This window comes from Phocoena phocoena, chromosome 1, assembly GCF_963924675.1.
Source record: "Phocoena phocoena chromosome 1, mPhoPho1.1, whole genome shotgun sequence".
Lineage (NCBI taxonomy): Eukaryota > Metazoa > Chordata > Mammalia > Artiodactyla > Phocoenidae > Phocoena > Phocoena phocoena.
Window position 1 is genome coordinate 20,663,741 of NC_089219.1, and position 65,706 is coordinate 20,729,446.

The 65,706-nt window shown below is 51.8% G+C and overlaps 1 protein-coding gene and 1 pseudogene across 5 annotated transcripts; one reads left to right on the forward strand and one right to left on the reverse strand.

The window, feature by feature from the left end:
* Window positions 1-16,953: 16,953 nt before the first annotated feature.
* Window positions 16,954-18,722, reverse strand: LOC136122265 (large ribosomal subunit protein eL18 pseudogene; annotated as a pseudogene).
* Window positions 18,723-22,698: 3,976 nt separating this feature from the next.
* RPS6KA1 (ribosomal protein S6 kinase A1) lies at window positions 22,699-59,296 on the forward strand. 5 transcript variants are annotated; one of them, XM_065874376.1, is made up of 22 exons: window positions 22,699-22,859; window positions 28,941-28,985; window positions 37,192-37,308; window positions 37,580-37,661; window positions 39,786-39,866; window positions 40,048-40,127; window positions 41,503-41,609; window positions 42,336-42,373; window positions 42,721-42,863; window positions 43,240-43,310; window positions 43,625-43,713; window positions 44,673-44,737; window positions 44,993-45,095; window positions 46,517-46,647; window positions 48,214-48,339; window positions 48,561-48,650; window positions 49,031-49,189; window positions 56,086-56,247; window positions 56,491-56,567; window positions 56,849-56,966; window positions 57,877-58,014; window positions 58,353-59,296. In XM_065874376.1, exons 1-22 carry the CDS (start codon window positions 22,797-22,799, stop codon window positions 58,473-58,475), a joined length of 2,208 nt encoding a protein of 735 aa, XP_065730448.1. In that variant the 5' UTR covers window positions 22,699-22,796; the 3' UTR covers window positions 58,476-59,296. The 5 variants fall into 5 exon arrangements, with proteins under 5 accessions (XP_065730448.1, XP_065730455.1, XP_065730464.1 ...); XM_065874383.1 differs by lacking the exons at window positions 22,699-22,859; window positions 28,941-28,985 and adding an exon at window positions 34,372-34,431; XM_065874392.1 differs by lacking the exons at window positions 22,699-22,859; window positions 28,941-28,985 and adding an exon at window positions 35,214-35,222.
* The last annotated feature ends 6,410 nt before the right edge of the window (window positions 59,297-65,706 follow it).

The window sequence follows — 65,706 nt, forward strand, 5'->3', positions numbered from 1 at the left end:
AGAAAGAAGAAATATCTTGGGCTTCCCTGGTAGCACAGTGGTTAAGAATCCACCTGCCAATGCAGGGGCAGGGGTTCAAGCCCTGGCCTGGGAAGATCCCACATGCCGCAGAGCAACTAAGCCCGTGTGCCACAACTACTGAGCCTGAGCGCTGGAGCCCACGAGCCACAACTGCTGAGCCCACATGCCACAACTACTGAAGCCTGCATGCCTAGAGCCCGTGCTCTGCAAAAAGAGAAGCCACGACAATGAGAAGCCCACACACCACAACGAAGGGTAGCCCCTGCTCACCGCAACTAGAGAAAGCCCGTGCACAGCAATGAAGACTCAACACAGCCAAAAATAAATAAATAAATTTATTAAAAAAAAAAAAAAGAAAGAAGGGAAATCTCAAATAAACAATCTAACCTTACACCTAAAGGAACTAAAGAAAGAAGAACAAACAAAACCCAAAGTAAGTAGAAGGAAGAAATCATAAAGATCAGAGAAGAAATAAATGAAATAGAAACAAAGAAAACAATAGCAAAGATCAATAAAACTAAAAGCTGGTTCTTTGAGAAGGTAAACAAAATTGATAAACCTTTAGCCAGACTCATCAAGAAAAAGAGGGAGAGGACTCAAATCAATAAAATTAGAAATGATAAAGGAGAAGTTACCACGGACACTGCAGAAATACAAAGCATCATAAGAGAGTACTACATTGGCTTCCCTGGTGGCGCAGTGGTTAGGAACCTGCCTGCCAATGCAGGGGACACGGGTTCGAGCCCCAGTCCGAGAGGATCCCACATGCCACGGAGCAACTAAGCCCATGAGCCACAACTACTGAGCCTGAGCTCTAGAGCCCGCGAGCCACAACTACTGAAGCCCACATGCCTGGAACCCGTGCTCCGCAATGGGAGAGGCCACCACAATGAGAAGCCCACACACCGCAAAGAAGAGTAGCCCCTGCTTGCCGCAGCTGGAGAAAGCCCATGCACAGCAACTGACCCAAGCAACCAAAAATAATTAATTAATTTTTTTTTAAAAAAAGAAAGACTATTACAAGCAACTCTATGCCAATAAAATGGACAACCTGGAAGAAATGGACAAATTCTTAGGAAGGTATTACCTTCCAAGACTGAACCAGGAAGAAATAGAAAACATGAACAGACCAATCACAAGTAATGAAATTGAAATTGTGATTAAAAATCTTCCAACAAACAAAAAGTCCAGGACCAGATGGCTTCACAGGTGAATTCTATCAAAATTTAGAGAAGAGCTGACACCCATCCTTCTCAAACTCTATCAAAAAATTGCAGAGGAATGAACACTCCCAAACTCATTCTATGAGGCCACCATCACCCTGATACCAAAACCAGACAAAGATACTACAAAAAAAGAAAATTACAGACCAATATCACTGATGAATATAGGTGCAAAAATCCTCAACAAAATACTAGCAAACAGAATCCAACAACACATTAAAAGGATAATATACCATGATCAAGTGGGATTTATCCCAGGGGTGCAAGGATTCTTCAATATACACAAATCAATCAATGTGATACACCATATTAACACACCGAAGAATAAAAACCATATAATCATCTCAAGAGATGTAGAAAAAGCTTTTGACAAAGTCCAACACCTATTTATGATAAAAACTCTCCAGAAAGTGGGCATAGAGAGAACCTACCTCAACATAATAAAGGCCATATACGACAAACCGATAGCAAACATCATTCTCAATGGTGAAAAACTGAAAGTATTTCCTCTAAGATCAAGAACAAGACAAGGATGTTCACTCTCACCACTATTATTCAACATAGTTTTGGAAGTCGTAGCCACGGCAATCAGAGAAGAAAAAAAAATGAAAGGAATACAAATTGGAAAAGAAGTAAAACTGTCACTGTTTGCAGATGACATGATACTGTACATAGAGTATCCTAAAGATACCACCAAAAAATTACTAGAGCTCATCAATGAATTTGGTAAAGTTGCAGGATACAAAATTAATGCACAGAAATCTCTTGCATTCCTATACACTAACAACAAAAGATCAGAAAGAGAAATTAAGGAAATAATCCCATTCACCATTGCAACAAAAAGAATAAAATACCTAGGAATAAACCTACCTAAGGAGGTAAAAGACCTGTACTCAGAAAAGTATAAGACACTGATGAAAGAAATCAAAGATGACACAAACAGATGGAGAGATATACCATGTTCTTGGATTGGAAGAATCAATATTGTGAAAATGACTATACTACCTAAAGCAATCTACAGATTCAATGCAATCCCTATCAAGTTACCAGTGCCATTTTTTACAGAACTAGAACAAAAAATCTTAAAATTTGTATGGAGATAAAAAAGACCCCGAATAGCCAAAGTCGTCTTGAGGGGAAAAAAAGGAGCCTGAGGAATCAGACTCCCTGACTCCAGACTATACTACAAAGCTACAGTAATCAAGACAATATGGTACTGGCACAAAACCAGAAATATAGATCAATGGAACAGGATAGAAAGTCCAGAGATAAACCCACGCTCCTATGGTCAACTAATCTATGACAAAGGAGGCAAGGATATACAATGGAGAAAAGACAGTCTCTTCAATAAGTGGTGCTGGGAAAACTGGACAGCTACATGTAAAAGAATGAAATTAGAACATTCCCTAACACCATATACAAAAATAAACTCAAACTGGATTAGAGACCTAAATGTAAGACTGGATACTAGAAAACTCTTAGAGGAAAACAGGAGGAACACACTTTGACATAAATCACAGCAAGATCTTTTTTGATCCACCTCCTAGAGTAATGGAAATAAAAACAAAAATAAACAAATGGGACTTAATGCAACTTAAAAGCTTTTGCAAAGCAAACTACAAACAAGAGGAAAAGACAACCCTCAGAATGGGAGAAAATATTTGCAAACGAATCAATGGACAAAGGATTGATCTCCAAAATATATAAGCAGCTCATGCAGCTCAATATTAAAAAAGAAAAAAACCAATCAAAAAATGGGCAGAAGACCTAAACAGACATTTCTCCAAAGAAGACATACAGATGGCCAAGAAGCACATGAAAAGCTGCTCAACATCACTAATTATTAGAGAAATGCAAATCAAAACTACAATGAGTATCACCTCACACCATTTAGAATGGGCATCATCAGATAATCTACGAACAACAAATGCTGGAGAGGGTGTGGAGAAAAGGGAACCCTCTTGCACTGTAGGTGGGAATGTAAATTGATACAGCCACTATGCAGAACAGTATGGAGGTTCCTTAAAAAACTAAAAATAGAATTACCATATGACCCAGCAATCTCACTACTGGGCATATACCCAGAGAAAACCATAATTCAAAAAGACACATGCACCCCAATGTTCACTGCAGCACTATTTACAATAGCCAGGTCATGGAAGCAACCTAAATGCCCATCGACAGACGAATGGATAAAGAAGATGTGGTACATATATAGAATGGAATATTAACTTAGCCATAAAAAGGAACGAAATTGGGTCATTTGTAGAGACATGGATGGATCTAGAGACTGTCACACAGAGTGAAGTAAGTCAGAAAGAGAAAAACAAATATCATATATTAATGCATATATGTGGAACCTAGAAAAATGGTACAGATGAACCGGTTTGCAGGGCAGAACTAGAGACACAGATGTAGAGAACAAACTTATGGACACCAAGGGGGGAAAGTGGCAGGGGGGTGGGGTAGTCGTGGTGGGATGAACTGGGAGATTGGGATTGACATACATGCCTGCTGTATAAAAAAATAAATTTAAAAAAATTCAAAAATTCAAAAAACAGGGCTTCCCTGGTGGCGCAGTGGTTGAGGGTCCGCCTGCCGATGCAGGGGACACGGGTTCGTGCCCCGGTCCGGGAAGATCCCACGTGCCGCGGTGCGGCTGGGCCCGTGGGCCATGGCCGCTGGCAGCGGGAGAGGCCACAGTAGTGAGAGGCCCGCGTACCGCCAAAAAACAAAAAAATAACAACAACAACAAAAAAAAAAACCCAAGATTACTTAGAGATAATGGAGATAAATCTAAAATACAGTCAGCTAAAGAAGTTGAAAATAGATGCCTCTGCAAAAGTGGAAATGAGGGAAAAGGTAGTGGACCGCCTTCTGTTTTCATAGAAAACCTTATAATACTTGTTATTTCTTTAAACTATGCATATGTATAACTTTTGTTTGTAAAAGAATGTAAGTTTCCTGATGGCAGGGACCATGAGAGTCTATTAAAATTCCCAGTGCTCCACCTGAAGTAGGTGTTCAGAAAGTATTTGTTATTCAAGTAACTGAAGTCACCATTCTTGAGGCCCTAAAGGCTCCTCGTAAGGCACAGCACTAAGCTCACAATGCTTGTGATGCCTCCAGATACTGCAGGCAGGGTCTGGCTCCTGCAAACTCTTCTCCCCTGGCTCTTCCTCTAGTGCCTCTCTCAGGTGCTCACATGCACATTGTTCCTTCCTGCCTCGGGAAATTTGCACTTGCTGTTCCTTCTACCTAAAAAAGCTCTTCACCACCATCACCTAGTTCTCTCCCATAAATCCGTTAGACTTCAGCTCAGATGTCCCTTCCTCCAGGAGATCCTGTCTCCTATCTCCCTCTCTTCACCAGCCTGATGGGGCCATGGTGGGCCTACCCCAGGATCCCCAAGGATCTTGTAGGTTATGTTAAGGCATTTACTCTTCTATCTAGAAGAGAATAAGGAGCCACCAAAATGTTGCTAACCAGGAAAGATAAGATCAAATATGCTGGTAGGTCTGGGGCTCAGAGAATTATGAACAGCAGCAAGCAGCTTACTTGGGACACAGACGACCCTTGCTCAACAAACAGTGGCCTCATCCTAACTCCCCAGGGTACCTCCAGTAATTCCCTATGGTAGTGTTTTCCAGAATGGGGCATGACTATCACTGGTGGCTCTAGGGATAATTTTAGTGGCATATAACCAAATGTTTTTCAACATAAGATTAACATATTTATTTCAATGGGGATTCAAAAATATAACTTGCATTCTAAACCCACGATTTCATGGCTGTTATTGCTTAGGACAAACTTCATGAGGTCGATACTCAATTGACTACCTAAAGCTTGGGGCCTCTTGCTCAAGTCAAACTTGCCAAGTATCCTGAAAATCCCTCTACATCTTTCTCTAAACAACTCTCCTGCCTGAAATGACCTTCTTACCCCCGGCTTTGGAAAATTCTACATACCCTTCAAAGTCCCAGTTGAATCCCCGCTCAGCAAAGTGGCCTTATAATTAGGGTAGGAGATTGACATGGTGGTTAAAAACTAAGGCTTATCAAACGTAAATTTTGGACTTTGGGTGATAATGATGTATCAATGTAGGTCCACTAATTGTAACAAATGCACCACTCTGGTGTTAGATGTTGATAGAGGAAGTTGTGTGTTGGCACAGGAGGCATATGGAAACACTGCATCTTTGCTCGATTTTGCTGTGAACTTAAAAATGCTCTAAAAAATTAAGTCTATTAAAAAAAAAAGCCAAGGGGGTTCCCCGGTGGCCTAGTGGTTAGGATTCTGGGCTTTCACTGCAGGGGCCGGGTTCAATCGCTGGTTGGGGAACTGAGATACTGCAAGCTCCACAGCTTGGCCAAAAAAAAAAAAAAAAAAGTCAAGCCAAGGCTTAGAAATTCGATCTAGCTGTATGACTTTAGGCAAGTTACTTAACTTCTCTGAACCTAAACTTCCTCATCTGTTGGATAGGAATAATAGTGCCTACCCTTAGAGGACTGTGGTGAGAATTTAATGTTATCACGCATATAAAAGTACTCAGTAAATGTCTGGCATACAGTAAGCCTTCCTAAAAGTTACCTGTTATTTTCATGAGAGTGGGGAGCCGCAAATATGAGAGGGCTTTCCCTACTTATTTTAATTATTCATTTTTGTACGCCTTTCACATAGTAGATGCTTAGGAAAAGCTGGTTGGTTGTTGGAGGCCTTGCTGCCTTTGGGAGGGATTATTTTCATCCACATCTCCACACCTCCTTATTCAGTGAGCAGCAACAACATGCTGGCGGATAATGGGTGTCCACACCACAGTCCCACGCTGTCCTGAGGATTCAGAGCGGCTGGAAGAAGCCCCGGCGACTGCTCCGCCGCCGCCATGGCAACTTCAGCCCCATTCCTGGAACCCAGCTCGGGAGGAGCAGGGTATCGAAAGTCAGTCTCCCCAAGGGCGCCTCTCCCAAGGTCTCCAGGGCCTGGTCCCCCGCCCCAGCGCTGAGGAGTCTCCGGGTCCAGGCAGGCGCTGCTCCCTGCGGCCACACGGTGGCGGCGTAGAGTCAAGCTCCGCGCCCCACCTGGGAAGCGCTAATGAGGCACAGCCCCAAAGGTTGGGCCTCCTGCTCCCCACCCTTGCCAGGACAGGTCACGGTATCCAGGCGAGAGAGCCGTTGGGCCTAATCTCACCTCACCTCAATACCTCCAACTGGACCCTCGATTCCCGATACTAGGCCGGGCATTCCCAGCTCACTTGACTCGCCCTCCACCCCCGACAATCGTTCCCGGGGCCACCCCGCCCCGCCGCCAGTCCCGCGCAGCACACCTGGCGGGTACCGGGCCAGCCCTTGCTCAGATTCAGGCTCGAGCCCGCCGGACCCAGACCGAGCGTCTCGTCCCACTCCCAAGTGCGCCGGCCCGGAGGGAAGGAGGTGGGCGTGCGCTCGAGCTTTGTGGTCCTCACTGCCCCGACCTCCGGCCCTCTCCATTCTCTGCTTCCGCTTCCGGGCCTGCATCTTCTCCAAACTTCTCTGAACGCCGCGAACCCCCTTCCCAACACTTCGAATGCAGGTCCCAAGGGCTGATAATATAGTCAGGGATTGACCTGTAGAGGGGTCCCCTTACAGGCACTGAGAGGTAAACAAGCTAAGCGCGGGCACGTGCCAGGGCGGGGCTTTGGGGCGGGGCATCAGAGGGGCGGGGCCTCGGCGCTTGAGTTGCCGCGGGCAGAGGAGGTACCCGAAGCGCGCGCGGAGTGCCGGGAGTGCAAACTAAGCGGAAATGGGGCGGGGGGAGACGCAGAGCTGGGGGCGGGGCGGGCACTGGGGGTGGTTTGAGGGAGCGCAGGGCCGACTAGACTTGGGAGCTGAATGGGCTGGCCGTGGGGTTGGGCCTGGACTGGGGACCCAAAAAACGAGAAGGGCCTGAGTGGGGAGGGGAAGAGGAGGCAGGAACCCCGCCCACTTTCTAGGTTGGGTTCTTGGAACTAGTCAGGAAATCCTGGGACTCAATCTTGGGGCTTGATCTTCTGTAGGCGATGGTTTTTATAGAGAGCGCTGATAGGGTGCCCATTTCCCCCACATTCCGGGAACTGCCCAGGCTTGTCCCCCAAGAGTTTGGGGGCTCAGCAGCTTCCCCCCTCCACACGCTGCGGGGCGGGTCCCACCCTGAGAGCCCGGCAAGGCCCTTTGGTCCCTCCAGAGCCCCCCCCATCTTCAGTTTCAACAAGATTCGGGGAGTGGGGAAGTCTTGGGGGCCACAGACCACATACATCTAGAAAGATCTTTAGGTCCCAGGACCTTCTCTTGCCCCTGCCCTCTTCTCTGCTCCAGCAAACCTTACTCTCCTTAGCAGAGGTATTAGAAGGGTCCGCATGGGGAGAAAGGGAGCAATTTCTACTGGCTCCCTTCTATTGCAGTCTGCGAAACAGGACGTGGGCGCAGGGGGGAGCCTTCGAGGGCTGAAGATGGGGTGCCCTGTTTACCCTTCCTGCCCAGCCTAGTGGCTGGCAGGAGCTCAACCGGCTCAGCGATAGGACTTAGGTGCGCAGAATCTTGGGGTCCTTCGTTTGTCTGGTGCTCTGTTCCACCGTGGGCCTGGGAAACACACGGGAAACCCTACCTGCCTGTTTTTTACCCCCCTTTCAGTGTTTTTCTTTTATGTAAAAGTAATTCATGAGTCTTTTTTTTTAATTAAAACCTTACAAAAATATGGATTTGAAAAATGAAAAACACTCATCTTCACTGGTGAGATAGCTGCGGTTTTTCTTATTTGTAGCATACTATATATATGTATATATAAAGGGGGTCACACCACATATTGTTTTGCAACTTGCTGTATACTATGGACATTTTTTCGTGTCATTATTTATAGAGATACCCCATTTTTTTTTTTTTTTTTTTTTTTTTTTATGCGTTACGCGGGCCTCTCACTGTTGTGGCCTCTCCCGTTGCGGAGGACAGGCTCCGGACGCGCAGGCTCAGCGGCCATGGCTCACGGGCCCAGCCGCTCCGCGGCATGTGGGATCTTCCCAGACCGGGGCACGAACCCGTGTCCCCTGCATCGGCAGGCGGACTCTCAACCACTGCGCCACCAGGGAAGCCCGAGATACCCCATTTTTAAGGAGTTCATAATATTCCAGAATACGGGTACCCCATAATTCATTTGATCTTCTACTGATAAACATTTAATCCTACGCCTGTGTTTATAATGATCTTTATGTTGTTTTATTTTTACAAGTATGTACTTACTGTAAAATTTTAAAATACTGATAAAGGCAAAAAATATGGATAAAGACAAAATAAAGTTCACCATATTCCTCCTATCTACATGTAACTAACTCCTTTATTTTGTAAGCTACATTTTATGGAATGCTTGCTATATGCCAGATACCATGCTAAGTCATTCACGGAACAGCAATCTGAGGTTTGGAGAAATGTCTCCAGTGAGGCTTCCCCAAGGTCACACAGCTAGAAAGTGGCAGAGCCAGGACCTGGACCCAACTTTATCTGATTCCAAAGCTTTGCTGGCATCTTCCTGTTAACATGCGGGTGTCTTTCCTTCCAATCTTTTTTTTTTTTATTTCCAGGCCACGGGACAAAAATACTCACATGTAAATATGCACTGCTCTTCCTCCTTCCCAGGCTTAGGAGCCTTTGTAAGGAGGGCAGAGGGAGAGAAATAGACCTATAAGCAAAAGAGTGGAGAGACCTGGAGGAATTTCCGCCCAGTCCCAATCAGGAAAAGCTGCTTCTGAGAGAAGGGAGGGGAGTGAGGGAGCTGGCAGAGTTTGGGTGGTCAGGAATTTGGAAAAAAAGAAAGAAGGAAGAGGTTTGGGGAGCTGTTGTAATGGTGTGGAACTTTGAGGAAGAGAGATTTAGGAGGATTCTGAAAGGATGTCTTGCCCTGAGCTGTGCCGTGTAATCCCTTTGCAGTGTCCTCCAGAGACCTTTGGTAAAGACTTTTGTTTCCTGTCAGTGCTTTTTGGAGTTGGATCGATTTCTTTTGGCAAAGAGAGAGCAAATAAAAGACCAGCTTTCTTCAGGTTCACATGCATTTTTTGTATTTCTTCTTTTATGAAAATGAAATAGCCTCTCTGCCTTTGCTCACTCAGTACCCTCCCCCTAGAATGCCCTGCCTTTCCCATGTCCTTCTCCATTTCCCTCATCCTCCAAGGTCCACCTCTCTCCACCTCTTTCCCCTCCTTCTGTTGGCCCTAGCTCTATGCAAGTCCTTCATTATACCCCAAATCAGGGCAGATGACTGGCCCCCTACTGATAGGCCATATTGAGTAGGAATTTTGCCAGCACCGGAATCTCTTTGATTACAAGAAACTGTGCTGGTTTGTTGGTTTTAGAAATCTCTTTGTGTCAAGTGGAGTACTCTTGCACCAGTTATAGTTCCCCGGGGAAGACTCTAAACACTTCTACCCATTTCCTCTTGGTATCTGAGTAGTCAAGGAAGACACAATGCAGTCAAGCACCGGATGGAACAACGCTTTACTCACATAGAGAAGAGACAGCAGGATCAGCTTCGGTAGTGGGTGTTGGTCCCTCATTGCCGGGGTATCTCTCCCAGTGATCAACACAGGGCACTTCACTTATGCTCACCCTTCTTGTGCCATAGTGGAAGGACCCTATCCCCTCCAAGAGGAGGACAGATAATAACCATGGGGTTGGCTAGATGCCATATGACCGACATGCTTTAAGCAGAGACAAAAGAGTACTCATGACACCTGAAACAAGGAAAGATACTCCCACACAAGGTGATAAATCCAGCACAGGCTGTGTGGGCTCTTTATCTCTTGGTTAGGAAGTGTTCCAGGCTCAGGGCCCATTCTTACATAATTGAGTAAGGGTCAAAAAACTGCAGGCATGAGACTGTCTTTCTCAACAGTTGGCCATCATGACTCGTTTCCCTCTTTGTTTTGGCTGCTAAGAAGCTCAGAACTATTCTATTTCTGGATCTGTATTTTCTCTTTGTCCCAATTTTCTTAATTATTTACTTTAAGCCTTAAAAAATGTTTTATTATGGAATATTTCAAACACATGAAAGTAGAGAGAATGTAATAAACTGTTATGCACCTGTAACCCATCCTCAATAATTACCAACATTTTGCCAATCCTGTTTCATTTACCTCCCCACTTTTCCCTCCCTCTGAAGTATTATAAAGCAAATCCCAGATATCATATCATTTCACTGGAATTATTTCAGCATATATCTTTAAAAGATAGGGCTTTTTCAAATATAACTACAATGCCACTATCATACCTAACAAAATTAATACAAATTCCCTAAAATCATTTAATACCTAGTTCATGTTCAAATTTCTTTAATAGTTGGTTTGTTCCAGTAAGAACTCAAATAAGGCTCACACATTTCATTTGGTTGATAGGTGTCATAAGTAACTTTTCATCTATAACAGTTTCACTTTTCTTCTTTTTTCATGCTATTTATTTGTAAAGGAAACCAGAGCATTTGCCCTGTAAAGGTTTCCACATCCCAGAAGATTTGGCTGATTGCTTCCTGATGATGTAGTTTAACTTGTTCTTCTGTCTGTTGTATTTCCATTAAACTGAAAGTTAGATCTAGAGCTTGATTAGATTCAGGTTTAATGTCTTTAGCAAGAATACCTTACTGGCGATGGTGCTGTCTACTTATTATTATGTCTCATCTAGCGGCACATATTAGTTTAAATATTTTTACTGATTGATCTATGGTTTCAGGGCTCTTGGCCTGCTCTTTTCATTATAGAATTCCCCATCAACCTTTTATCTGTTGGTTTTAGCATCTGCTGATGATCCGTTATTTCATTAGGTGTTGCAAAATGGGGACCGGGCCCTGGCAGTGAAAGCGCCAAGTCCTGGACTGCCAGGGAATTCCCCATGACTTTCTAATTCTGTCATTCTTTTTTTTTTTTTGGCCATGCCCAGCAGCATGTGGGATCTTAGTTCCCTGACAAGGGATAGAACCCGAGCCCCCTGCAATGGAAGCACGGAGTCACAACCATTGGACCACCAGGGAAGTCCCTTTGTCATTCTTTTTGCATTCATTAGCTGGAATTCTTCCATAAAGAACAACTTTTCAATAAAAATTATTTTTAAAAATAAAATTAAATTACAAAAATAATTTAAAAATAAAACTTAAATGAGTGCTTCCCCGGTGGCGCAGTGGTTGAGAGTCTGCCTGCCGATGCAGGGGACACGGGTTCGTGCCCCGGTCTGGGAAGATCCCACGTGCCATGGAGCGGCTGGGCCCGTGAGCCATGGCCGCTGGGCCTGCGAATCTGGAGCCTGTGCTCCACGGTGGGAGAGGCCACAACAGTGAGAGGCCCGCGTACCGCAAAAAAAAAAAAAAAAAAAAAACTTAAATGAAAAAATAAAAGAATAACTTTTCCTCATTCATTATTTGATTTTCCTGAAATAGTTTGTACAAAGAAAGACAGGATGAATGCTTGATTCCTTTAATGTATTTTTATAAGTTGCCTGAACTCCTTTGTGGAACAAGGTGTTAAAAAAAAAAAAAGGGCAAGCAGAGTAGTGGAATGGAAAGAGCACAGGCCTTGGACTCAGACAGAATCCTGATTCCATCACTTCTTACCTGTGTAACCTTGGGCCATCCATCTGAGCCTCAGTTTCCTTAACTGCAAGTTGGGGGCCAATATCCTCAACTTCCCCAAACTTTCAGTAGAATCATTTCCAGGCCTAGATCAAGCAATTCCTTGTACAGGAAGTAAAATACAGTCATTGTGGAAAATTTAGAGGATGCAGATAAACACAAAGAATATAGAAGCTTTGTGAAAAGCATCTAGCGTATGCTTGGCCTATAGTCGGTATTTCTGACAACTCCAGCTTGGCTCTTGGGCTGCCCTGTGTTAGAATCCTTCTGGAAGAGAGTAACTTTAGCCAGCAGAGACTCCAGCCTCAGTCCAAGAAAATCCTAGTAAGAGTCAGAGAGGGTGTTTTGGGGAGAGAGCAGGAGGTCTTATGTCAAGAGCTAGTGAACTGAAGTTAGACCTACCACAAGCTTGCAGTGAGATCCTGGGAGAGTCACTTAACCTCCCAAGCAACAGTTTCTCACGTGTAAGATAGAGGTTGTCAAGGCTGACTTGCCAGAGTCGTTGGGAGAGCCACTTGAGATGTTGATGTGGAGATGCCCACCTTGGAGGCAAAAATTGGGCAGTGCTCAGCAAATAGGGGTTAGCTTGATCTGTCTGGGAACTCCCTTTCTGAGCGCCCATCAAGTGTAAAGTTACAAGTGTCTCTTATCACTGAAGGGCTGTGTGAGGGCTGGCTTGGAGCCCAGGCTCCAAGTGCTGTGTGAATTGGGTAACCTCTTCCTCTCTGGGGCTTGGATTCTTCCATCTGTGAGATGACCAGATTAGGGGTCCAAATCTAAATGCCCCCAGGAGCAGACAGGTAGCAAGTGAATGAAGTGGGGGAGTCAGTGAGATAGTAGTGGGTGGTGGAGACTGTGGTGACCTGATGAGCTTGCTTTATCTGAGAGAGGCTGCCACTCCATTCTGCTGATGGCCACAAAACTGGAATGTGAGCACAGGTGGCCTTTATAAAAAAAAAAAAGTTATTTATTTATTTTTGGCTGCGTTGGGTCTTCCTTGCTGCATGTGAGCTTTCTCTAGTTGCGGTGAGCGGGGGCTACTCTTCATTGCGGTGCGTGGGCTTCTCATTGTGGTGACTTCTCTTGTTGCGGAACATGGGCTCTAGGCATGCGGGCTTCAGTAGTTGCGGCATGCGAGCTCAGTAGTTGTGGCGCACGGGCTTTGTTGCTCCGCGGCATCTGGGATCTTCCCGGACCAGAGATCAAACCTGTGTCCCCTGCATTGGCAGGCAGATTCTTAACCACTGCGCAACCAGGGAAGTCCCTTGCCTGACTTTTAAAGAGGCTGGAAAGCTGTATTTAAAATTTTCTTCTTCCTTTTTTTTTTTTTAAATACCTTCTTTTTACAAAACGTCTGTCCAGGGCTGACTTTCAATAGATCCCAGCGAGGGAGCTGCTCTGTTATGAAGGAAACCCTGACCCAGAAGCAGGTCATCTATGAATGGTTTAGCACCAGGTTCCCCACCAACGTGTGCTGTGTGACAGGTGAGGGGGCTGCTGCCTTTCTGGCCGCGCCCCATGTCCCAGGACCAAGGGGTCTTCCAACCCGACCCCGGTCCTGAGGGGCTGTGGAATGCACTGTGCTGTATTTTTAATTTTAAATTAAAGTGATGGCAAGTTACTTGAGATATTCAGCAGCCTGTATGGACTAAACAAAATGTAAAGTAGGGTTAAGAACATGGATTCTAAAGTAAGGGAAGTTCATGCACCAGCTTTACCACTTAATTAATTGTATGTCCTTGAGCAAGTCATTTAGCTTCTCTGTGCCTCACTTTTCTTATCTATAAAATGGGGGTAATTATTGCACCTACCTCACGTGATTGTTGTGAGGATCACATAAGCAAGGACAGGACTAGGGTGAGGTTAACATAATGAGGTTAATGAGGAATCATCTTGGGTGCAAAATTTAAGGGGGTGCCAAAAAAACTCAACAATCAAGATATATTTTCAAAAGTTAAAAGTAATGCAAAAAAAAAAAATCCATGATGACCAAAATAGCAACATTTTAAGTGAAGACAGGATATGACCTTGCACTTGTGTGGCTTGGCCTTAACTCACCTCACCCTAATCCTGCGTCTGTGGGGTCCTGGCTTTATTCTTAAAATAGGATGGTACACAAGGAGAACACCCATCCTACCTCCAGGCCCAGTGGTTCACGGGTAAGAGAGAGAAAGCATTTGACTTTGTTCACTGCCGTATCACCAGCACCTACAATGGTGCCTCACACATGGTAGGATCTTAATAAATATTTGTTGAATGGGAAAAAGTTGGGATGATACATGTCCAACCTTAGAACAGTGCCTGGCACCAAGTAGGTGCTCAATAAAAAATAATGATGATTATGATTGAGAAGATAATGATGTCATTGTGGGTCCTATTCTGTCTTTTTTTTTTTTTTTTTTTTTTTTTTTTGCGGTACGCGGGCCTCTCACTGTTATGGCCTCTCCCATTGCGGAGCACAGGCTCTGGACGCACAGGCTCAGCGGCCATGGCTCACGGGCCCAGCTGCTCTGCGGCATGTGGGATCTTCCCGGACCGGGGCACGAACCCGTGTCCCCTGCATCGGCAGGAGGACTCTCAACCACTGTGCCACCAGGGAAGCCCCCCTATTCTGTCTTTAAGCCAATGGTGAACCTAGTGTGTTTGACACCCAAAATGTGTGTTTTTTTCCAAGTTATCAAATTTTATTTTTCTTGAATTTCTTCTTAGATTTTCTGGTAATGTAAAAAAAATGTTTTAAAATTTTTATTTTTATTGGAGTATAGTTGATTTACAATGTTGTGTTAGTTTCAGGTGTATAGCAAAGTGATTCAGTTATACATATACATATATTAATTCTTTTTAAGATTCTTTTCTCATATAGGTTATCACAGAATACTGAGTAGAGTTCCCTACTGCTATACAGTAGGTTCTTTTTAGTTACCTATCTTATATATAGTAGTGTGTGTAGAAAAGATCATTTTTTAATCCCAACATGACAAGAATTATCTTCAATAATAATCATGAAATAAAACAAATAATAATAATGGCAGAAAAGCAACAGAGACAGTAAAAACTTGCTTTTATTGAACTTCATATATATACTCAGACCAATAAAATTTTTTAAATAAAATAAAAATTATAGTACAAATGGGAAAAAAGTAAAGGACTAATAGTTTATGGTTATATTAATGTATTTTTTTAACAAAAAGGTACATACACACACACATGAAGAAATGCCTCTAAAAGAGGCAAATTGGCAGGTTCAGAGAATGACTTGCACAGAGAATGACAGAACTACAGTAACAGTTTTACAATCACTGTGCTATCGCCGTTGATTTCAAATCTGCTGTTTAAACGCAGGGACATGCGGACATGAATGCCCCTGATGTGAGCTCCAGTGATGCTGACCTGCTATGAGCTCTCAAACTGAAGGTATATGTTGGCGCCAGTTGTGTAACTGGGAGTTCTTCAAATTAGCTTCCATGTAGAATATGTTATTTATTAAAGGTTAGGTGATAAAATGTACTAATTAGAAGTATATATATATCTCATAGTAATCGCGGCAATTATTTAGAACTTAGACCAAGAAAGATCTCTTCAGGACAGAGGATTTTATCACCAACGACATTGTTTAGAATTGCCAGGGCACAGTGATAAAAAAAGCAGACCCACCCAGTTTCATTAATGTTTTAAACTTCTCTACAGACAATGCATGCCTTATTTCTTGCACATGGAGGACTGGCCACCACCCTTAACTGATTCACCTCTGCCCCAGGTCATCAGTTTCCTATCTCTGGATGAGACAGTCCCAAAGGCCCTTCCAAAGATGACATTGCACTACTTTCTAATTGTGGGTTTGCAAGCTATTTCAAGCGATGTGACCCTGGGTAAGTCAGGTTATTTCTCCAAGTCTCAGTTTCCTCATCTGTGAAATGGGAACAATAACCCCAAGCCATGCCTTACCCCATAAGGGCTCCATGAGGTAGTGTGGGAGAAGACTTTTTGTAAAGAAGGAGGCACTGCATACAAGTGGCAGGAACACAGGTGGCAGGCCTTGATGACAAAGGTGATGATGTTCCTCTGAAGTCATAAATAAGTTGTTCCTAGATTGAGGATCTGGGTTAGGGGAAGGGGAACCAGCGGGTGCTGGACTTTGCAAATCACTGACAGTGACTTTTTTCTTCCAGGAAAAGTCTTGATCCTCTTGGCCAAAAGCAGGGGGCTGATCACAATGACCCCAGTTCCTCTGCTGCTGTATTACAACCCAGCTGGATGGAGCACTTCCCTTCCAGGGGAAGGTGGCTGAGGCAGAAGCAGGGTGTGAGAAACTACTGATGCCAGCTGGCTCTTGTCCTCAGAAGCACTCTGAAATTAGTTTACCTGCTTGTTTAGCCAAAGAGAATGTAAGTTCCTAGAGCAGGGGTTAACAAATTTTTTTTCTGAAGAGCCAGCTAGTAAACATTTTAGGCTTTCTCAGCCATATGGTCTCTGTTGCAACTACTCGACTCTGCTGTTGTAGTGTGAAAGCAGCCCTAGACCATACGTAAACGGAGCGTGGCTGTGCTCCAATAAAACTTTATTTATGGATACTGAAATCTGAATTTCATATAATTTTTGCACATTATGAAATATTCTTCAATTATTTAAAGATGTAAAAGCCACTCTTAGCTCATAGGCACATAAAAAGAGGCCAGATTTGGCCCACAGGCCGTTCATACTTTATCCACCCTTATTCTAGAGGGCAGAGACCCTCTCTGTGTATTCCTTTGCTGTGTCCACAGTGCCCAGAACAGTGCCTGGCACATAGCTGTCCATAAGGATCTGTTGATGACCAACTGCTTCCTCTTCTGCCCCTCTACCTCCAATTCCATTCCCATCTCTTGCTGCGACTATATCCACCTCTACTTCCAGCTCCCATTCTCTGTAACCAGCAGCAACAAGCTTCTGTTGCCCCCACCCGGTCCCGGTCTCCAGGTCAGTGGAGGAGCCCACTAGCTAGTTCTCCAGTGGCCCTGGGACTGTCCCATCTGGATGCTCCCATTTTTCCTCTTCTTCTCTGACTACCCTATCTTTGGCCTCATTCTTCTTTTTTTTTTCAGCATCCAAAATCTTTTTAATAACAAGGCAGGATCTGGGCCTGGTTTTTGTAGTGGCAACTGGCCTGTCAGCCTCTGGTGCGCTTGAACTTCCAGCCCTTGGAACGTAGGGTTTGGTGTTCCTGAGGTCTTGCCGAGATGCCTGTACACCTCTTGGCCTTTACCAGAGAGTAGGCCAGCGCCACAGCCCTTGGGAGTGTCCAGGGCCAGTTGGTCAAAGGTGAGGACCTTGCCCCAGGCCTTGGGGATGTGGCTCCGGGGGCAGTGCACACACTTTCAGTTCGGGCACCTACTGGGCATGCACATGATCAGTTTTAGTCCCTATAACCACACCTGTTTTGCCTTCCCCTCCAGGAAGCGTCACCTTCCGGATCATCTGGGAAAGGGATAGAGGCCACCAGTTGGTGCAACTCACGAACAACCTCTTCAGCACAACTTGATTGAAGGAGTTGGTTGGTCAGGCCAGAAACCTGTACAGCTTGACCAACAGCCTTAGGTAGCTGTCCTAGCGCTTGGCCTCATTCTTTTTTTATTTTTATTTTTGGGCCATGCCACGCAGCTTGCAGGATCTTAGTCCCTGACCAGGGATCGAACCCATACCCCCTGCAGTGGAAGCACGGAGTCCTAACCACTGGACCACTAAGGAATTCCCTTGGCCTCATTTTTTTTTTTTTTTTTGAGTAGGTAACATTTTTTTCTAGTATTTATTTATTTATCATGTATTTTTTTCTGGCTGAGTCGGGTCTTGGTTGCAGCATGTGGGATCTTTCATTCCGGCGCACAGGATTCTCTCTAGTTTTGGTGAGCGAGCAGGCTCCAGAGCACGCGGGCTCAGTAGTTGCAGTGGGCGGTCTCTCTAGTTGTGGCATGCAGGCTCCAGAGCACGCAGGCTTCACAGTTGTGGCACGTGGGCTCTCCAGTTGTTGCGCCGTGGGCTCAGTGGTTGCAGCACGTGGGCGTAGTTGCCCCGTGGCATGTGGGATCTTAATTCCCCGATCAGGGATCGAACCCGCGTTCCCTGCACTGGAAGGCGGATTTTTTACCACTGGACCACCAGGGAAGTCCCCACACAAGCATATTTTGAAGGCTTGCCACAGCTGTAGCAAGTGAGATAGCAGTAAACAAAATAAAGTCCTACCTCATGGAGCTTTGTTCTAGTGAGAGAAACAAACAATAAACAAACAGATAAATATACAATATGATCCCTGGTAGAGAGGCATGCCATGAAAAAAAGATAACATAAGATGATACCGTCGATGGGGAGCTATCTTAGGTAGGGTCAGTCCTCTCCAAAGAGGTGACATTTGAGCAGAGGTGCGAATGAAGTGAGGGAGCAAACTCTGAGAGCTAAAGAAAGAAATGTTCCAGGTGGAGGGCACAGCAGGAGCAAAGCCTGAGGTGGGAGTGTATGTGGCATGTCAGTGAGCAGGCAGCAAGACTGGTGGCAGGGGGGCAGTGAGTGAGTGGTAGGAGAGGAGGGGGCAGGGGGAGTAGGGGGCCAGGTCCTGCGGGACTTTGCAGGCCCAGCAAAGTCCTTGGATTTTGTTTTAAGTGTGATGGGGGAGCTACAGGAGGGTTTCAAGCACCTCCATCCCTCAGACCTGGATGGGGCAGACAAGAGAATCCACTCCCTTACTTGTTCACTACTACCCACCTCTGCATACTGAGTACCCGTGAAGCCCCTTCTGGGCTGACAGTGTAGTGAAGTGAATAAGAGCACTGGATTTTGAGTCTGAGAGAATTGGGTTCCCAGCCTAGCTGTAATACTTACTAGCTGTTGGACCATGGGCAATCACATCACTCCTGAGCCTCAGTTTTCTCATCTGGAAAATGGGGACAATAATTTCTGTCTCATGGTGTTGTTGGGGCGACTGGATGAGCTCTTGCCTCTAAAACACACAGTGCCAGGCAGGTCACATAGCTCTCTCTCAATCAGCTGTCATAGTTGATGATGATGATTACTATTTAAATGCTGAGCCAAGTTCTGGCATTTTGTAATCACTTGTTAAAGGGAACTACCATTATGATTGTTCCCCTTATGCTGTTCCACCTGCTGCCAGGAGACACATGTGCGAAGACCCTCCTCTACTGAATGGCCAAGGAAGAATAATGACAGACTCTCTTCCTGTGGGGCAGGGCCCATCCAGAACCTGTGCTCTTGAATATTATTATAGCAAGCACACGCCCAGGTTGCGGTAGAAGGACCTAAAACCCAGAGCTCAGCCTGTCAGCTCAGCCCCCTGCTTCATGCCAGAATAACCTCTTCCACAAGGTACAGGATAAGAACCTCACTGTGTCCAGCAGAGCCCTTTCGCACTTAACAAACACCGCAAGTGACTGCCCTGAACAGCCTGTTCTCACCCCATTATGCATAATAATAATAGCTATCATTTATCCACGACTCAGAGTGTAGCATTTCAGAGCATGAGTCCTAGATTTACTGTATTGTAGCTAGATGATGTTGTACATATCACTTAGCCTCTTTGAGCATCTATGTGCCAGGTAGTGTGTCAGGTGCCAGGAAGACAAGAGCCTAGAAGACCCGATTACTGCCCTCTCACAGCTTCCTGTCTAATTGGAGAGCTAGATGTTAATCAGGTAATCACAAAAACAAATGTAAAAGTACACCTTGAGGAGCACTAAGGAGAAGTATCCATTGCCATGAGTGTATATAACAGGCAGGTAAGGGAAGATGTCCTGGAGGAAGTGATTGTGGAGATAAACTGGCTTGAGGAAGACAGACAGTTTCAAGAACAAGGAGCAAGGCCCTGGGGCAGTAGAACTGAAGGAAAGTCAGTGTGGCTGCAGCCTAGAGAGAAACAGAAAACTGTGAGCTGAGGCTCCAGCAGGATCAGCACATTGTAGGCTATGGATTGGTCTCTATAGCTCTCTGCTGAGTGACTGTAACATCCTTTCAACAATCATGGGCAAGCTGACCTGCCCAAGCTCCCAGGCAGGGCCCAGGTGTCCTCTGGGCACCCCCCTTTTCCAGCATAACCCACTCATAACCCAATTCTCTTGGGAGAGAGGACACAGGAAGTGAAACATTCATAGGAAAGCACAGTCACTACTGGGTCCTTAAATTGAGATGATGCACTTGATATGGAATCCTTTCTTGTAAAAAGGGGAAGGAAGAGGCCAGGAGCCCCAGGAAGGGGGCAGATTGAAGGTAGAATCACTCCAGTTTTCCCCTCGCCCATGCCCCTCCCACCCATCCACCTCATTTTCCTCGCCCAGCAGTCCTTTGCCCTCATTCTCTAGGTCTCAATGTCTCTTCCCAAGTTTAACTTAAACCGGCTTGCAGCCAGATATTTGGCACCTGTGTGCAATCTGTTCTGAGCCCTGAGTAGGATGACTAGATTTAGCAAATCAACAGGACACCCAGTTAAATTTGAATTCAGATAAACAACAAGCATTTTTTCGTATAATTTTTAGTCTAAACATTACAACGCTAGCCCTGAGCAGCAGGGGTTGGGTCATCGGAAACTCCAGGCAACTGATACTAACACTGATGTCAATAACAGCTGCCAACTTTGGCCCAGGTTGCCTCCAGTTTAGCTCTCATTAAGGAGGTAATAGAGTGAGTGAACAAAAGAATGCACTCTGGGGACTTCCCTGGGGGTGCACTGGTTAAGAATCCACCTGCCAGTGCAGGGGACACAGGTTCGATCCCTGGCCTGGGAAGATCTCACATACCATGGAGCAACCACATGCCGTGGAGCAACTAAGCCCATGCACCACAACTACTGAACCTGTGCTCTAGAGCCCGTGCACCACAACTACTGAAGCCCGCGCACTGCAACTACTGAGCCCTGCAAGTACTGAAGCCTGCATACCTAGAGCTCGTGCTCCACAAGAGAAGCCACCGCAATGAGAAGCCGCGCACCACAATGAAGAGTAGCTCCCACTCGCCACAACTAGAGAAAGCCCGTGCGCAGCAATGAAGACCAAACGCAGCTAAAAAAAAAAAATAAAAGGAATGAACACTGGGTCTAGACTACCAGGGTTGTCTTTCAGCTCTGCCATTTTCCAGCTGTGTGACCTTGGAGGGACCCAGACAATGAAACGCTTAACTTCTCTGTCCTTGGTTTCCTCATCTATACACTGGAGATGATAACAGCACCTAACTCATAAGGTTGTTGTGAGGATTAAATGAGTTTACAGGTAAAGTGCTTAGAATAGTGCCTGGTCCATAGTAAGTGCTATGTTAATGTTAGCTCTAATAATTTATCTAATCACACCAGACCGAATGGAAACTCCATGAGAACAGGGACTTTCTTCTGTTCATTGCTATATCCACAGGAATGAGGAGCAGGGCTGGTTTATAATGCATGCTCAAGAAGAGGGCCTGGCTTGTAATATATAGCCATAAATATTTATTGAATTAAATCTAGTCCTCAGGATCTACCTGAAAGATTGGAATTATATTAATGATTCCCCTTTCACAGATAAGGAAACAGGTTTAGAGACATGAAATGAGTTTTCCAATGTTAAGGAGGTGGCAGAGCTAGGATTCAAATCCAGATTTGTTCGGTTCCAAAGTCTTTTCCACTCAAAACTCAATTCACTTTAACAGCTGAGGTGCTACCCTTGGAAAGTGATGGAATAACAGGAGCATCTGGATTTAGGAGAAATCCTCATGGACTTTGATTTTTTTAAGTCCTAATCTGTTCCCCATCTGCTGTGTAACCTTGGGTAAGTCACCTCATCTTTTTGAGGCTGTTTTATGATGTGTAAACTAGGTCGTGGTGAGGATCCAAGGAGATCATATATTGGTGAAGCCTGACTGGAAGAAGGCTTCTGATAAACAATCCTGCTTTAGAACGGCTTTGCAAATGGACATTCTTCCCCACCCATGAAACCCACAAGCCCGTCTCTCCACTCCCCCTTGTGTGAATAAATCTCATCACACCTGAACCCCTAACATCTCTTTAGACGGAGGCTGAATCTCTCCGGGGGATATCTGTCTCCCTGGCCTCCCTGCACTCCAAGCGCAGCCCAAGTGTCGGTCAATCCTGGGAACCTGGTCCCTGCTCTCCTCAGAGGGGGCACAAGCCCAAATGAGCCCAGAGCTGGGCCTGCAGTTGGGAGAGATTCGGGGAGACGGCTTGAAAAGAGCAAAACATGCGTATTAAGACATCACTTTGGAGGCACTGTGGGTCCTGATGGTGGTGAAAGACTTGTACCCTACCTGGAGCCGGGGCGCAGGAGATTCCAGTGTCGCCTTCCGGGGCGGGGTTAGGGGGTCCTAGGGCCTTGTAATGGGGGGGAGTAGGGCCCAGGCTCCTTTCTAGCCTTTGCCAGGGTGAGGCCCAGGACATTCAGAGTGTGTGTGTGTGTGTGTGTGGCAGGGGGAAACAGCCCCCGCTGGGGGGGGAGAAAGAACATCTGGGGAGCTATTCCAAACGAGGTGAGTGGGGGAGATGGGTAGCCCTGGCATGGTCCCCTCCGGGGACCAGGTTTGGGAGGGAGGAGCCAGGAGGGCCTCTTCTGGGCTGAGCAGAGCGCGGGCCCAGGGCTCGCGGTGAAGGCGGGGCCCGCACTCTTCGCGGCGGGGGCTGGGGGTCCGTGCTGGGAATGCCGCGCCGCGGGGGCCGGGGCGGGGCTTCATTGGCCCCGCCCTTCGCGCAGGTAGCCAATGGGCGCGGCGGCGCCGGGTGACGGAGGGAGCCGAAGTGCGAGTGCCGCGGCGGCGGCGGCGCGGACGGCCCAGCGAGAGCTAGAGGGTCTCGGCGGGCGCGAGGGGGTTAGGGGGCGCGGGGACGAGGGGACGCGGGAGCGCGGAGCCTGGGACCACGGGACCTGGGAGGCGAGGCGGCCCGGACCGCCGGTGGAGCGCGGGCCGCCCAGCGGCGGCGCGATGCCGCTCGCCCAGCTCAAGGAGCCCTGGCCGCTCATGGAGCTGGTGCCGCTGGACCCGGAGGTGAGTGAGCTGGGCGGGGGACGGGCGCTGGCGGCCGGCGAGCCCGAGTCCCCACAGGGGCGGGGCGGCCCGCGGCGCCTCTGTAGCCTGGCGGGCGCCCGCGCGGACGCGAGTGCCCTCCGATCTCTTGCCCCCTCTCCGGCGCCACCCCCTTCTGCCCCGGGTGTGTGTGCGCGAGGGACAGTTCCGCCACAGCGCCGAGAAACCCCCTAGCCCGGAGAGGGAATGCCGTGGTGCGCTGAGATCTGACCCCCGCCTCACCCCACACACCTAGGACCTGTACCGGGAGCTGTCGGAGTTTCCTTCGTTAGGGCAGACGGCCAGGGCTGGGGTGTCAGATGTCTCGGATTCCACAGAGACAAGGATCATGGGACCCCCCCCCCCACTTCTCCTTGATGTCTCCCAGCGCCCTACCCCAAGAGCTCCCGCTACTCGGCTGCTGACCCTAGAAGGATTGTCCCTCTTGACCCTAGCAGTTGTGGAATTTGGGGTGACACCGCCCGTCTGGGGCTGAAACTCTTGGTTTTCTTTGCCCCAGCCTAGGGTCAGAGGACACCTGTGTCACCTGCTCCAGGCTGGGGGGAAGAGAATGGGGAAAAGCCCTTAGACATTGTGAAAATTATTCCTGGAGATGAGGAGAACGTTGGTTCCTGCCCCGTCCCATAGGAAGGACTGGGCCCCTGAGGAGTCTGGCCTCTGCCTGCCTAGCGTCTCCCAGAAGCACCTCCTGCCCTCTGAGGATTCTATGGTGCTAGGCCCTAAGCTTGCAGAAGGCCAGCTCTTCCTGTGCCCTTTGACCCCCAGGGTCAAGGTCAAGCCCATCTGCCAGCAGATGGAGAAAAAAAACTTTTCCCTTAGCCTCATTCTGGGAAGGAGGTAGGTGATACTGCCTTTCCAGAGGGGATGTGGGGATATGCAGGGAGGGCATGGAAACCTCAGTGAGCCTGGGAGCCAAGGTGATTTTCTTCTGGCTTGGGCTCGGAGCCCCTGCTTAGATCCCCTCCTCTGCCCTCTCTTAACTGGGGCAACCACCAAGTGCCCTGCCTCTCAGGGTCACAGGTTGAGATCAGAGTGAGGATCCCTGGTCCCCAGAACCCAGGGTGTGCTGCCCCTTTAAAGGGATGGTCATGGCTGACACTGGCTATTGGAGGGTGGACTCATGGCAGGATTAGGTAGCCAACCTGAAGGCGCAATTTGGAGTAAATTGCTTTGGGATCCCTGCCATGGGGTTTTTACGGGCCCTGCTCCGTTCAGAAGTTCTCTCGCTGACTCACCCTCTGAGGTGAGGAACACTGCCCTCTGCAGCCCCTATCCACCACAGCCCACCCCCCAAGGACTGGGGCACAGGGGGTTGGGGAGGTGCTCAGAGGTGGATTCCTTTGCCTTGGCATACCATTGAGACCTAGGCCTCCCTAGAGGAAGGTGGACTGGGAGGGGCCAGGGAGAGACTTAATCTGAGGACTTACCATGGGTTATACTAGTAGGGAAGAAAGACACCCAGGAGCTCAATTCCCAGTCCAGGGCACTACTTCCTGTTTCTCTTTGGGGAATCCTGGGGCAGGGGCCAGGTTTAAACAGGAAACTCAACTCAGTTTTAGTACTGCTGCAGCTGAACTCTGAGAGGAAGAGACTGGCTTATTTCCTAGGATTAGGGGGGCTGTGATTTCTCTAGGAGCTTCAGCTTGGAAACACTGTGTGACCCCCAATCAGTCTTTAGCCTCTCTGGGCCTCTGTTTCTCCAATGGCCAGGGCTGGGTTCTGGCCTCTGCTTTCTGGGCCTGAGAGGGTACAGAGTCCCGAGTACCACTGCCCATTTTCCTCCTCCCCACTCCATGGAGGTGCCAGGCGACTGGGTGTTATTGTTTGGGTAACAGGAGCCATGGGGCAGCCAGGGCGCGGGTTGGGCTGTTTTCACTGGAGAACAGGGCCTCGCTGTTCTTAGCCCAGGTGACATGTAAGTGATACAGCAGCCTGACCTGCAGGTATAGGCGCTGCTGCTGGCTCCTGGCCAGGAAGGAGGCAGGCAGAGGGGCTGGTGGGGGCATTTGGCAGAGGCCTGGGATATAGACTGCCCTGCCCTCCCCATGACGCTGCCGAAAATGGGCTGCTGGGAGGCGGGGCCTTGTCTGGGGTGTGGCCCAGGTGGAGTAAACCCATTGGAAGTGTGGTTGACGATTCTGCCTGGGCCTTCCCTGGCCTTGCTGAAAGCAGTAACCTTGACCCCAGGCCCAGCCTCGCTGTGTACAGAGCTTCATTATGTGCCACCCACCCCACTTCACCACTGTTACCTTATTAAAATAAAACAACTCTCAAAACAACTTCTCAAGGTAGGGATTATTACCCCCATTTTCATATGGAACAGCTGAACTCAGAGAGGAGAACTGGCCTGTGAATTAATGTCAGAGTCAGAATTGGAACCCAGATCTCTTGTCTCCAGCCTAGTTGGGGGAGGCTTAAGGACAGGGAAGAGCTGGGATCAAACTGGCCCAGGTGGAAGGTACTCCAAGAGAGGCTCCGGGTGTTGGCAGACTCGCCTGTCCAGCCTTTGCTGAGGGCTGGTGGTACCAGCCGGCCCTGGCACCTGGCCCCCAGCTTCCAGCAGCGCGCAGGGCTGCCAGTGCTGGGCTCTGAACCCAACTCCTGGGGCTGCTTCCTGCCTGTGGGGCACGTGCTGTCTTTGTCCATCTGCTGCCCGGCCTCTCCAGACGCTGCCCTGGCCCCTCTTCCCGAGACAGAGCTGGTTGGGCGGGGAGGAAGGATGCATGGTGAAACCCATCTCTGACCTCTGGGGAGGGGGCACAGTGGTCTGGAGGCCCTCCGCAGCTGTCCCCATGAGTAGTGCTCTCTGAGGAAGAGGGAGGAGAGTGGGTCTCCATCCTCCAAGAGGCCAAAAGCCCTTTCCTATACCAGATTTTTTAGACAAGGTCTTTCATTCAGTATTCTGCAAGGTCAGTATCATTGTCCTCTTTCGTTCATTCATTCGTTCATTCAGCAAATATTTATTGAGCACTTATCATGTGACAAGTACTAATCCAAGCAGCAGGGTACAGCTGTGAACAAGATGGACCTGCCCTCGTAGTACAGATGAGGAAACCGAGGCTCAGAGAAGTAATGTGACAGACACAAGGTCAGAATGAGAGGCTGGCAGAGCTAGCATTAGTGGCTGTGTCTTTGTGGCTGCAGACCTGTGTTCTTTCCACCATCTGTGCAGCAGTCAGACCAGAGGGGCAAATGAGCCCTGTCTTCCCAGGACCCTGGCTCTAAGGGGAGAAGCTCACCTGTGGTCCTCTTTGCACTTCCAGTCCTTTCTCCAGGGCTGCCCATTCCCCTCTAGAGACCTTGTGCAACAGCTCTTACAGGCGTGGGGCTCCATGAGGATGGCATCCAAGCTAGAGACCCCTGGACTGGAGGCAACCAAATGGGGCCTGTGGAGCCCCCTGAATCCTCCAGGATACTGCTCTGTCAGCGCACATGTCTGGGTACGCCCACCACCTCCTCCCCTCCCTCATCAGGGATTCAGGCTTGCAGCCACATGACTCTGGGTCATGGCCCGATGTCTTAGGGACCACACGTAAGTCCCTCAACTCTCTGAACCTTGTCTGAAAAATGGGAGTAATAGAACTTTCTCTGGGGAATTCCCTGGCGGTCCAGTGGTTAGGACTCTGCACTTCCACTGCGGGGGGCCATGGGTTTGATCCCTGGTCGGGGAACTAAGATACCGCATGCCGCATGGCATGGCAAACAAACAAACAAACAAACAAAACTTGCTCTGGCCTCCTTGCTCTCTTTGCTGGGTTGAGCTTTCATTTGACAGGCTACATGCTGGACCCTGATCTGGGTGCCAAGGAGATGATGCTGGACAAGTCATGGCCCCTCCCTGAGTTAATCTGCAGTTTGCTCGGTGCTGTGAGGCCCAGAGGAGGGAGGAAAGGGCTTGAGACTGTGTGGACAGAGGAGATGACATTAGAACTGAGTCCTGGAAGAAGACCAGGGGTTTGCCAAAGTGACCAGGCAGGAAAGGTTTTCTTGGTAGGAGGAGCCACCGTGCAGACGCATGGGGATGTGAAACAAGCTGGTCTGTTCAGGGTCTCAGGTTGATCAGTTTAGCTCCGTAATAGGGCCTGATAGTAATAATGGGGACTGTTTGTGGACCAGTTACCTGCCAGGCATGTGTACTTTACAGACACTATTTTGCTTGCTTCTTACAGCCACCCAATGAGGTACATTACTTTTATCCCCATTTCACAGATGAGGAAACTGAGACCTTGAGGAATGAAGTAACCTCAGGGTCATGCAGGTGGTAGAAGCCAGAATTTGAACCCACAAGGTCAGGTTCCAGAACCCACATTAATCACCTATGTTGGGCAGTTGGTGATGACGGCTTTGAACGCCATGCCAAGGAGCTGGGACTTTATCCTGCAGGCAGTGGGAAGCCGTGGAAGGGTTTGGGGCCTGGTACGTAGGAGGTTCTCAATAAGGAGTGAGTGAGTGACCAAGGGAGCCGATCACTCAAGTGTAACGATTACAGTTGAGTTTTAGGAAGGCTGAGGATTTGGAATGGGGGAGGCTGGTGTATAGGCCGTTGTTACCATCTGGGGGAATTATGTCAAGAGTCTAGAATGCTGGGTGAAGTGGAACTCCATCTACAAATGCACCGTGCCTCCCCCTCCCCCCAGCCCTGGTCGACCTGGTCCTTCTCCCCAGGCTTCTGAGAGATGACAGGTATGTGTATGCGTGCGTGGTGGGGCCTGTAGAACACTGGCCCCTGGGGAGGATTAGGGGCATTAAAGGGGCTCAGGGGGCAGGATGTCCTGGGAGCAACAAGGGGAGGGCTGCTCCAGGGGCAGGGAGATTATGTAATGGGCAGAGCACAGCTATGCCTGCCGCTGCCGAGCAAAGCAGCAGCTGCCCTGTGGACCCGGCCCCTGGCTCCAAAGTCCTGGGTCTTCCTGGCCTCTCCACACTCTCGCTGTGCAGGAGGGGTGGGGACAGCTTCTTTCAGCTTCCCAAGGCCCAGATGGGGTAGGTTACTCACCTCATATCACACAGGAAAGGGATGGTGTACCCCAGGGTGAGTAGCACCCACCTGAGGGTGAGGTCTGGGGGCTGGAGGACTGCCCAGGGGCGGGCTCCAGTGCCTGCCTCTCTGCAGGTAGTTCCCCTAGCTGGGCAGTGGGCTGCTTTTCCTCAGTCCTCTTTTGAGCACCTCCTGGCATCAGAGACTGGATTTTGAATCCCCACTTACCAGCGGTGTAACCTTATGCGCCATCACTAGGCCCCTCTGCGCCTCAGTTTCTTCCTTTGCCAAGTGGGACCAGGGCCTGCCTCCCAGGTCAGGAGGGTTTAATGGTGCCACAGGTGTGAGGCACTGAGCCCAGTGCCGGGCATGTGGCAGGGGCTCGGAAGAGGAAAGCTGTTAGCACCAAGCCCTAATCTCTGCCCTCCCAGGGCTCCCCGTTTTTTAGGAGGGGCAGGCCCGTGTGTAAATAGTCCCTGCGTTGTGATAAGTGGTAAAATGAAGGATCGCAGGACCGTAGTGGAGCAGCAGTGATTCTGCGAGGATAGGGAGGGGTCCCAGAGCAGGCAGGGCCAGGGTGCCCACCATCACTGGGCTGGACGCTCTTCCAGACTTCGTTTCCTTCAGCCCTTGCATCAACCTTGGGAGGTGATGTAAATACCTTCCTGCTACAGATCAGGAAACTGAGGCCTCTTGAGTTGGTTAGTTGGCATGCACAGTTTGTCTGTGGCAGAGCTGGGAGTCCTTTCCTTCTCACTGGGAGAAGGTGACATTTGAGCTGAGCCTTCAAAGATGAGGTATTTGCCAGGCAGATAGCCTGAGGGAGAGATGCCGGGAAATGGTCCGCCTGAGTTGTGAGGGGCTGTTGCAGGAGCCTTGATGCCTGTGCCCTCCCTGTGAGAGTGGAGGTAGAGAGGACACAGCCAGAACTCCTGCCCTCACCTCCATGGCCCCCTAGCTACTGGGAGCAGCCGAGGGCGGGGTTGCCCCATGGGGTCTATCTTTGCTTTGTGCCACTCTGCTAAGTTTTGACAGTGTTCCCTCATCTCCCTTCTCTTTTCCAGAATGGACAAGCCTCAGGGGAGGAAGCTGGACTTCAGCCGTCCAAGGTAAGGACCGGGGCTAGCACCAGAGCTAGGGACTGTCAGGGGTGGGGGACCGTTTGCATGGAGTGGAAGAGGAGGGAGGCCTGCCCTCGTTCCCCCCAGGTGTGAGGCCCTTTGGCCCAGCTCAGCCTTCCTTCTCTGGTCCCACCTAATCCTCGAGGCAGCCCTGTGTGTCAGGATTACTTGCTCCAACCTTCCTGTTTCTCAGGTGAGGGGACTGTGGCCCAGACAGGGTCAGAATCCAGGCTAGAACTCTGGTTACCCATCACCCAGACCAGGACACTCGCTCAGTTTATTTACTCGTGGCAGCTTGGCCGACTGTATTGAGACGGTGAAGGGGTGCTGAGAGAGGCTCAGGTCTGCTGGGCCTGACGTGGGCCTGGAATCATCTGGGCACCTGGCGCTGGAGGGAACCTGGTGGCCTCAAATCTAACCAGGGCCCAGTGCCTGGCATGTGGCGCACAGGCCATTTCTCAGGGACCCCACCTCCCAGCCCCAGGCTGGCTCCCTCTCCTCTGCTCTCTCTGCTTCCCCTGGGTTCCTCCCTTCAGCCCCTCAGCTCCTGTTGCTGGTTTTGTGTGTTGACAGAAGTACCAGGACTGGGTGACAGTTGTGTGACCTTTGGTGGGTCGTTTGTTTCCTCTGGGCCTGGGCTTTCTCATCTCCATGTTGAGTGCCTCCAATTCTCGAGGAGCTGTGAGGTCACAGAGCTGCTGGCTGTGGAGGGGCTTTGGAAGCCGCCAGGCAGGACAAAGTATGGGTTCTGGCAGTAGAGCCAACCTGAGTTCGAGTCCTGGCTCCACCATCACCATTTGACCAGAAGCTTCTCAAAAGTTTCCTCAGCTGTACCTTGGGAATAATAGTAACCTACTTCTCAGGAGTGACGTGAAGGACAAGTGAGGTAGCAACTGCTTGCCACACAGTGCCTTCAGCAGCAGCAGCGTGGATGCCCTGCTGTATCGCTCAGCGCCACTGACTGTTAGTGGCCACACCCTCCTGGCCTGGGTCTGCCTGGGCACCAGACCACGAGCTTGACCTTTGATATAGACCCGGAGCTGGTCCTGATGTTTGCCTTGACTCAGCCTCCTAAGATAAGGGAGCTGAGCTACCTGGGGTAGGGCAGGCTGACAGAAGTAGGCTCCCACCCCCTCCTTTTTTTGGTACTATGGCAACCTTGGACCACCAAAAGCAGTCCACGTGGTGTGGACTGGGCCCCTTGGCTTATCTCAGCCCCATGTCTGGAGAATCTCTCCCCACAAAGGAGCTGCCCCTGGTTGCCTAGTAACAGAATGAAGGGGCTGTAGGTCTCCAGTGAAGACCCAGAATGTTCAGATCTTGGGACTGTGGTTCTGGGAGTTGCAGAAGTGCTTGCACCTTTGAGGGAGCTGGTGGTGAGTGCAGCTTCTCACTTCAGTGCTAGAGAGGCTGGTTGGGAAAGGGCAGGAACTTACCCAGGCGGGCGACCTACATTTGATCCCAAGCCTGGGACTCCTTCTTGCTCTAGAGCAGATCCTGGGCTGGGAAGGGAGATGTGGCTGGACACGATGGGTCAGGGAGAACCTCGAATGCCACGTTAAGGGAGAGAAAGCGCCATATCAGGAGCTTTGCATTTGGTTCTCATAACACCCCTGGAGGTTAACTCTCCCCATTTTACAGATGAGAAAATTGAGGCCCAAGGTCAAATAGCTGGTGGGCGATAGGGTCAGGTCTTGCCTGACCAGAGAGCCCACCCTCCTCCCAGCCCAGGAAACACACTGAGTGCTGAAGAGGAGGAGCACTGGGTCCCCGTGACCCCAAGTCCCATCATTCCTCGGAACCTGCTCATTCACCTTCTCCACTGCTCCAGAACCTCCCAGCATCCCCAGTGCCCACTTCTGGGCTCAACACACCAGGGAGCGCTCAGCCTGTGGTCAGGACCTCATCCCTCTGTTTAGTGGAACAAGCTGGCAGCAAGCTGGTTTATGTTTTACAACATCAGACTTTCAGTGCACCCTGCTGTAGCACTGGGGACCCCAAAATGAATTCAACACCCACCCTCAGGGAGTTCCCAGTGTTGGGGGAACGGTGGTAACAGGAAAGCTGTGTAGAGGGCGCTGTGATGGGGAAGAACAGGCTGTGGGCACCTAAGACCTCCATTCCGCGCCAGGCCTCATAGTGGGCAGTGAAATATACCACCTTCCTACGTGTCTCTTGGGGGCATGATGAGATGAGCGCATCCCGGGCAACCCAGCCAGTGGCATCTGAACTCAGGGCTGAGCGTGGACCAGGACAATCACTGCTGTGTGTGGCAGAAGAGGAAGAGTTGGGATGGGCCATGGGGCACCAGGTCACCTTCCCTGCAGAGCTGGCATTTGGCTGGGCCTCGAAAGGCAGGATTTGGGCAGCTGGAGAGAAAAGTGGGCCTTCCAGGTGGAGGAGAGGCCTGACTTGGAGGGGGACTTGGGAGGCAGGGGCTCTGAGTTCAGAATCCTGCCCCTCTTTCTTGTTTGTTGTGTAACCTTGGGCAAGTGATTTACCCCTCTGAGGCTCAGATGTCTTTTCTGTAAAAGAATAGGGTCCACCCCACAGGGCCACCCAGAGGAGGGAATGTGATGTGTATAAAGTGAAGAATCCAACAGGGTTTGAGGCATAATATTGGTGTTTAATGCTTGCTTATTTTATCCATTTCAGGCAGAAGGGGAGATTGGGGTTTTAGCAGCTATAGTGAGGACTGCAGTCTAGGGTGAGAGCTCCTGGAGTGCACCTGGTGCCCTCAGGCATGCTGGGACTCCATTCACCCTCCCTCCCTTCCTGGGGGTGGACTGGGTGCCCCAGGCCCCCTCCCCCGGCTATCTCCGGAGCTGGACCCCTTTGAAGCTCCTGCAGGTCTATTTTGAGAGCTGAGCGTCTCCCCCCTCCCCTCCTCTCTTCCTGTTTATGAAACCCTGATCCCTCCCGGATCCCTCATGCTCCCCCTGGCTGGAGCTCAGGCAGGATGTGACTGTGGACTTCGGGGAGCCTTGGGAGCTTCAGGTGTTGAGGGGAACTTCCCTGGGACTAGCCAGGGCAGGCTAGCCCACCTTCCCAGCACCTGAGACCTGCTGGGCTCTGTCCCTTCAGCCTGCCCAGAGGAGGCCCTGCGGCAGTAAGAGTGCCCGTGTAATCCAGGGAGTTATGTTTACCACATCCCTTTGTTTCTGTGGCCCATTTTGCTTCTAGAAACAACCTTTTGAGGGTGGAACAATCTAGTTTTGACCTCTATTTTATAGAAGAAGAAACTGAGGCTCAGACGGGGAAAGAGATTTGCCTGGGAACACTCAGCTAGTGAGTAGACGGTTCTTAACTTCCCACGCTGTACTCCTGGCCTCAAGCCTCTTTTCCACGCTGGTCTCTTCCTACACGGAGTGTCTAAATTTTTCCTCCTTTCTGCCTGGCCAACTCCTGTTCATCTTCAGGGTCCAGCTGGACTGCCCTGTCTTCCTGGACCTCACCCCCTGCAGATAGTTAGAGCCTCTGGGCACCTACAGCACCTTGACTGCACTGTGTCCCAGGATAGTTGTGTCTTGTTATTGTGTATTTATTTTGGGGACAGGTCTGCCTTAACATGTGCGCCTCCTAGTGTCTGGTTCCTGGCCTGAGGACAGAGCAGCGGGCCAGTAGCTGTGAGTGATTTCCAGAGGGGAGGCAGGCTGGCAGGGCTTGCAAGGAAGGTGATAATGAAATGCTTAGAGTGTAGGCTTTGGAAGTAAACAGGTTGATTTTGCCCTGAGCTCTCCCCCTTTCTGGCCATGTGGCCTTGGGCAAGTTACTTTCTATCTGAGTCTAGTTTTCTCCTCTCTGAAATGGGATCAGTACTTCCTTGGAGCTAGGACACAGGGCCTGGCAGAATCCACACCAACAAAAGTTGAGGGAAAGAATGACTTCATACAATAAATGTTCAATTAATAGGCACAATTCTTATTGTCACTCCATGCCAGTCCTGGCCTCGGGCCCAAAGCCACCTCCCCTATCAAGGATGCCTGGGAAATGTAGATCCCTCCTCACCTGCCCAGAGCATGCTGGGAGAGGCGTCTGGGGACATCTGTCCCATCAGAGGGGGCAGTCCTGGGAGGCCCTGCAGATGATGCCAGCTGGGGGAGGGGCTGTTGGTGTACATTAGGGCCAGAGATTAGCAGGTGGGCTTGGGTTGCAGCTGCTGGAGGGAGGCCCAGTGTGGGGACCCTACGGGCCAGGGATCAGGTGGGGGGGATCTGGGCTTCTCTCCAGCTGCCTTGTGGGAGGAAGTAAATAAGAGGAAGTATCTCTAGGGGGAATGGGGCAGGGACCAGGGGGTGGGGTCTGGTGCTGTCCTCCCTACTCCTGCCACCAGCGGCCTCACAGGCCCTGCACATTCCCTTCAGTGAAGGCAGTTCCGAGACAGTTTCCTTCCTGTTGCCCCTTCCCGTACCCTGCTAGCCATGGAGAGTCTTCCTTTGCTTCCGAGGGATGCAAGGGTTGAGGGGCCCCAGCCGGCACTGGACCAGAGAGCTTTGGGGCTCTCAGGACTGCCACAGCCTCCAGACCCCAGACGCTCCAGAAGAAGCTGGAGTACAGTGAGAGGCCTCGGTCTAAGGAAGCATCTTTCACAACACCCAGCAGGCCGTCATCAGGCAGTTATTGGAGGCCCTGTGGGGACTGGAAGGGGAAGTTCGGTGTACGTGGGAGCGTTTCCACATAGGGGATGTCTGTGGAAATGGTTTCCGATCATCGGACTGTGTGCATTTGTGTGTGTCATTTTCTGTGGGTGTGCTGGTGTCAGTGATGTGGTGAGGCCATCTGGCAAAGGGCTGGGCCTGGTCAACCCCTGCCCCATGGCTACCTGCTCCTCCTCTCAGGCCTCTGTGAGGTTCATGCTAGGGCCTTCTGCCCCCTTGGCCGTCCCAGGGCCCTGGGCTGGCAGGCTTCTTAGGGCAGGGTGATGCCCGCTCTGGGGGCTGCCATTTTGGGCGGGCCCAGCCATGGGAAGGTCACTACAGGGGAAGGATTTCCCATGCTCCGGACCGGGACAGTCAGAGATGGTGGCCTTGGTGACCTCTGCCCCCCATTCTCTCCAGGGGCTGTTTGCAGGTGTGGGGTACCCACTGTGTCACTGCCTCATCTCCTTGTAACTTCTGTCTGTGTTCTAGTCTTCTTTCCTTAGGATCAGAGGAGATGAGGGATGTCTCTCTGGGCCCACCCTGGAGCCCCGGGTTTGGGGTCTGCACTGTCCCCTCCTTAGCAGGGGAGCCTAAGCCGTCTTCTGTCCCTCCTTCCAGCAGAGGGGGAAGTGAGAAGGAGTGGGTCAGGGACCCTGCCTGCTCGGCCAGGAAAGCTGAAAAAGCAGAAGTAAGGGGAGTAACTGGGCCCTCTGACCGCCAGCTTGGGCCCCACCATGCAGACCCCGGCAGATTTCCCCAGAGTTGAGAGAGACTCACTCCCCTGTCCCAGAAAGGTGAGCAGAGGGTTGGCCTGCCTCCAGCGGGGTCTGTCATGACTCTGGGCAAGGAATGGGTTTGGGGGTGGCTGTGTCCCCTGGGGTTTCTGGGTGACTGCCTGTGTCCCCAGGGAGTGTTCTCAGTCAGAGGCAGACAGACAGGTGGAGATTCAGACCTCAGGATGGGGTGGGTACTGGACGGACGCTGCCTGCTCCTGCTTGTTGCTGTGTGGTCTTGGCCCTCCCCAGCCCCTCTCTGAGCTAGGCTTTCTGCCTGTCCCACCCACTGGGTTACACTCAGGGGCCTGATTAGCCTGCAGCTTTTGTGGCTGTTCAGGATCCCCTGAAGATGGGGCTGTGTCTCTGAGGGTCAGCATCTCGAATGGGAAGTCCCTAGACTGTCCTGGTACTAAGGGAGGGGGCAGGCTTGGAAAGGCAGGACATGGCTCTGGCTGACTTACCTGCCCACGCTTTCCTGGTACTTGAGGTCTGCTGACCCCAGGCCAGGCAGTAACCAGGGGAAGAACTTGGGTTTGAGCTGGCTCTGCCACCTGTTCACGTTGAGCCTGGGTGAGTCACTGTCCTGTGGGCCTCAGTTTCTTGTTCCTGAAGTGGGGGATGACAGCTTTGGGATATTTGGATCAAAGCTATCCGTTTGCACTCAGGAGACATCCATCTCGGTCTCCAGTGTCTTGATCCTGGGCCCCTCAGGCCATAGCATGGGAAGGAAACTCCAGAGAAATGGAATTCCTCAGAGATGAGTCTGCCACGAATACCAGACTGCTCTCCCAAGTGCTGGGAGTTTGCAGGTGATGTCCCATCGCTTTCCTGCCCCCAGGCAGACTAGCAGGAACCTGGAGGTCTTCCCTTAAGTCCAGAGTCTGACTCTCAGGGTATCTGTGTCTTTCCTGCCTGTATGTGTGCCCTGGGTATCTGTCAGTCTCTTTGGGCCTCACTGATGCTGACTGCTGCCCACCTGCCTCTGTTGTTGAGCTCCTGTCTCTGTCTCCACTTCATGAGTGTCTGTCTTCACCTGTTGGGTACATGTCACGTACTGGGTGCCTGTTGGGTCGTGTCCCCTTCTGTCTCTGCCTGTTGAGTACATGTCCCCATCTGTCTCCACCTGTTGGGTGCAGGCTCCCATCTGCCTCTGCCTGTTGGATCCCCATCTGTCTCTGCCTGTTGGGTACATGTCCCCATCTATCTTTGCCTGTTGGATATGTGTCCCCATCTGCCTCTGCGTGTTAGGTATGAGTCTCTGTCCACTTCTGCCTATTAGGTGTGAGTCCCTTCCTGCCTCCGCTTGTTGGGTACATGTCCCCATCTGTCTCTGCCTATTGGATGTGTGTTCTTCCTACCTCTGCCTGTTGGGCATGTGGACTCTCCTACCCATCTGTTGGATGCCCACCTTCATCTGTCTTCACCTGTAGGATGCCTGCCTCTGCCTGTTGGGTGTCCCTCTTTATCTGCCTCTAGATGTTAGTTGCCTGTCTCTCCCTGTTGGGTACCTATCTACTCCTCAGTAGCTGGGTTGGCATGGGGCTTTCCCTTTGAAGGCCCACAGGGAGGATGGGGAGGAGGGCCCGAGGGCAGCCCTCAGGCAATAGGGAGGGGGAAGAGAGAGGAAGGGAGCGTGGTAAGGGAGCTGGGAAACCACAGGCCCTGAGTGATTGGCAGTCCTGGGCTGCGCCCAGCCCCCGCCTTCACCCTGCACATCCGCCTTGGGCCTGGCCACCTCCGCAGCAGCCCCGGACGCTGCCTGCTCCTGCCATGGTGCCTCTCCCCAGCCCAGGCGGATGGAGCGGGATCCCAAGCTGCCCCGTCTGCGGCTCTGGGCCCTGCTTCCCTGGCTGCCCAGGAAGCAGCGGCCCAGGATCAGCCAGACTTCTCTGCCTGCCCCTGGCCCTGGCCCTGGCCCCAGGCGGGACTCGGTGAGTGTGCCCAGATGTCTAGGCCTGGCCTGACTGTGGCCCTTGGAGCAGGTGCCTTGGAAGCCAGTTTAGCCTCAGCTGGCTCTGGGCTCTCCTTGCCCACGCCTGTCCCTACTGGGTGATTGGACCCTGCCCAGACTTGCTTCCTGGGGAAGTGAGGAGGCACTTCAGGGCTCCAGGGCCATATGGACAGATTGGAGGGAGGGCAGAGGGGTCCTAGAACAACTGGGACATGGCAAGGGCTTTCTAGTAGACTTGTATGAAGGAAGTTTCAGAGGGTGGAGCATAGAGTCTCTGGCCTTAGCTCCTACCCACCCCAGACTGGCCCTTACCCGGTTGGTGGGGGAGTCTGAGGTGACTCTTGGGTTCTTGTGTATCTCAGCCCTGTCCTTCTAGCCAGAGACAGCCCATCTTCCATCTTGACTAGGAACAAAAGCCCAGTTGTGCCTTCCCAGTATGAGAAAAAACCCTACTTCCTATTGTGGCAAAACCAAAACCTTTGCAGCAGGGGGAGGGGAGCCGCACAGGGAGGACCTGGGGCAGGTTCGTGGGCCTCAGCCAGAGCCTGGGCTTGCCTCCACCTGGCGGTGCCTGGGCATCCCTCTGGGCCTGAGCAGGCTGGAGCACCAGGAGGTATAGGAGCTCACCTGACCTGGCACCTTGGTAATTTTCCCCTCCCCGGCTTTTGCTCTTGATGAACTGGGAGGCCCTGTCAGGGTAGCTGGCTGGTTGGGCCTGTAGGACCCTGTCTGCCGAGATCCGGTGGGAGTAGACTTGGATGGGGGGACATGCCCTATGCTGACCTGAATGGGGCCCACCGTGCTCACCAGCTCTGTTCCTCCATCAGGATGAAGACGTCCTCAAGGAGATCTCCATCACGCACCATGTCAAGGCTGGCTCTGAGAAAGCCGACCCATCCCATTTTGAGCTCCTCAAGGTTCTGGGCCAGGGATCCTTTGGCAAAGTGAGTCCTGAGCCTACAGCTGGAAGGGCAGCGCTGGTCATGTCAGAGGGCAGGTGGGAGGGTCACCTTGGAGCTTAAAAGATCAGAGGGCAAGGGTTGATGTGTCTAAGGGGAGGAGGAGAGAGGTCACCGTGGTACCCAGTGGGGACACAAGGTCAACTTGGTGCTTAGGGAAGTTGGAGGTCAGCCTAGGACCTGGAGCGTGTGGGAGCTGATGTGTTCGACCCCTGCCCAGCTCCTCCCCTGGTTTCCCCTGCCGCTGCCTTCTCAGGTCTTCCTGGTGCGGAAGGTCACCCGGCCTGACAGTGGGCACCTGTATGCCATGAAGGTACTAAAGAAGGCGACACTGAAAGGTGAGTGGGGGGTATCTCCCCATGCGGAGCCCAGGTTGGGCACAGATTGAAGGAGACAGCCCAGCTCTCAAGGGCCTTGGGTCTGATGGAGGAGATAGCTCTGTCACGAGGAGTACCTGGTCTGAAGGTAGAGAAACAGGCCTATTCTCAGCCGCTCCTCATCCCCCACTTCAGCTGATAGCAAAGACAGGGTCCATTCAGAAGAACAGACTTCCGGGGATTAACCCCACCCCTTCCTGCTCCCCTTAAGCCAAGTGCTGACTGTAGCTGAAGGTGCCTGGAAGGAGGCAGGGGGAGAGTGCACTGTGTTTGCGGGGGGCCTTGTGCTGTCAGCAGAGTTGCTTCGCAATGTTAGGAGAGTCAGCGGGAGATGTCTCGGGGTGGAGAAGGGCATGAGAGGAGAGGAGGGAACCCGGGAAAGGAGGCAGCTGGGTGGGTAGGAGAGGGTGGGTCAAGGCAAGGCCGCAGAGATGGATGGGCTCAGAGAAGGGAGCTGAGCCCAGGTCTAGAATCCCGGACTTGCAGAGGGCGTGAGGGTGGTGGGAAGTGGGCTTTGGGCCCGGTAGTGTCTCTTTGACCAGCCTGGGAACCAGTGTGGCCACTGACCAAGTGAAGCGGGCCCCGGCTGGGCTGGGGGGTGGCGGAGAATAGGAGGTATTGGCCTTGGGGTCATGGAGCCACAAAGGGCTGTCTGTGGGGTGATGCAGCTGTGGTGCTCCAAGGCCATCCTGGTAGGGATGGGAGTCCTTCCCCAGGAGGGATGGTGGGAGGAGAAGAATGCTGCGAAGGGCTCCCAGGCTGGGGCAGGAGAGGCTGAGCAGACTCTGCAGCGCGGTGCAGTTGGTGCTGTGACCAGGGAGCCCGGGAGAGCGTGGGTTGTAGCCTCAAAGGGTGTGGGCTCACATGGGAGTAGCCTTTTTTTTTTTTTAATTTATTTATTTTATTTATTTCTTTTTCGCTGTGTTGGGTCTTCGTTGCTCGTGTGGGCTTTCTCTAGTTGTGGCGAGCCGGGGCTGCTCTTCGTTGTGGTGCACGGGCTTCTCATTGCAGTGGCTTCTCTTGTTGCAGAGCACAGGCTCTAGGCGCGTGGGCTTCAGTAGTTGCAGTGTGTGGACTCAGTAGTTGTGGCTTGAGGACTCTAAAGCACAGGCTCAGTAGTTGTGGCGCACGGGCTTAGTTGTTCCACAGCATGTGGGATCTTCCCGGACCAGGGCTTGAACCCGTGCCCCCTGCATTGGCAGGCGGATTCTTAACCACTGGAATGCCAGGGAAGTCCCGGGACTTTTACTCCTTAAAAAAAAAAAGGGGGAGCTTCCCTGGTGGCGCAGTGGTTGAGAGTCTGCCTGCCGATGCAGGGGACACGGATTCGTGCCCCGATCCGGGAAGATCCCACATGCCGCGGAGCGGCTGGGCCCGTGAGCCATGGCTGCTGAGCCTGCGCGTCCGGAGCCTATGCTCCGCAACGGGAGAGGCCACAACGGTGAGAGGCCCGCGTACCGCAAAAAAAAAAAAAAAAAAAAAAAAGTGTTTGTGGGATGTCTGCTGAGACCCATGAGTCTGAATTTCAGGCCCAGAGAATCTGCCCTAGACTGGAATTAGGGATTTTTATGCCAGATGGAGAGGGGGCTGATGAAGGCATCTCAGGGAGAGCCATGGGGGCAGAGGCTAAGGGTACACAAGGAACAGGATGCTTAGACTGGCTGGATTGAATGGCCTCCTTGGGGCATGGCAAGAGACAGGGCTAGAGAGATGGGCAGGGCCAAGGGCCAGCCCTGGGCACTGCCGAGAGATGTGAGGAACAAGTAGAAAGGAGAGTCCTTCTTTTTTTTTTTTTTTTTTTTTTTTTTTTTTGGGTACGTGGTCCTCTCACTGCTGTGGCCTCTCCTGTTGCAGAGCACAGGCTCCGGACGCACAGGCTCAGCGGCCATGGCTCATGGGCCCAGCCGCTCCGCGGCACGTGGGATCTTCCTGGACCGGGGCACGAACCCGTGTCCCCTGCCTCGGCAGGCGGACTCTCAACCACTGCGCCACCAGGGAAGCCCAGGAGAGTCCTTCTTAACCAGGGCTGGGCGTAGCTGTGTTGGGTGGCCAGACCCTTGGTAACCTCCTTCTTCCTCTGACCAGTGCGTGACCGCGTTCGGACCAAGATGGAGAGAGACATCCTGGCTGATGTAAACCATCCGTTTGTGGTAAAGCTGCACTACGGTGAGACTGCAGACCCTACTTGAGCTCCTACCCTACCTGCCAGCCTTTGTCCTCGCTGGTGGGCTGTTGCCTTCCCTGTATGTTGCCCTGTCTGCCACCCAGCAGGCTAAGGAAGTTGGGATCAGAGGGGCCGGGCCCAGGGCCCAGCTGGTTCCACCATGGCCTTTTCCCATCTCCCCAGCCTTCCAGACTGAGGGCAAGCTCTACCTTATTCTGGACTTCCTGCGTGGCGGAGACCTCTTCACACGGCTCTCTAAAGAGGTGAGCTGACACCCCACTGCCAGGGCACCAGGATGGAGCTGGCACGGCAGTGAGACATCAACCTGAGACTCCCCAGACCTGCCCAGCAGTCCCTGACCCACCCTGGGACAGAGCCCATTCCCTGGCAAAGCCTCTGAGAGTTTCCCCCAAGATGGTCTGAGGAGAATCAGGCTCTGGATCTGATGCTGCCCTGATTCCAGAAGCTAAGGGTGGCTCTCACCTCTTTCACCTCCATTCTTTCAGGGCTTCTCTGCGCAGGGCTATGAAGGATGCAGAGAAGCCCAAATCCACCTAGAAAGCTAGATGCTTTAACATTATGTCCCGTTAACCAAAAGGATTTTGAACTCACATAAAAGAATTTGAGGACTTCCCTGGTGGCGCAGTGGTTAAAAATCCGCCTGCCAATGCAGGGTACGCGGGTTCGAGCGCTGGTCTGGGAAGATCCCACGTGCCGTGGAGCAACTAAGCCCAGGCGCCACAACTACTGAACCTGTGCTCTAGAACCCGCGAGCCACAACTACTGAGCCCACATGCCACAACTATTGAAGCCCGTGCGCCTAGAGCCTGTGCTGTGCAACAAGAGAAGCCACCGCAATAAGCCCGTGCAATGCAATGAAGAGTAGCCCCCCGCTCGCCACATTTAGAGAAAGCCCGCGCGCAGCAACAAAGACCCAACGCAGCCAAAAATAAATAAACAAATTTATTTGGAAAAAAAAAAAAGAATTTGAGCCAAATATAAAAATGGGACCATTAATACAACTTAAGCTTTAGAAGAGAACCAAACTTTTTAAATTTTTAAAATGTTATTTTAACGTCTAAATAGATAATACATGATTGAAAAGAAAAATATTCATTGAGAAGTCTTCCTCCCACTCCAGCCCCCTCTACCACCCCCCCACAGATAAACATTTTATTGGTTTTTATCCAAGCTTCCCACATTTCTTTGGAAATACAAACCAATTCATTGTGTTCTGAATCCTGACCCCTACTTTCTTACATACAAAGTACTGTTCTGTATGTACCGTTCTTTATCTTGCTTTTTTCACAACAGTGTATCTTGGAGATGGATCCATATCAGAACATGGAGGAATCCTTGTTCTAGTTTATGGCTGCATAGCACTCCATTATGTGGGGGAGAGAGTTTATTCTAGTCTACTGCTTGACCCTTGGGTTGTTTCCAGCCTTTCGCTGTTTGCATTTCAGTGCTACCATGAGTGACTTGGATGCTAGTCATCTTATTCTTCGGACCCTTCATACAGAGAAGGGTGTATGGCACTGGAATCTCTAAGGAGGACTGGGAAGCTGCTGACTGCCCAGTGACCCAGCTCCTGAGGAAGAAGTGATCCCAGCTGAAGCCCTCTCCCGCCTGTTGCAGGTTATGTTCACGGAGGAGGATGTGAAATTTTACCTGGCCGAGCTGGCTTTGGGCCTGGACCACCTGCACAGCCTGGGCATCATTTACAGAGATCTGAAGCCTGAGAAGTGAGTGAAGGCCCAGCCGCGCCCGGCCTCCCTAGGGTGTACAGAGGCAGGCCCTGGGGCCTCTTCTAGGACAGAGCCAGCCTGCCGGGGTACGGAGCCAGCCTGATGGGCTGCCCCATGAACGGGTGGGTGGAGCAGAGTGGGGGAGGCAGCAGGCTCACCCGAGGGGCTGCCTGATCTCTAGTAATGCCATTACCAAGGGCCAGGTACCTCTGTGCCTGGGTGTTGCCTACTTTTTTTGCTAATCCAGTGTGACATCTGAGATGCCACCATTGAAGGTCATTCCTTGATATGGCCCTTCCTAGAATTTTCCTTAACCTCTGAATATTCTCAAGTGGTAACTTGGGAGCCAGGGGCAGGTGCTGAGGTGGAATGAGATGTGGCTTTAGAGTCAGGCAGACCCGATTTCAAATCTTATCTCTACCACCTACTAGCTCTATGACCGGGGGAGTTATTTAATCTCCCTGAGCCTTAGCTTCCCCATTGTTAAAATGGGGCCATGAAAGTACCTACCTCACACAGTTGTTTCAAGAATTAGCAAGAAGGTAGGCAACACACCTACAGGGCACCACCAACACCCACTCCACCTGCCCATTCATCAGATGAGCGGCCCTGGGTGGATCACCTTCTCTGGGCTGGACCCGACCCCCGCAGGCCCCATGGTGTCCCCTGAACCCACCGAGGGCCCACAGCTGGGGCGCCCTGACTCCCATCTCTCCATTGCAGCATCCTTCTGGATGAGGAAGGCCACATCAAACTCACTGGTGAGTGGAGGGCACCTGACCCCTCCGGTTTCAGGGGAGGGCAGGATGGGCTCTTGACGGGCCTGGGCTGAGTGCCAGGGGATCCGCTTTTTCTGAGAGGCTGTGCCAGGCGCTTGGAAGCGGTCAAAAGCCCAGGCCCCAGACCTGGAAGGGCCTGGGTTTGAATCCCAGCTCCCCACTGAGTAACCTTGTGCAGGTCACCTAACCTCCCTGGGCCTCAGCTTCCTCCTGAGTGTGATGGGGGTGATGCCCTCAGGCCTCTGGGCAGGAGGGATAGGTGTGCAGGGAATGGCAGCAAGGAAGGCAGGGAGTCCTGAAGATGTGTCTTCTTGCCCTCCTTGCCACAGACTTCGGCTTGAGCAAGGAGGCCATTGACCACGAGAAGAAGGCCTATTCCTTCTGTGGGACGGTGGAGTACATGGCCCCCGAAGTCGTCAACCGCCAGGGCCACACCCACAGTGCAGACTGGTGGTCCTATGGGGTGCTGATGGTGAGTGCCCAGGCAGGGGTAAAGCATCCAGCCCAGGCCCTGGGCCTCAGTTTCCCCATCTGTGTAAGGGGGTGGTTGATGGTCTCTAAGGCTCTCCTCTTGTCCTCTCACAGCTAAGCTGGCCTCACCCTCCACCCAGCTGCAGTTTCCTTCCTTGGAAGGATTCCAGGCTCAGCCCCCAGCCCTGTGCTGGGCCTCTCCCCAGCTTTGGACCCCTAGTACTGTTCCTCGTGGTCTGATTGACAGAGTGGGGAGGGGCAGATGCAGTTCTTGATCCAGGCGGAGCTCCTAGGCCTGGAGCTGAGTGGCTGGGGTGGGAGGAGGTGGGGGCATGGGAGATGGGACCAGAGCCTGAACAGACCCTTGTCCTCTGCAGTTTGAGATGCTGACGGGCTCCCTGCCCTTCCAGGGGAAGGACCGGAAGGAGACCATGACACTGATTCTGAAGTAAGCTCCAGCCCCTCTCTGACACCTCAGGGTCTCCTCCACGCCTGGCCCCAGTTTGGGGGCCAGAGTAACACCCTGCACCTGCCTCAGATTCCCCATTAATGAGACACTCCTCTGGGTTGAGCATTGTGCTTTCTAGGGCTCCCTTTTCATCCATAGGGGCCTGTGGGAGGGGAATCCCTGAGTCATTGGGAGGGGAGTTTGAGGATGGCTTGTCTGGACTGAGCTGGAAACTAGACATGGACAGAGGTGGGAGGTGAGACGGCGCCTCTGGGGTGGAGCTCAGCCCTGACGAGACCTGGGGGCCATTTCAGGGCAAAGCTAGGCATGCCCCAGTTTCTGAGCACGGAAGCCCAGAGCCTCCTGCGGTCCCTGTTCAAGCGGAATCCTGCCAACCGGCTCGGTAAGCAGCCCCAGCTCAGGGGAGGGGAGCGGGGTACAGCTGCGGCCTAGGCCACGGGGCCACATCTGGGGCTGAAAGGGGCCGTTGTCCTTTGTGTGGGGAGACAATGCCTCTGGCCACCCTACTTTCTGGCTCCATGTGTGGCGTTTGGGGCAGTGGGGTGACCTGTGTGTAGGGGGAAGGCAGGAACTGAGTCATCTGTACTCCCCCTGGGGATGAGGACAGAGGCCCCGCACGGAAGGAGCACGAGCTCAGGAGTCAGAGGCTCAGGCCCCAGTCCCAGCCCCATGACAGGACCCCACTGCCTCGGTACACAGTGGCGCCTCCACAAATATTTGTTGATCGAGTGAGTACCATTTGTGAGCGAAGTGACCCAAGGCAGTTGACTTCTCCCCCCAGAGCCCTAGGTCCTCGTCTCCATGGAGGACAATGATCTCAAGCTCTGTTGATTAAGTGAAGTCAGCGAATGTGTCTGTAGCAGCTGCTCAGTATGTGTTGACTCCTTGGCTCCTGGGTTCACCTGGATCATGACCAGCTTTGTAAGGTCCCGTCCAGGTCCCTGGGCTTGAATGGAGTGAGAGCCTGTCTGGTGGCTGACAAGGGCAATGGGATAAGAGCAGCAGAGATGAGGCCTGAGCTGGGAGGGAGGTGGGGGCCCCCTGCAGATCTCGGAACAGGTTCGGCCTGTCCTGACTTTGGCCTTGGGCACGTTGCCTGGCCTCTCTTCTCTGGGCTTTCCTTCTCCTGTCAGTACATTGGAGCTTGTTCACAGAGGGGCTCCAGACAGTGGAAAATGCTGAGTGGGCAGTAGGCCTCGGGGTGATGGCTGGATGGATTTGGGGCAGTGTGAGCCCAGCCACTGGTCCCAGACCACAGTGAGGCGAGGCTGCTCGGAGGACAGGGCGGGTGCCTGCGGGTTGGAGCATCCCAAGGCAGACCTCTCATCTGGGCTTTTTCAGGCTCCGGCCCTGATGGGGCAGAGGAAATCAAGAGGCATGTCTTCTACTCCACCATTGACTGGAATGTGAGTGTGTCTGTCCACCCCAGAGCCCCAGTCAGGGATTCAGCTGTGGTCGGAGGGGGCTTCTACTGCCTAGGGCCTCCCATAAGAAGCAGAGGTGACACCATGGCCTTGGAGGCATGGGCTCGCATCCCAAGGGCAAGCGGTCATGCCCTGTCTGCATAGCCTGTGCTCTGTCCAGGCCATTGACTCCTGCACGGGGCCGCTGGCAGGCTGTGGAGGTGCCAAGGTGACCACTGTGCCCGCCCCGCCTTGCAGAAGCTGTACCGGCGTGAGATCAAGCCACCCTTCAAGCCGGCTGTGGCACAACCCGATGACACCTTCTACTTTGACACTGAGTTCACATCCCGCACGCCCAAGGGTGCGCCCTTTGTCCGGTTTGTCTTGGACTGGTACAGGTGGGAAGCAGGGAGTCAGGGGCCTCTTAGGGCACAGGGGTGTTCAGGGCTGCGGCAGGCCCAGGTGTGTGGGCAGACAGGTGGATGGGTCTCTGACTCCTTGTCTCCATCTCATTCTGCCTGGTCGTCCCACTCCGGGATTCTGTGGGCCTCTTTGTGCCTGGGTGAGGTGGTGGGGGTGGCCTTCAGGCCACGATAGAGAAGTCGGGACTCCTGCCCCAGGCATCTTCAGCCCATTGGGAAGACCAGACACATCAGGCTCACACTCACATCAGGGCTGAAGTGTCTGACCCGGCAAACACGTGAGGTGGAGACGGTCTGGCAGCAGAGGTGACAGTGCCCACAGGTCAGGGGCAAGCGTGGGAATCGGCTTTGGCTACTCTGACCACTGGGCTTCAGTGACTCATCTGAAGCGTGGGCAGCCGTAGACCCACTCAGTCTCTGGGGTTACTGCTAGAAGCCAAGTAGGGGGCTTCTGGGAGAGAACTTGGTAAATCCTAACATTTTGGCTAGATATTGGGGAAGAGTGTTCGTTCTGGAAGGTCTCCTGGAGGGGCGGGTTTAGCAGAGGGGGTGCTTTTCACACTGTGGCTTGCACATCTCTGATGTCAGGGAGCTTAGCACTTCTCCAAGCAGTCTGTCCCATCTTTATTTGTTGATCTGACAAATACGTACCAAGTCCCTCCTGTGTGCCAGCCATGGGAGCATTGATGGTGAACAGGACAGACCCAGGCCCTGCCTTCATATGGCTCAGGCTGTAGTGGGGAAGAGACATGAGGACAGCTCTGGGCAGCACGACAAGCGCAGCCTAATGAGGCGAGGGCCTGGAGGAGCAGCGTGAGGCCAGCTTTCGCAGAGGACTGTGTAAGCTGAGCCTCAAAGGATGGACGAGGGGTGGGTTGTAGTTCGCAGGAACAGCATGTGCCGGGGCTCGGAGTCTTCCTTAAGGACCTGAGAGGCCTGGCGTGGCTGAGCTGTGGGACGGGGAGAGAGGAGCTGGGCTCTCCTGAGGGCAGAGGGGAGCATTTGAAGGGTACAGGCAGGGGGTAGACTTGTGGTTGGAACTATCCCTCTGGCTGCTGCGCAGAAGATGGACCTGAAGGGGCAGACCAGAGGCAGGGAGGCCTCCAGAAAGGGATAAAGTGCCTTGGCCTGGGCGGGTGGCGGAGGTGAGGGTCTTTCCGTTCCTTGTGTGTAAGGGCTGGGCTGGTCTAAACACACATGGGCAGATGGGCTAACTAAGGCCGGGGATGAGGGGCCCTGCCCAGGCTGCCACAACGACCAGCTGCTGAGGCAGGCCTGGAAGCCCCTGTGGTCCGCTTTGCTGGGCTGCCTCGGGTCAAGGGTACCTCCTCTGGCTCACATCCCTCTCCTGCCCCTGCAGACTCCCCAGGCATCCCCCCCAGCGCTGGTGCCCATCAGCTGTTCCGTGGCTTCAGCTTCGTGGCCACTGGCCTGATGGAGGACGACGGCAAGCCTCGGGCCACGCAGGCGCCCCTGCACTCGGTGGTACAGGTGAGGGGCAGAAGGCTGCTGCTCAGTTGTCCTTTTCCACCTAGAAGCCACAAGGCAGACGGCTGAGAACACAGGCTCTGGACTCGGATAGGTTTGGGTTCAAACCCTGACGCCACCGTGGAGCCCATTGGGCCTCCAGCCTCCTTGAGCCTCAGTTTCCCCATTTGTAAAACAGGGATAACAGCACGGTTATGAGGTTCCTGACACAGAGCCAGGACATTGTAGGGCCTGCGTAAATGCCAGGGAGTGCCCAGGGTGGTGCTGCTGGGGAGTGGCTGGTCCTGACGGGGGTGGGTGGCGTGGCACTCGGGTCTCCTTCCACTTGTCCCCCATTTGCACACTTTCCCGGCTCTGTAGGAAATTTAGAGTCGAGAGGCAAGAAGGTGGACTTCGGGAACTTCCCTGGTGGTCCAGGGGTTGAGACTCCATGCTTCCACTGCAGGGGTTTGTGGGTTCAATCCCTGGTCGAGGAACTAGAATCCTGCATGCTGCACCATGTGGCCGCAAAATGACAGCAACAACAACAACAAAAAAACAAAATAAAAAAGAATGTAGACTTTGGAGCTCCCTGCCTGGGTCAGAGCTTCCAAGGTCAGGGACTGTGGAGGGGACATTCACCTTCCCAGTGCCTCAGTTTCCTCATCTGTAAATGGGGTTGATGATAAAACCTTTCTCCAAGGATTGTTTTGAGGATTATGTGAGTTGATGTGTGTAAAGTTAAGGTGACTGTGTGATTTATTATCCACCTGGGATATCTTGGTCGTGGACAAACGTTAAACCAGACTGGATGTGAGGACAACAGACATGAACCAGGGCCGTCCACGGGCTGTGGGTCACCTGGTGAAAAGTGCTCGGAATAGTGCCTGCCACACTCTCAGCATCATAGCAGCATCTGATACTGTTAATGTCTCAGAGCCTCGAGACACCCTTGAGGTGGGCTGTGTCACGCAGAAAGGGGAGGCGACTCACTGAAGGCCACGTAAGTGGCAGAGCTGGGACCTGGCTCAGGACTCCTGCATCCCTCTCAGTCCTGCCTGGGCTTCTCGGAGCTTCAAACCGCTCCATGTGTGTTGTGGCCTATTGCCTGCCCCCTCCAGCACCCACTAACCACAGACTGCAGCCAGGCACCCTGGCGAGAGTGAGTGTGCCCATCATATAGTGTAGAAAACAGGCCCAGAGAGGGGCAGATTCCTTTTTTTTTTTTTTTTTTTTTGCGGTAGGCGGGCCTCTCACTGCTGTGGCCTCTCCCATTGCGGAGCACAGGCTCCGGACACACAGGCTCAGCGGCCATGGCTCACGGGCCCAGCTGCTCCGCGGCATGTGGGATCTTCCCGGACCGGGGCACGAACCCGTGTCCCCTGCATTGGCAGGCGGACTCTCAACCACTGTGCCACCAGGGAAGCCCGAGGGGCAGACTCTTGCCTGAGGTCACACAGCCAACATTCTACCCCTGGCCTCCAGCCTCTTGCCCAGTGCCATCTCCACAGTGCCAAGGCCTCGGGTTCTGGGGGGATGACCTCTGCATCCTAGAGCTCGGGGTCGGTCCTACCTGTTGGTCTCCTGCAGCAACTACACGGAAAGAACCTGGTTTTTAGCGACGGCTATGTGGTAAAAGAGACAATCGGTGTGGGCTCCTACTCCGAGTGCAAGCGCTGTGTCCACAAGGCCACCACCATGGAGTATGCTGTCAAGGTAGGCCTCTCGACCTTGTCTCGGCCGAGGCCACTCGGTGGGGTGGAGGTGGGGGGCCACGTAGCCCTGGCCCGTTGGTGGGGGAGAGTTGGTGCCTGAGGCTCTGTGGATGGGTGAAAGGTGTGCGGCTGAGACTCCACGCCCTGCAGCGTGGGCTCTGTGGCGGGAAGGGGGTCTGGAGTCGGTCCCTTGGACACCACCACATGCACCCCTCTCCTCAGGTCATCGACAAGAGCAAGCGAGATCCCTCGGAAGAGATTGAGATTCTTCTGCGGTATGGGCAGCACCCCAACATCATCACTCTGAAAGATGTAAGTGGGGGTCCTCGAGAGTGGGCTGGGGCTGGGGGCCCTCGACTCTAGGACCGTCTCGGGGCTGCCATTCCTTTGGCTTCTCATCCTCCTGTGCTTATGGATGGGGAGGCCCCTTAGTGCCTCTGATCTGGCTGCACCCAAGTGCCCTCCACTTCACACCCAGGCAGTCTCTGAGAGCTTTCCTGCCCATCAGGACAGAGCCAGCATCCTGTCCAGGGGCCCAGATAGGTGAAGGCCCTGCCAGGGTGACTGAAGCACAGAGCAGAACACACGCCCAAGCCTCACGTCATTCCTTCCTTCCTGTCCTGGTGAGCTGGTGGCCAAGGGGCCCAGGCCTGGCATCAAGGGGAGGGGCCTGATGGTGAGGTCTCTGGTAGGTGTACGATGATGGCAAACACGTGTACCTGGTGACAGAGCTGATGCGGGGAGGGGAGCTGCTGGATAAGATCCTACGGCAGAAATTCTTCTCAGAGCGTGAGGCCAGCTTCGTCCTGCATACCATCAGCAAGACCGTGGAGTATCTGCATTCCCAGGGGGTAAGTCTTGGGTCGGGGGCACCAAGTGGGCATGGGGGGTGGCCAAGGGTCGTACCGTAAACAGAGTGTATGAACCATGACTGGCCCAGGCAGTCTTCAACCAGCCAGACAGAGGGGAGACTTGGGATGGGTGAGGGGGCAAGTGGATGGACATAAGGAAGGGAGGGAGGGAGAGATGAGGCCAAACTGTGAAAATGAACATTTGTTCAGGACCGAGGCAGGCGTCATGTTGACTTCTTTCCTTACATTATCTCAATTGATTTTCACAACAACCCTGTTAGGTAGGTGCTGTTATTGGCCTCACTTTACAGGTAAGAAGGCTGAGGCTCAGAGATGTGAGCTCACTTGCCCAAGGTCACACAGTCCAGGAAGAATGGAGCCAGAATGTCTGACTGAGGAATTTGGGTGGAGAGCTACAGATGGGGAGTGAGGCTTTAAGTTAAGAACGAACAGGATCACTGTGGGAGCTGCAAGGCTTCAGGGTGGTGAATCCGGCCATGGGTTTTGCTGTTAGGACAGAGGAAGTGGATGCAAGAGGAAATGCTGCTGGAAACACAGCAGGTGCTACAGAAGAGTGTGTGTCCGAACTGTAGGACTTGTCCTTATCATTGCACAAGGCGGAGCTAGAAAAGGTCCTTACAGGGTATCAAAGCTGAAAACAGAGGCAGCGTGAGTTTCTCTCTGGACGAGATGATGTTTTAGGGTGCTTCTGGTCAGGCAGTATGGGGGTTAAGGACGCAGGCTCTGGAATGAGACTGGCTGTGTCCAGTTCTGCGTGTTAGGTTGGGAAAACCTCCCACCTCTCTGAGCCATTTCCTCATCTGCAAACTCATGACAGTAAGAGCTGCCCCTTCACAGGTTGGATGAGGCATGAAGTGAGGTGCTGTGCCAGGGAAGCACCATGGTCCAGCACAGGCCCCTGGAAAAGGCCACATAAACATTACGGGGAAATAGGACCAGATCATTGCTATGCCTTTTTTTTTTTAACATTAACTTTTTATTATTATTATTTATTTGTTTGTTTGTTTGTTTGTTTATTTTGCGGTACACGGGCCTCTCACTGTTGTGGCCCCTCCCGTTGCGGAGCACAGGCTCCAGACGTGCAGGCTCAGCGACCATGGCTCACGGGCCCCACCGCTCCGCGGCACGTGGGATCTTCCTAGACTGGGGCACGAACCCATGTCCCCCGCATTGGCAGGCGGGCTCTCAACCACTGCGCCACCAGGGAAGCCCAACATTAACTTTTTAGTATGAAAAATTTCAAACATATACAAAATGTACAAGAATAGAATAATGAACCCCCCGTAACCAGATTCAAGAATTGTCAAGATTTTTACCCCACTCCCTTCCTCTTTTCTTCCTTCCCTCTCCTTCTCCCTCCTTCTCCCTCTTTCAATTTCTTACTTTCTTTTTTGTTGTTGCTGGAGTATTTTCCCCCACTTTTTATTGAGGAAAAAGTTCAAACCTACATAAAAGTTAAAAGAATAGTACAAGGGATGTACACGGCACTATATTGAAAATGGATAACCAACAAGGACCTACTGTATAGCACAGGGAACTCTGCTCAATATAATGTAAAAACCTAAATGGGAAAAGAATTTGAAAAAGAATAGATACATGTATATGTATAACTGAATCAGTTTGCTGGACACCTGAAGCTAACACATTGTTAATCAACTATACGCCAATATGAAATAAAAAGTTTTAAAAAAAGAAGAGAATAGTACAAGGAAAAACATTTCCCTTTAAGATTCACCAAATCTTTTTTGGGTTTTTTTTTGGCTGAGCCGCACGGCATGGGGGATCTTAGTTCCCTGACCAGGGATTGAACCTGCGCCCCCTGCAGTGGAAGCGCGGAGTCTTAACCACTGGACTGCAAGGGAAGTCCCAAGATTCACCAAATCTTTTTTGGTTTTTTTTTTTGGCTGTGCCGCATGGCATGCGGGATCTCGGTTCCCCGACAAGGGATCGAAACTGCCTTGACAGTGAGAGCGTGGAGTCCTAATTACTGGACCGCCAGGGAATTCCCTGTCCCACATTCTGAATGTGTCTGTTTGCTTCCTCATGGCATCATTTTAATTGTTTCTCTATTGCCTATATTTCCTGTAAACTGCAAGGTGCTCCAAAGTCTTAATTAGGTTTAGCTTCAACTTCTTTCTGGGATCAAGGAGTCAATAAACACTCCGTGGGAGGCACAGCGTACTTCACAAAGCATCGTGTCCCTGAGCCGACATCTCGTTGCCCCCGTTAGTCATCAGTGGTGTCGGTGGTCACAGTCTGGGGATGCGTGAATGGGTGGCGGGCAGGGGGTGGGCCTGAGGTGTATCATAAAGGTCCTCACCAACCCTTCATGCCATGGTTTCAGCCTTTCAGGACCTTGGCCTGAATCAATCCTTTCATTAGGGTTTGTAAAAATAAAGTAAAAGTTTTGTGAAAAAGATCTTTACCTCATAACCAGAGCTTCAGTTTGTTTACCACACGTACTGTTAATGGTCATGTTTGAAGTGGTTTAGTTTTTTGATATGGCCAGTACAAACAGACTGATATGGAAACATGTCAGGTCAGACAGTAAATGTGCTTCCTTTTCCTGTTTTGTTCTCACGTGAGTACTAGCTAATGTAATGTTACCCAAAGAAGGTTTAGAAGACAGAGCTGAAGCAGTGCGTTTCCAGTGGGCCCCCTAAACTCAGAGCAGGGAAGGGCTTTATAGAGTGGGAGCTGCCTCCAAAAGTAGTGAGCCCCTCCATGAGGGGTAGTGAGCTCCAGTACAGACAGCTGCTCGGTGGGGTGTCATGGGAGAATATTGTTTCTTGCCCAAAGAAAATCTTTGGGATTTTGGAATCGATGGGCTTCTAAAGTTTCTGGCCCTTTCCAAATACCAGGGGTAGGTGATGAGGAAATGGGAAGCTCTCTTGGAGGTATTTGGAGGGAGACTCTCGGGGCTGATTATACTTTGGCAGCATCTGTGGTCTAGAAGCTGCGAATCTCATAACAGCCGAGGAATGGGAAGGGGCTGACCAGGAGCAGGGTCCACTGGGACCTCCTGTTTGTTTTAACGTTACCTTCCTATTGAAATATCACATAAACAAATCATCATGTATAATTCAATAAATCTTCAAAAAGTGAATACACCCATGTAACTGAGCACCCAGATCAAGAACTGAAGGATTTCCAGTTCCCCCCAACCCCCTCGAGCCCCTTCCAGTCCCTGCACCCTCCCCTCCCCAAGGATAACCATTCTAAGTGAACTTATAATTTGTGTGTGTGTGTGTGTGTGTGTGTGTGTGTGTGTGGTACGCGGGCCTCTCACTGCCGTGGCCTCTCCCGTTGCGGAGCGCAGGCTCGGGACGCGCAGGCCCAGCCGCTCCGTGGCACGTGGGATCCTCCCGGACCGGGGCACGAACCCGTGTCCCCTGCATCGGCAGGCAGACCCTCAACCACTGCGCCACCAGGGAAGCCCGTGAACTTCTAATTTTATATAAACATACTCTTTCATATCTCACTTCTGCCACTCAGCACTCTCTGAGATTCATCTGCGATGTTGTGTGACTGCAGTTCACTCCTTCTCGTTGCTGTGTGGTTTCTACTGTATGAATAGACCACAATTGAACTGTTCTTTCTACCGTTAATGGACACGGAGTTGTTACCAGTTTTTTGACTGTGACAGATAATGCTGCCGTGACATTCTTACACTTGTCTTTCGTGAACACTTGCCCATTTTAACGCTGGGTGTAAACCTAACTGTGGAATTGCTGGGTCAGGGTGCAGTGTACATTCATCGTTAGTAGATGTTGCCAGTTTTTCAAAGTTGTTTTACCTACTTACACTCCTCCCAGAAGCGTGTGAGAGTTCCGGTACTCTCCAGCACTTGGTATTTTCCATCTTTTTAATCACAGCCATTCTAGGAGATGAGGAATGGTATCTCATAGTGGTTTTAGTTTGCATTTTCCTGATGACTGATGAAGTTGAGCACCTCTTCGTGGGTTTATTGCCATTTGGACAGCCTCTTTTATGGAATGTCTGTTCAAGTCTTTTGTCCGTTTGAAGAAATTGGGTTGTCTGCCTTTTTCATCTATTTTGCAAGAGTTCTTTGTTTAATACGTGGGCCCTTTCAGGTCTCTTGCTTCCCTCATATTGTTTCTGTAAGGGCCCCAGCATGCCGGGGACAGCTTGTCTGAGAACTCAGCAGGGCTTCACACTTTGACTTCTCTGTTTAGCCAGATGATTTATGTAGAAGAACTTCACCCTTTTGTGTGTGTGTGGCTGGTCACAGGCGCCCTAATGCACATCCTCCGTTGGTGCTGGTGATGACAGAGGTGCCGCCGCTCCACAGAGCGCTTTCCACAGGCCAGACACATTCTAAGCACTTTGCACATCAACTCATTTAACTGTTCCAACGAACCTATGAAGAAGGTATTAGTATTATTCTGCCCATTTTATAAGTGAGGGAGCTGAGGCTCTGGGAGCTTAAGTAAAAGCCTCATCGCTAAACTGTCCCCAGAGTCTGTGCCCCTAACTTGTGTGTGATCGGATGCTGCTTTGCACAGCGTCTGTCCCTTCATTTTCCTACCCTTCTTGTCTTCTAATTTTTAAGGGCGTCTTAACAAGCACTCACTGTATCTTAATGTCCAGCATGATGGTGGGGCTCAGCCCCAGGGAGTGCTGGCGTTACTATGACAGCAGCTGCCATTTTCGAAGCCCTGTGCTAAATATTTCTGGTACATAACTCATATGCTCCTTCCTGTAACCCTGGGGGCCGAGCACTCTCATCAGCCCCATTTTACGGGTGAGAAAACCAAGGACTAAAGAGGTTAAGTGACACATCAAGACCACACAGCTGCTGCTGGTAAAGCCAGGGTTCACACTCTGGCCCGTCTGCCTCCTGACTGAAATCACAACTCTGCCCGAGCTGCAGCCTGTTGACTCAGTGGCTGCACTTGGCCTCCACAGTGCGGGTGTTTTCTTGTTTGGGATTTGGTTTGGTCTGGTAATTTGGCTGCTTTTGAAACCTGGGCCCGAGTTGCTGTATGGTGACTGTCAGCTGGAGCGCGCAGCAGCTGCCCCTTGAGCCTGTTGGCCTGGCTCTACGGGGAATATGCAAGGACCATCTCGTGAAGCCAGCTAACCTGCGAGACTCAGCTGATCTAACCTGCAAGGTCTCTGTGTGTTTCAGAGGTGTGATTCATTCGTTCATTGCACAGCATTCACGTAGCACTTGCTCTGTGCGAGTCCCTGTGCTCGGTGCTGGGGGTGAGCCGGCGTTCTACAGAGAGATACGGCTATTTACGGCTGAAGGAGCCCCCACTGGCCTGAGCTCAGGGCGCTTGAGGGATGTGGTAGACAAAGGCTGGAACGGACAGCTGAGCCTTCCACACCAGGATGGGGACTTCAGGCTTTATCTTGCAAGTAGTAGGGAGCCATTGAAGGTCTTCGACAGGGCTCAAGGCGGTACCGTGAGCTCATGGGAGGAGGAGGAGGAGGGTGAGAATGAGCTTAGTCTGGGGTGTGTTGGGGTTGAGGGCCTATGGGACATTCAGTGGTTGCCGTCTGGTAAGCAGCTGTATGAGCCTGGACTCAGGAAAGCTCTGGGTTAGTGTCAGAGATCTGAGAGTTGTCGATAATTAGGTAATAGTTAGAGGAATGACTATGACTAGAACCATGCCAAGGGAGAGGGGGTGGTTGAAAAGTAAGTGGAGTGGTTCAGCCCCCTCAGGTTACAGATGAGCAAACGGGGCCAGAGGAAAGTCATTTGCTTAAGGCCTCACTAGTTAAGTGTCATTCGTCCATTCATTCAGCAGTTATTTATTGAATACCTACTTTGTGCTGGGAACTATTCTAAATGCTGGGATGCAGCAGTGAGCAAAACACCCGTGGAGCTTACATTCCAGTGGGTGGGTTCAGAAGACAATTAAGTAAATATCCAATGGTGGTAAATGCTGGGGATAAAGATAAAGCCGGGTGAGGAGACTAAGGAGTACAGGTCCGTGATGGCTATTTTATATGGAATGGTCTAGGGAAGGCCTCCCTGATAAGGTGACATTTGAGCTGAAACCTGAAAGAAATGAGAATGAGCCAGGCCGATGCTTAAGGGAAGAGTATTCCAGAAAGAGGGAACAGCAAGCGTGAAGGCTCTGAGGCAGGAGTGTGCTTGGCATGTTGAAGGAAGAGCAAAGAGGCTGGTGTGGCCAAAGCCAACTGAGCAGGGAGGAGAGTGCTAGAGGACCAGAGAGCGCAAGCGACGTGGGTAGGGGGCAGGGGAGAGATGAGGTGGGGCCATCAGGCCATCGTAAAGACGTTTCCTCTTGAGAGCAGAACCCTTGGAGAGGACATGATCTGGCTTACATTTAATAGGATCGCTCTGGCTGCTCTGTGTAGAACAGGCTGTAGGGGTGAGGTCAGAAGCAGGAAGACCAGTTAGGAGGTTGCTGCCGTAACCCCGGGGGAGGGATGATAGTGGCCGGGATCAGCGTGCTGCCAGGAGAGGGGCTGAGAAGTGCTTGGGCTCTGGGTGTATTTTAATGGCAGAGCCAGCAGAGTTTGCTCATGGATTGATTGAGGAATACGAGAAAAAAAGAGGAATTGAGAATGACTCTTAAGATTTCAATCCAAGCAATGGGAAGGATGGAGTTGCCATTAGGTAAGATTGTGTGACAGCGGATTTGAGGAGTTCCGTGTGGACAGTGGAGTTAGAGGTGCCTCACAGACACTGACCTAGAAGTTTCAAGTCGGCAATACCAGCAGCACTAAGGCCCCTTTGTAGCCCCTTCCCCTCTCAGATTCTGGGTCCTTCTGCCCCCTCTCTGGGCCCGTCTTCTCACTCTCCCATCCCTGGCAGTGGACCTGGGCCACCGGCAGCCTGCCCACGTGGAGAACTGACCCGGGCCCTCTTCCCCCAGGTTGTGCACAGGGACCTCAAGCCCAGCAATATCCTGTATGTGGACGAGTCTGGGAACCCTGAGTGCCTGCGCATCTGCGACTTTGGCTTTGCCAAGCAGCTGCGGGCTGAGAACGGGCTCCTCATGACACCTTGCTACACCGCCAACTTCGTGGCGCCTGAGGTGAGTGGCCCGGCCTCCTCGGCTGCAAGAGTGAGGGGACCTGGCACAGGGAGCCTTGTGTCCCTTCCAGAGGCCCCACGCTGTCCAGAACCCGTCTCTGTGGCCTTGGCCCGGGTACCAAGGGAGGATCAGCCCAGGCCTGGGACCCTTGTCCTACCCTTTGGGGAGGAGCAGGCAAGCATATGGGGCCACTCGCCACTGCCCCTCAGACAGACCACCCTCCCCTGCCTCCCTTCCTGCCAGGTACTGAAGCGCCAGGGCTATGACGAGGGCTGCGACATCTGGAGCCTGGGCATTCTGCTGTACACCATGCTGGCGGGGTGAGTACCCCACTGGCCTGCCCCCCTCAGCCCCCCGCCCCTTCCTCCAGCCCTAGTGTAGCTGGGGTGGTGCTTGTCTGATGGGAGAAACTCAGCCCTGCCTCAGGAAGGCCTGAAGACAGGGACATGGCCCTGCCTTTGGGAGTTCCACCTGGAGGAGGAAGTGCCACCCTTGGGAGCACCCCGTCTGAAGGGGGAGACACAGTCCCCCACCCCTCCCCACCCCTGGCCCCAGGATGGAGGCCAGAGGCTATACCCAGACTGGGTGGACTTTTCCCCAGATACACTCCATTTGCCAATGGACCCAGTGACACACCAGAGGAAATCCTGACCCGGATCGGCAGTGGGAAGTTCACCCTCAGCGGAGGAAATTGGAACACGGTTTCAGACACAGCCAAGGTGAGTCTGTAAGGCCTGGACCCTGCTCATTTTTCAGGGGGGGAGGCAGGGTCCCATCCCAGGGCTTTTCAGCATTTCACAAAAACAGGTGACCTGCAGCCTCATTTCTCCAAGTGGAATGTCCCACAAATCTCTGTTGCCATATTTCTCCAAGTGAAAGATTCCCAGGCAGACTGCCCCCCACACCTTGTTTGGAAACAACTTGGTGATCATTTACTGGCCCTTCCCGTGTTCTGGGCCCTGTAGGGGAACAGAGGGCTGCATCATCACAGCCCCTGCCGTGGGGAAACTTAGTGTGAGGTGAGAGACAGGCTTGCACGCAAGGAACAGAGATGCCAGGTGTGGAGAGGCAGGTCCTCCTGGCCAGGGGTACAGGCAGTGGAGACACGAGCAGAGCCCCGGGTTACCGGGCAGAGAGGCCTTCTCAGAGGAGGGGACGTTTGAGCTTTCACTGTTAGCAATGGGTTCCAGTCATGGGAACCTCTGTGTCAGACAGAGGTTGAGCCCTTAATGAACAGCACCACCTTGCATTAACCTTATGAGTCAGGTATTTTTGTTATCCCGTTTCTCAGAGGCGAAACTGAGGCTCAGAGAGTTAAAGTAACTTGCCCAGGAGATGCAGTTGATGAGCAGGGGAGTCAGGTTTTGAACCTGCCCAACCCCAGCCTTAGGTTCTTCCCACCTTCCTGCATGGCTTCTAGAAGGTGAAAGAGAAAGGGAATGGCCTTCCAGGAAGAAGTCCTGAAGAAGGGCATGTGCTCAGGGAGGCCGTGGAGTGGTGTGGAGAGTGGATCGAAGGGGCCACTGCAAGGGTCCAGGTGGGAGATGGCAGGAGATGGCTGCCTTACAGACACAGCTGTGTGCGCCCCTGCTAGCCCTTCCCACCAACCCCTTCCTGCTGTTCCTCCAGGACCTGGTATCCAAGATGCTGCATGTGGACCCACACCAGCGCCTCACAGCTAAGCAGGTCCTGCAGCACCCGTGGATCACCCAGAAAGACAAGCTCCCCCAGAGCCAGCTATCCCACCAGGACCTGCAGACCGTGAAGGTATAGACACCCAGGCTGCCAGGTCAAGGTTCCATGGGCAGGGACTTGGGGTGGCAGAGCCAGGAGATGCCATGTGTGTCTCTTCCCAGGGAGCCCCAGTCTGACATGCAGGGGTGTCTACAGTGCACTCATGGCCCCCCTGGTCCTCTAGGGGGCTCAGCCCCTGAGCTCTGAAGCCTCCAGTCTGATGGATGAGGCAGGACTGATGACCATGAAGAACCACCAAGGCGGGATTAACAGGGGCCTGTGGGGGCTGTGGAACACTGGGAGGGGCCGGCCTGGCCCTGGAGCACATGCACCTCCCACCCTCGGGAACTGACTCCCACCTCCTCCCCCAGGGAGCCATGGCAGCTACATACTCTGCGCTCAGCAGCTCCAAGCCCACCCCTCAGCTGAAGCCCATCGAGTCGTCTATCCTGGCCCAGCGGCGGGTGAGGAAGCTGCCATCGACCACCCTGTGAGGGGCCGGAGCATCCGGGCCGCAGGGCAGTGCTAGCTCGACGGAGGCAGCGTACTTCCCAGAGGGAGCGGGCCTGAGTCACAGGGCCAGAGGGAGCGGAGCCCCTAGGGGGCCCAGATCACCCCGGGGAGGGCGTGAGAAGTGCCTTCTCCTCCCCCAGGACGCACTCTTCTCGGTTCAGGCTCTGCTGGTTGAAATCGATTCACTGTACAAACTCTTGTCTTTTTTTAAGAAAAAAATGGCACCAACCACCATGGATTTTTACAAGATCCATTTGCCTTTCTGGGAGCAGAAGTAGCCAGTGCAGCCCCGGGAGGGGCACTGAGTCACACTAGGGCTGTCTGTAGCTGAGACTCCTTAGAGCAGCTTTAGGGTCCCCCTGGGGGGGACCCCTACAATTGGCCATCTGTGGCCATCTGCACCCACCTCCAAGGCAGTCCAGCGTCACCTTCCAGAGCCCTTGGCTGTTTGGCAGAACTTGCTCTATCCCCATCGGCTCCTTTTCTGTTCTGTTCTGTTGGGGGTTCTGGAACCACTTTCTGCTAGAGGAGAGGACCGAGGCCCCGTGGCTCCCAGCTCCAGGCACCAGCATGCACATTGGCCGTACCACTGGGTCCTCTGCAGTCAGGTCGGGCAGCCCCTGAAGGAGCATCTGGAAAGCACTTTTTGGCTGACTTCTGTTGGAGTCTGCCACAGGACAGAATTCACAGGAGGCCTGTGGGGCAGGCCAAGAGGGGCAGGGGCTTTTTCATTCCTTCCTCAGCTGGTAACTCAGGGTTCATCTGCCCACGGCCTTTCTAATAAACTTATAGTTGAGTTGAAGCTCGCTTGTCTCCACTTGTCATCCCTGGATTTGCCCTCCCTCTGCTATTGGGTGTTGAGGACTTTGGCAGTGACAAGTAGTGGGCCAGGGCCAATTAGCCCAGCTGCTTGGAGCTCAGTTGGGGAGCATGTGGGAGTCCCGCTGGCTCTGCCCACACATTCCTGTCAGGGATTCCAATATGGTATTGATTATAGTAATGGGATTACTAGCCACTAGTGACCAAGTGCCAGGGCCTTACACGTATTTCTCATTTAATCCTAACAACCCTGTGAGGAAGATGCTATTATATTATTATCGCTGTTTAATAGACGGGGAAACTGAGGCTCAGAGGGGGAATGACATTTCCTAACACAATTTTTTTCTGAGTACCTATGCTGGCCCTGTTCCAGATGCTGGTGAACCAAGTAGAAAACAAGGTCATTGTTTTCCTGTGTCTTACTTCCAGTGGGGAAGCAGACAAGTAAACAAAGGTCAGCTACTGATGAGACACGCAGAGTTAAATTGGGATGAGAGATGGGGTGATCAGGGAAGGCCTCTCAGGGGAGGTGACCCACAAGCTGAGATCTGAATGATGAGAAGGGCCCAGCCAGGACCAGGAAGCAGAGGGCAGAGTCAGGACAAAGGCTCCAAGGAGGAAACAGGCTGGCCATGCTCAGGGACTGGAGAGAAGCTGACAGGGCTGCGGTGTCAGGGCCAGGGCCAGGCATGCTGGGCCTTGTAGGCCAGAGTAAGGAGTTAAGATTTAATTCTAGATGAGATGCTAGCTCCTAAAAGAATTTAATTAAGCAGGAGAGTGACATGATTTGATTTATATTTTAAAAAGACCACTCTAATGTGTAGAGAAATGATGCGGGGAGAGGGCAGGCAAGAAGCAGGGCGGCCAGGTCGGTGGCTTCTGCAGTAGCTCACACGAGAAAGGAGGTCGCCTGGACTAGGGTGGTGGGAGTGGAGATGGGGAGGGAGTAGACAGGGTCCGGATATGCTTCGGAGGTAAAGTAGACCGCACTTGCTTGCTGTCAGTTTGGATGTAGGGGCTAAGAGAAAAAGGAGACGCACAGATACCTTGTAGGTTTTTGACTTGAGCAGTTGAGTACTGAAGGAGAATTGGGGGGAAGCAGGTTTGAGAACTCTGGGAGGTGCCTTAAAATATCCAAATGGAGGTGTCAACCAAGAGTTGTAATTAGAAGTCGGAGTTCTGGAGAGAGGTCTGGATTGGAAGTATAAATTTGGGAGTCATTAGTTTGGAGAAAGTTTGTAGAGCCAGGAAGCTGGACTTTCATAGTGTGGTCCATGGACCGGCAGCATCAGCATCACCTGGGAGCTTGTTAGAAGTGCAGAATCTCAGGCCCATCCCCAGACCTGCTCAGTCAGAGTCTACGTTTCAATGAGATCTGCGTGCACGTTAGAGTCTGAGAAGTGCTATTGTAGGGACTGAGCAGACGAGGAGACTGATTGAGCCCTAGCACATACTAGCATTTAGAGGTGACCTGGAGGGGGGAGAACCAGCAAAAGAAACTGTGAGATAACAGTCAGTGAGTGGGGACCTGCCAGTCTGGCAAGATTCAAAGCTTTATCAACGAGGGTCTTTTGCTTCTGGTATTTCTCAACCTCCTCACTTTATAGATAAGAAAGTAAGGGCCCAAGAGGTAAGTCCTCTTATGATGGAAGGAGATTGTGACACTAGCAGCTCAGCTTCTGAGCTGGCCTCGGCTTGCAGGTTCTGAGCTAGCAGCCTCCCCACAGGAGCAGGGAATGCTGCACTGGAGCTCTGGTGAACACCACTGACACACATAGTACTGAGTCCCTGACCTGGGTATGTTCCACTTCTCTGTGCAGTGAAACCAACATTTTCTGTCCCACCCACCACCCTAGGTTGTCCACCCTGGACCCCATCATCACAGCTGGAATCCTGAGCACCGTCCCTGACCCCTTCCCCCACTTCCTACATCCAGTCTTCCTCCTGGTCCCATCAATATCGTTCCCTAAATATTTTTGGGATCCATCCCATCCTCTCCATTCTCCCTGTTTACCGCATTTTTTGTCCTTTGCCACAGGCTACTAATTCCCTTCAGTCTTTTTTTTTTTTTAATTATTTAGCTTTGGCCGCGTTGGGTCTTTGTTGCTGCGCGCGGGCTTTCTCTAGTTGCGGTGAACGCGGGCTACTCTTCGTTGCGGTACGCGGGCTTCTCATTGCGGTGGCTCTCTTGTTGCAGAGCAGGGGCTCTAGGTGCGCAGGCTTCAGTAGTTGTGCACGCAGGCTCAGTAGTTGTGGCGCACGGGCTTAGTTGCTCCACGGCATGTGGAATCTTCCTGGACCAGGGATTGAACCCATGTCCCCTGCATTGGCAGGTGGATTCTTAACCGCTGCGCCACCAGGGAAGTCCCCCCTTCAGTCTTTTGTGTCCGCAGCATACTCCATTATAATCACAAATCTGACCCAGCATCTATCCTGGAGTGGCTCCTCTCTGCCCACAGAGAGAGCCCAGACATCCTAGTCTGACAGCCAGCGTCCTGTGTGATCTGGTCCCCGCTGAGCCCCAGCATCAGCTCTCATAACTTATCCCCATACTGCTCACAAGACCTGAACATGTTCCTGCCTCCACTGGATTGTGCATGGCTACCTTCTACTCATCCTTTAGGAAAATTCAAATGACACCTCCAGGAAGCCAACAAGGACATCCCAGACAGGGTTTGGCAGTCCTCCTTTGGAATCCCCAGGCGCTCTCACTCCATCTCTTTGTATATCACACAGCTTTGGAATTAGCTGATGATGTGTTTTCTCCCTACCCAGTCTGTGAACTCGAAGGTATGGGCTGTGTTTTGTTCATTTCTGTATCCCAAGCACCTAGCACCAGGCCTGGCACACGGTATATTGGTCCTCAGCTAGTGTTTGTTGAATGGGTGAGCAAGAGAGAATGCAGGAACAGTGGACTTGGTAGTGCTGGAGGAAGTATAGAAACTTCACCCACAGAGTTGCAGGAGCCTGGAAAGGCATCTAGGGAGGAGGAAAGGAAGCTGATGCTCTGAGACACCAAGCAGTGTCTTGCCCCAGGCACCAGAGGGAAGATTCAAGAACTAGGAAATGGTGATGGGTAGAGTGGGAGTCCACAACTGCTTTCTCAGCAGCTAAACCCCAAAACTCAAATATTACTTCTCTTCTCTGAGCCTCAGTTTTCTCACTTGCTAAATGAGGATCATAATCTGTGCTCATCTCATAGCATAACCTGAAGATCAAATGAGCAAGTGAGTCTGAACATGTTTTGGAAGGTAAAAAGTGTGGCTTGTACAGTCAAGCTTGTTCTAACTTTTATAAGGTCGGGATGGCCCCCCAGGAACTCAGTGGACTCCAGAAACACAGTTCCAAGCCACCAACATCTCAGCCAGGAACTTTCCTGAGTGCTGACTCTTTGGGCAAAACCCACTAATAGAAATTACCCGGCTTGGGGAAAAAATTGTCAGTCCAGATGTCCCCAAGTTCCAGAGTCACTCTTCCCTTCAACACTTGAATAAGAATGCCTGAGCTTCCACCCTGTAGGATGCCCCTTCCCATGAAATATCCGTTCCAGTCTATTTTTTTTTAATACATATATTTTTTTTTTTTTTTTTTTTTCGGTACGCGGGCCTCTCACTGCTGTGGCCTCTCCCGTTGCGGAGCACAGGCTCCGGACGCGCAGGCTCAGCGGCCATGGCTCACGGGCGCAGCCACTCCGCGGCATGTGGGATCTTCCCGGACCAGGGCACGAACCCATGTCCCCTGCATCGGCAGGCGGACTCTCAACCACTGCGCCACCAGGGAAGCCCTAATACATATATTTTTTAATTAATTTATTTTTGGCTGCGTTGGGTCTTCATTGCTGCGCGTGGGCTTTTTCTAGTTGTGGGGAGTGGGGGTGGCTCTTCATTGAGGTGCACAGGCTTCTCATTGAGGTGGCTCCTCTTGTTGCAGAGCATGGGTTCTAGGCGTGCAGGCTTCAGTAGTTGTGGCACACGGGCTCAGTAGTTGTGGCTCGCGGGCTTAGTTGCTCCACGGCATGTGGGTCTTCCCGGACCAGGGCTTGAACCCGTGTCCCTTGCATTGGCAGGCGGATTCTTAACCACTGTGCCACCAGGAAGTCCCCTTTCCAGTCTATTAAACAAATACTATGTGGAGATGCTGGATGCCAGGTGTTTTCCAGGCTTTATTTCATTCGATCCTCATGTGAAGGAGATATGCTTTTTTTTTTGGCTCACCGCGTGGCTTGCAGGATCTTAATTCCCCAACCAGGGATCGAACCCGTGCCCCCTTCAGTGGAAGAGCAGAGTCCTAACCACTGGATCACCAGGAATTCCCAGAGATATGATTAATTCCATTCCACACATGAGAAAGTTGAGGCTAAGAGGTTAAGTGATTTGCCCAAGGACACAGCTAAGTGGCAGAGCAGAACTCAAATCGAGGTTTGTGTGGTTCTGAAACTCACCCTTTTTTTTTTTTTTTTTAAGTTTATTTAATCTATTTATTTCGGCTGTGCTAGGTCTTAGTTGCAGAATGCGGGATCTTTAGTTGTGGCATGCAGACTCAGTTGCGGCATGCATGCAGGATATAGTTCCCTGACCAGGGATCAAACCTGGCCCCCCTGCATTGGGAGCACGGAGTCCTAACCACTGGACGGACTACCAGGGAAGTCCCTGAAACTCACTCTTAACAGGGTGATGTCCCACCTCTCTGCTTCCAAGATGCCCAAGATCTACTTACATGTTCCACAGACCTGTCTGGTTATCACTTTTCCCCTCAGCCAGCCATGTGGTCATAAAGGTTCCTATAATATTGGGGTCTGGTCTCAATTAGAAGATGTAGCTGTTAGAAAGTTACATTTACCAGCTGGCAAACAGCAGGAAACACCTTAGGGAATTTGAGGAGTTTCCTGTGGACAGTCTCAGAAGGTAGTGAGTTCCCCATCGCCTGGCCTGCACATGCAGAGAACTAATGGGACTTGTCAAGGTCTTAGAGAATATTCCTGTTCCCAGCTGGGGACTCTTTAGATGATTTTACACACCCCGTCTGAGTCAGAGACGCCAATTCTCAGTTGTTGGCACAGGCATTGAAGCCCCTAGTTGTTTCCTGTTTTCACCCACTTGCATTTTGTGTTTTTCATGATTATTTCTGAGACAGGCAGCCTCAGAGAGAAATCTGGTTTCCCTCAAATGTTATGCATCCAAACATTTGGTACTTTGGTTAACACATGGATTTAATCCTTGATTTGGCCATTCATTTAATGGCTATGATAGTAGGCATGATTGAGTTCCCACTTTTTACGGGGCACAATATATACATCACCCCTAATACTCAAAGCAATCTCATGAGGTAGGTATGATCATTTCCATCTTATAACAAGGAAACTGAAGCTAAGAGAGGAAGCTGGCCCACGGGTCTCCAGCAACAAACGAGGTGGCTGAGCCAGGTTTTGAGCCCAGGTCTAATTTGGCCCCAAAGCTCATACTAAGCCACCTTGCTGCATGGGCTAAATTTCACCTTAAAGTGACTCATAAAACCTCACAGTTAGAAGGGTTCTAAAGGCCTAGACCCAGTCTCTGCCCATGACAGGAATCTCCCATAGATGGTTATCCGGTTTCTTCTCAAATACCGCCAACCACTACAGAGACCCCACCACATCACAAGGCAGTCCCCTGTATGGCTGGAAAGTTCCTCTACTTTGAACTGAGGTCTTCTGAGTAGCTTCCATTTCTTGGGGGTGGGGGGGGGGGAGGTTCCCACTAACTCCAAGGACTCGAGGGAGAAATGACTCAGCAGTAGCAGGAGGGAAATCTAAATGACACTCCCACCTCCACCCCCAGTGAAGGCAGCTGTAGCCACAGGCAAATGTTTGCCTTTAAGGCTGTGCTGTCAAAAGAGAAAGACGTGGAGGTGAGCAGGCAGGCTTTGTGGGCCATCCCCGTCCCTCGGGCTGTGCAGTGGACCCCACCTACTCACTCCCGCCCAGCTCTCTGTGAAAGCAGGAGTGGTGGTGGGAACAGCGCTGGACCTGCAGTCAGACGGACCTGAAATCACACCCCAGCCCCAGCACTGACCTGCTGTGTGACCTTGGGAGAGTCATTTCACTGCCCTGAGGTTTCCCCAACTGTCAAATGGGGTTGCTGTGAGCATTAAAGGAGAGGGTATGTCTACAGAGCCATTTGGTTATAAGCAAATGGCAACCAGGACATAGAAAGAAGTCTAGAGCTGTGGTTAGGCACGGACTCTGGGGTCAGGGCTGTCCTGGTTTTGCTGTTTAACTTTTTTCTTGAAGTATAAGCATTTCTGGGTTAGAATCCAATTTGGACCCCTTGTCTGTGTGACCTTGGGCAAGTCACTTAAACTTTCTGCCTCAATTTCCCTATCTTAAAAATGGAGATTAACTGAAGAGCCTAGGGC

What these genes read in the sequence shown, in the direction of transcription:
- RPS6KA1 (XM_065874366.1), top strand. Translation starts at nt 36,210, where the DNA reads ATGGAGCGGGATCCCAAGCTGCCCCGTCTGCGGCTCTGGGCCCTGCTT. An exon ending in GGTCCTATGGGGTGCTGATG is followed by an intron (nt 42,864 to 43,239) that starts GTGAGTGCCCAG and finishes TGTCCTCTGCAG; the next exon opens with TTTGAGATGCTGACGGGCTC. An exon ending in GAATCCTGCCAACCGGCTCG is followed by an intron (nt 43,714 to 44,672) that starts GTAAGCAGCCCC and finishes GGGCTTTTTCAG; the next exon opens with GCTCCGGCCCTGATGGGGCA.